At 41.8% G+C, this 72,089-nt stretch overlaps 1 long non-coding RNA gene across 1 annotated transcript; it reads right to left on the reverse strand.

Moving 5' to 3' along the window:
* Positions 1–825: 825 nt before the first annotated feature.
* Positions 826–31,740, reverse strand: LOC122686981. Its single transcript, XR_006338973.1, has 4 exons — positions 31,498–31,740; positions 27,136–27,259; positions 2,993–3,087; positions 826–1,180 (listed from the first exon to the last, which is right to left on the reverse strand). It is a non-coding gene; the product is annotated as an uncharacterized LOC122686981 (long non-coding RNA).
* Between the last annotated feature and the right edge of the window lie 40,349 nt (positions 31,741–72,089).

Below are 72,089 nucleotides of genomic sequence, written 5' to 3' on the forward strand. Positions count from 1 at the left end.
CAATGTTTCATGCCTCCTAAGACACCTATCTCGTTCTACCTTGTGTTATTAACACATTGCTTTTTTGTGCTTGAACATCTACCCAATTAGATAGTGAATGATGTCTTCAATTTTCATTTACCCTCTGTAGCTTTTGTATCTGTCCTTAGCAAGGATTCCATAAGTAACTGTCAAGCTGCATTGAATTTAGGTGACAGGACAAAACAGATTCAGCTAATCCATTCTAAAATAATGTAGTATCTACTAGAGGGATAAAAATAGGGGAAAAAAAAAAAAAAAAGAAAACCCTGAACATGGGACCTCAGGATACTCTGGCATTTCAGTTCCTGAAATGTGGCAAGTTGATAGTACTGGCCGGTTGGGAAGGGAGAAATGCCAATTACAGGGTGAGGAGGTGAACAGTACAGCTGAGAGTCAATAGCAGGCACATGGGGCTGAGCACCTATGTACTGACTTAGCCTTAAGTGGTCCTCAGTAGCATCTGACAGGCAGACCCCCCTGGGGTTCCAGGAAATATTGCAAACACAGGGAGTTCAGTCTATTGTTAATGTTGGCTAGATTACACACAGTATGAGTTAAAATACCAGAATTCACAAAGCAAGAATGTTTCTGTCTTTTTCATACGCATCTAAAAATGGCATTAACTACCAAAGAGAAAGAAAGAAACCACTTGATTTTTCAAGAGGAGGAGAAAAGATTTTGATTCTTTTTTTTTTTTTTCTTACAGATTTTTTTTTTATGGCTCATAAAGCTATGCTCTTCAATCCTTTGGTGTTGACAGCAAGGTATCCCACAGTATCTACCAGGTAGCTGTTGATCTGTAAATCAGCCACCTTCTCTCCCAGACTTATTGCCTCTGGGGAGCCCCTGCATGGCAGCATCCTGCTTGGAGCTGAAAATAATTGCTGATCTTTATAAAGGCACAGAAAGGCCTGAGGGAAGGAATACTGGACCAAGAGAATAGTGGTAGCGGCACAAAAGGAGCTGACCAGTCTGTATAGTAACCTTTTTCTCAAAAATTCAATTGAAAGCCTTCCCAAGTCTGCACGTTCAGTTCTGTTGGCTGGTTATCTGTGGCAGCAGAGATCAGATATGGTGACAAAGCTATGTGAACCCTGGGTGGAGAGATATTCCCATGATGTGCCCTGTGGGACTTTTTCCTTCCAGCTGACAGCATCGTCTGTTTAAAAAAAAAAAAAAATTATGCTTCTAATCAAGACTGAAGCTGAGAAATTGTCCTGACAGGGATGGAAGCTGTAGCATGCATGGCCTGTTAGATTTGCATTCTTTGTTCAGTGGGACGTAAAGTCACTACCAACAAATTGAAATACCAGGGCTATTCTCTATGACTTTCCTATACACAATCATTCCACCCGCCACATGCATGCCTGCAGACACACACATCCACCTCACTACTGTAGAGTCAAGTCTTTTTTTCTTTTTAGTTTCAGGTGGAATCAATCAATTTCTCTCTGTGTATCTGTCTCTCTCCAATATTTCCCTGACTAATGGCTGACTTTCCTTCCAGATTTGGTTGTTTTAAATTCAGGACAACCTTGTTAAAATAAAGACACTTTACCACTAAGGAGATTTGGGGGAAAGAAAAAAAGCCTCTGTCCTTAAAGGAAATACCGAGAGTTGAGCAAAAAAAAATTTTTGAGTGGGCATTAATTGCTGAAATAAGTGATCATTTCCCCATAATGACTAATTTGAAAGGGACAAGAGTTACCTAGAAGTAAACAGTTTGATGCATTTGGTAGGGGAAAAAAACAGCCTCCTTATTTTATAATGACAGCTTGTGTTTTAGGTCTGTTCCTAACGTGGGGATGTTGCCAAGGCAATAGCTTGGCAATCTTCTACATGGCTGCTTTTTACATTAATCCACACAGGCTCCACGGATGTTAATCTTTATAACACCTATGTAGTAAAGAAGGGCAGAATCTATTTTTTTTAAGTCTGTTTTTTCATGAAGAATAATAGAAAACAAATGTTTCTGGTCTCCTTTCTCCTTTCCAGGACACACTGTCAGTGACCCAACTGAAGATTGTGACATGGCCTTAGGACCTCAGCCCAGGACTGTGGAGAAAAGAGAGCAGGAGACCTAAAGGGAATGAATGCAACACGCCAGAGCAAGGACACAGCTGACGGTCAGAGCCGCAAGGTCTGCTACTAAGAAAACGTGGAGGCCAGCGGGCAGAAGCCCAAAAGGAACCAGAGCCAAAAGTCACAGTTAGCAAAGCTCAGAGCCAAAGCACAAGGCAGGAACCAAAGAAGCGATCAACACTGAGCAAGAATGTCCAGTGTCAGCATTCAGCAAGTGCCCTCGTGACCTCCCTTGGTGCGATGGCGCTTCCTTACCCCCAGTGTGGGCAGCTCCTTTGGAAGCAGCCACTACAGCTGGGCTTCGGGGTGCAATTAATCTTGGAGTCAGGGCGAGCTGTTTACATTTTTACTAGCTTTCCACTATGAGGAGACAGAGTAGAGACAAGATCTTTATACCCAAGATGTCTCTGGAATCATAAAATTCATCAAAGTGAACTTTATGGAGGCAGGGCTTAGACTCGGGTGGGCGAGTGAGGTGCCAAGGGTGTCAAACTTAAGGGGGCATTCACTCTTAGGGTCAGACAGATGCAGGCCCCTGGGACTTGGAGAGGGGAAGGTGCCTCCCTACCCAAGACTGAGCAGACTGGCCTTGACACCTGACGGCCTCTGTTCTTTCTTAGGAGTAGTTGCTTCAAGCAGAGCAGAGAGGGACGTCCCTCGTGGTCCAGTGGTTAAGAACCTGCCTTCCAATGCAGGGGACATGAGTTCGACCCCTGGCCTGGGAACTAAGACCCCACATGGCTTGGGACAACTAAGCCCACCGGCACCACAACGAGAGAGAAGCCCCCACACTGCAACGGGGACCCCTGCGCGGCGACTGAGACCCAGTGTGGCCAAGTGTTAAAAGGAACAGAGGGGAAGTTACTGAGAGACTTCAGCAGGTACTCACTGAATGATTAGATCATGAATTAAAACTGACAACAGGGAGAACAGGACTCACAGGAACCCCAGGAAAATACTCGGTGTTCTTCATTTAAGTTCCATCTGGTGATAAACAGACTTGTTTTATTTTACACACTAACTTTTTGGAATCAATATCTATGTTAAGTGCCCACAAGCTTTACCTCTGAAACTTATCATTTAAATCACTTTGATTGATTCTGATCCCAACCAAGTAAGATGTTAAGGAAAGAAGTACAAGAGAAATAGCATAAAACTTTATCCAAGAAGACTTTTTCATCAGTTTTGATTTGGGTTGTTTGTGAAGAGCTCCCTCACACCCATATTCTAAACTGAAACAGGAGTTTCTTCAATTTTCCATTCAAGAGTGATTTTCTTTCTCCCTTTCCCCCCCTCCCCCACTGGGCTCCACAGATTGGGCTGTCTTCTCTCAGCTTCTGGGGCTGACATCTGCCTCCGGGGTTTATAGTTGCTGACAACGAGCTTCAATAATTGACGAGGAACAGGAACTATTTTCTCAGTTGGCTCAGTGATGCAAAGCAGATTAAAAACATGATTTTTGTCAGTGAAATAAGTCGAGAGGAATCAGAGACACCCTACGAGGAGTAATATTGACAGAGTTACTGCTGTGAAATGTTTTCCCACCAAAGCACAACCGGATAAAACCAGAAACACACTGGGGTCTCACCAGTATCCTTGAATCTTGCTCGCCTGGTGACTATACTCAACTCCCCTGTCCCACCTGTGGAGTTGATTTATTCTGGCTCTCAAGGTTTGAGAAAGGGAAATCTAAGGACAAAATGAAATTCTAAATTCACTCACTCAATTTGTAACCTTTTGCTTGCATTTGTTTGCTAATTATGTTAGTAAGATGTTTCAGTTCAGCTCAGTTCAGTCGCTCAGTCCTGTCCGACTCTTTGCGACCCCATGAACCGCAGCACGCCAGGCTTCCCTGTCCATCACCAACTCCCGGAGCTAAGTAGCAACTATTATGCATTGTTTCCTTAACTCTCTTCAAAAGAAGATGCCTTTTCTATCTGTGTGGTCTTAGACAATAGGTCAGGAAAGAGAAGGCCACACAGCCTTGACGCTGACTCTTCAGAGAAAGAGCCTCCTGGGGATGTGCTGTTGCTTAGGTGTCTTTAATATTAGGTGTAAAAGTTCTGTGTCAGGCTCAAGTCCCCAAACTGGCCTCATCCCAGAGGAGGCTGGAGCCTGCTGGGGCTTCCCATGTCCCGATGCTGTTGATTGAGTCTGCTCACTGAAATGCAGCAGCAGAAGCAGCTCCCTGATCCCTGCAGCCAGCTCCTCTCCCTGTGCAAACAGGACTGTGGCTCACGGGCGTCCTAAACCGCGGTTCTCGTGGCCAAGTTCAATAGTCTGGTTCCTCTCTGAAGCCAGTAACCAGACCCACACCAGAAGGTGGACACACCCCTCCAGAGGAAGAATGTATTTACTTAGGTTCATGCAGAAACCAAAGTACAAAGAAGGGTGGGTGAGAAAATCCTATACTGGTCTTCGCAGTTGAGCTGACAGCTTCGTGGAGCCTGGCTGACCAAATCAGCGGCCAGGTACACGTAGCACGCCCTTTGCATGACCTTGGCAGGTCCTTGCATTTTCAGTTCGATTTTGGCATTAGTGGTTTTCCTAGATTTTTCTTCCTTGTCTTTCCCACATATCTCATATTCTTATCAAAAGTGTATTTTGGATAGATTGGTCCTAGTCATTAAGTGAAAAATTATGCTTTTGAAGAGTGTATTTGTAATGAAATATTGCAAGGTTCACTATCTGGAAATCAGGTGACATCTGATATGTCCTTCTATATATCAGTACATATAAATGTACACAGATATCCAGATAGATGGGCTTCCCTGTTGGTTCAGTGGTAAAGAATCCCCTGCCAGTGCAAGAGAAACAAGAGATGTGGGTTTGATCCCTGAGTCAGGCAGATACCCTGGAGTAGGAAATGGCAACCCATTCCAGTATTCTTATCTGGAAAATTCCATGGACAGAGGAGCCTGGTGGGCTACAGTCCATATGGCAGCAAAGAGTCAGACATGACTGAGCAACTGAGCACACATATAGATAGATAGTTCTAGATGTAAAATATTAACTATATTTATATGAAGTTTTCTTTGGGTAAGTATATAACTTAACTTCAGTTCCACTTGGCTTTTGGCAAGAGGTTGGCATCTTGTTTTTCATCCAATTGGCAAATGCACATAATTAATAAATGAGTTTAAAGGATACGATTTCTCCTTTTATTTTCTTTAACTTGTAATTTGAGATTGGAATAAAACAGAATGAATATCAATGGAGGCCCAAAATCTTCCATAAACTTTAATAGGATAAGCCTGTGGTATCTGGAACCCTAGCCCTGGAGGTCTACACTGATCCAGAAATTCCAGTCATCAAAATCTGACTTTTTTTTTTGGCTTCTCTATAATATTCTGAAGCTTGTGGTAGTCCTGAAAGGGTTGCCCCTTCACACTTACAACTCTGCCCCAGGCTAAAGGAAGAACTGACTCCGAAATGTGTCCTGAAAGCGACTTAGTCCCAACTCTCACCTCACAAAGGTGAGTCTTCTAGGTGTTAAAACTATCATGGCTCCAGATACAGGGGAAGTGCTCACAGGCTTCACTGCAGGGATGCTGGGAGCAACTTGCTCCCACAGGTGAATGCGACATGGACGCACCAAAATGCAGAAGTGGGCACAAGACTGTGAGATGCTCTGGTCCTACCATGTACTGCACCAGCAGAGCCCGGCTCGGCACACAGCACAACGCCGCACTCACAACAGCAGAGGCCGGCTCCGCACACCCTGCAACGCCACAGTCACAAAACAGCAGAGCCCGGCTCCGCACACGCCGCAGCGCCACACTCACAACAGCAGAGAGGAGCTCTGCACACGCCGCAGCGCCACACTCACAACACAGCTGAGGCAGCAGTTTGAGACCATACCTCATAAAGAGGTGTAGGTCCCTATCCAGGGTGCAGTGTCTACTTGGTATTAATGAATGTTATACGGTGTGGCATCCTCAGCGGGCAGAATACAGAATTCTGGGAATCAGGAGTGGAGGCAAGACTGGCCCTGCTTACCATCACCCCCGGTTACCTGCTTAGAGAATTTCTCTTCCTCTCCTTGCATGTCTAGATTCTATAGGTTTAATGGCCCTGATTCCCTCTGGTCCTTCCACCAGAGGGCACGGCTTGAGTCCTGTAACCATAGTTGACAGCTGGGCCCTCTGGGTTCCTTGTGCCAAGGGACCAACAGGCCAGAAGGGGATATCTCCTGGCATGAGGAGGAGACTGGGAGACTGTCATACATGCAGGCAGGGAAGAATCTACTTGACACCCATATTTTTTAGGTGCCTCTTGGTGCTACTTTGCATGAAATGTTCCCTTGGTATCTTGAATTTTCTCGAAGAGATCTCTAGTCTTTCCCATTCTGTTGTTTTCCTCCATTTCTTTGCATTAATCACTGAGGAAGGCTTTATCTCTCCTTGCTATTCTTTGGAACTCTGCATTTAAATGGGAATATCATTCCCTTTCTCCATTGCTTTTTGCTTCTCTTCTTTTCACAGCTATTTGTAAGGCCTCCTCAGACAACCATTTTGCCTTTTTGCATTTCTTTTCCTTGGGGATAGTCTTGATCCCTGTCTCCTGTACAATGTCACGAAACTCCGTCCATAGTTCATCAGGCTCTCTGCCTATCAGATCTAGTCCCTTAAATCTGTTTCTCACTTCCACTGTATAGTCATAAGGGATTTGATTTAGGTCATACCTGAATGGTCTAGTGGTTTTCCCTACTTTCTTCAATTTAAGTCTGAATTTAGCAATAAGGAGTTCATGATCTGAGCCACAGTCAGCTGCTGGTCTTGTTTTTACTGACTGTATAGAGCTTCTCCATCTTTGTCTGCACAGAATATAATCAATCTGATTTTGGTGTTGACCAATCTGGTGATGTCCATGTGTAGAGTCTTCTCTTGTGTTGTTGGAAGAGGGTGTTTGCTATGACCAGTGCGTTCTCTTGGCAAAACTCTATTAGCCTTTGCCCCGCTTCATTCTGTACTCCAAGGCCACATTTGCCTGTTACTCCAGGTGTTTCTTGACTTCCTACTTTTGCATTCCAGTCCCCTATAATGAAAAGGACATCTTTTTTGGGTGTTAGTTCTAAAAGGTCTTGTAGGTCTTCATAGAACCGTTCAACTTTAGCTTCTTCAGCGTTATGGGTTGGGGCATAGGCTTGGATTACTGTGATATTGAATGGTTTGCCTTGGAAACAAACAGAGATCATTCTGTCATTTTTGAGACTGCATCCAAGTACTGCATTTTGGACTCTTTTGTTGACCATGATGGCTTCTCCATTTCTTCTAAGGGATTCCTGCCCATAGTAGTAGATATAATGGTCATCTGAGTTAAATTCACCCATTTCAGTCCATTTTAGTTCGCTGATTCCTAGAACGTCGACATTCACTCTTGAAATCTCCTGTTTGACCACTTCCAATTTGCCTTGATTCATGAACCTGACATTCCAGGTTCCTATGCAATATTGCTCTTTACAGCATCGGACCTTGCTTCTATCACCAGTCACATCCACAACTGGGTATTGTTTTTGCTTTGGCTCCATCCCTTCATTCTTTCTGGAGTTATTTCTCCACTGATCTCCAGTAGCATATTGGGCACCTACCGACCTGGGGAGTTCCTCTTTCAGTATCCTATCATTTTGCTTTTTCATACTGTTCATGGGGTTCTCAAGGCAAGAATGCTGAAGTGGTTTGCCATTCCCTTCTCCAGTGGACCACATTCTGTCAGACCTCTCCACCTCTCCACCATGACCCATCTGTCTTGGGTGGCCCCACACAGCATGGCTTAGTTTCATTGAGTTAGACAAGGCTGTGGTCCTGTGATCAGACTGGCTAGTTTTCTGTGATTACAGTTTTAGTGTGTCGGTTCGCAATATCTACCGTCTTACTTGGGTTTCTCTTACCTCGGACGTGGGGTATCTCTTTACGGCTGCTCCAGCACAGTACAGCCGCTACTCCTTACCTTGAACGAGGGGTATCTCCTCACGGCCGCCCCTCCTGACCTTGAACGTGGAGTTGTCTGTTGTTCCACGTACAGTTCTAACTGTTGCTTCCTGACCTGCATATAGGTTTCTCAAGAGGCAGGTCAGGTGCTCTGGTATTCCCATCTCTTTCAGAATTTTCCACAGTTTATTGTGATCCACACAGTCAAAGGCTTTGGCATAATCAATAAAGCAGAAATGTTTTTCTGGAACTCTCTTGCTTTTTCGATGATCCAGAGGATGTTGGTAATTTGATCTCTGGTTCCTCTGCTTTTTCTAAAACCAGCTTGAACATCTGGAAGTTCTCGGTTCACGTATTGCTGAAGCCTGGCTTGGAGAATTTTGAGCATTACTTTACTAGCGTGTGAGATTAGTGCAATTGTGCGGCAGTTTGAGCATTCTTTGGCATTGCCTTTCTTTGGGATTGGAATGAAAACTGACCTTTTCCAGTCCTGTGGCCACTGCTGAGTTTTCCAAATTTGCTGACATATTGAGTGCAGCACTTTCACAGCATCATCTTTCAGGATTTGAAATAGCTCAACTGGAATTCCATCACCTCTACTAGCTTTGTTCATAGTGATGCTTTCTAAGGCCCACTTGACTTCACATTCCAGGATGTCTGGCTCTAGGTGAGTGATCACACCATCGTGATTATCTGGGTCATGAAGATCTTTTTTGTTCAGTTCTTCTGTGTATTCTTGCCAGCTCTTCTTAATATCTTCTGCTTCTGTTAGGTCCATACCATTTCTGTCCTTTATCGAACTCATCTTTGCATGAAATGTTCCCTTGGTTCCAAATAGGAAAAGGAGTATGTCTAGGCTGTATATTGTCACCCTGCTTATTTAACTTATATGCAGAGTACATCATGAGAAACGTTGGGCTGGAAGAAGCACAAGCTGGAATCAAGACTGCCGGGAGAAATATCAATAACCTCAGATATGCCGATGACACCACCCTTATGGCAGAAAGTGAAGAGGAACTAAAAAGCCTCTTGATGAAAGTGAAAGAGGAGAGTGAAAAAGTTGGCTTAAAGCTCAACATTCAGAAAACTAAGATCATGGCATCTGGTCCCATCACTTCATGGGAAATAGATGGGGAAAGAGTGTCAGACTTTATCTTTTGGGGCTCCAAAATCACTGCAGATGGTGACTGCAGCCATGAAATTAAAAGACGCTTACTCCTTGGAAGGAAAGTTATGACCAACCTAGATAGCATATTAAAAAGCAGAGACATTACTTTGCCAACAAAGGTCCATCTGGTCAAGGCTATGGTTTTTCCAGTGGTCATGTATGGGTGTGAGAGTTGGACTGTGAAGAAAGCTGAATGCCAAAGAATCGATGCTCTTGAACTGTGGTGTTGGAGAAGACTCTTGAGAGTCCCCTGGACTGCAAGGAGATCCAGCCAGTCCATCCTAAAGGAAATCAGTCCTGGGTGTTCATTGGAAGGACAGATGCTGAAGCTGGAACTCCAGTACTTTGGCCACCTCATGCAAAGAGTTGACTCATTGGAGCAGACCCTGATGCTGGGAGGGATTGGGGGCAGGAGGAGAAGGGGCCGACAGAGGATGAGATGGCTGGATGGCATCACCGACTCGATGGGCATGAGTCTGAGTGAACTCCGGGAGTTGGTGATGGAGAGGGAGGCCTGGCGTGCTGTGATTCACGGGGTCACAAAGAGTCGGACACGACTGAGTGACTGAACTGAATTGAACTGGTGCTACTTTGCCCAATTTTAACTGTAATAGACAAGTTCAGAAACCTTAGTCAGAGAAGAACATGGTGACTGGGAGCTCGGACTCTGCTAGCGGCTTTTTGCCAGGTGAGACACCCAGCCCTGCAGAGGTACTAGGTGAGGTTGAGGAGAATATAGAATGGATGATGGAGGAGCAGACAGTGAGTTTCCCTTGTGACTCCAAGACTGGCTGCTCAGCTGAGGCTGTACCTAATGCCGCCAAACCTCAGTAAGTTTTACTTGAGAAAGGATACACCAGCATCTTAATCTTAACAAAACTGCTTCCAGAATGTCTATGAAGAAGAGTATTCAAAGGGTGGGCTTGTGAACTCTGTGAAGTGCAGCCTAGATCCTCGTTCAGTACCAAGAAGCATATTCCCCAAGCTGCTGGGAGTGCTGCAAATGGATAGCTTTGGCTGTTGACTTCCTTTGGAATATTGTGAACTGAAGAGAGCCACTGGCATCCAGGAACAGGTTGACCTGAGGATGTCAGACTTGTTGCCTCTTGCTGAAACAGTTTATCTCTATACTTTGCAGCTTCAGAACTCAGCTGTGGGGTTTGTTGAGGTTTTTGTTAAGACTGTAGTTGTAGCACAATATCTCCCTTTGTGTACTGCTTTTATCTTTGTCTTCCTTCCCTTCCTCGGGTGTTGATCAAGACAACCAATAATAAACTTCCTCCGTGCAAACTACTCCTCAGTTTCTGGTTCCAGAGAAACCTAACTTGCAGCAGGGCTATGGAAAAAACAAAACAGGGTTGTTGTTGTTCAGTCACTAAGTTGTTTCTGACTCAGAGGATGAGATGGCTGGATGGCATCATTGACTCAATGGATTATGAATTTGAGCAAACCCCTGGAGATAGTGAAGGACAGAGAAGCCTGGCATGCTATAGTCCATGATATCACAAAGACCTGAAACAGGGTAACGGAATAAACATCAGGAGGGGCTGGGGTTCCCAGGTGGCTCAGTGGTGAAGAAGCCAATGCAGGAGATGCAGGGCATGTAGGTTCGATCCTTGGGTTGGGAAGATCCCCTGGAGGAGGAAATGGCAACCTGCTCCAGTATTCTTGTCAAAGAAAATCCTATGGACAGAGGAGCCTGATGGGCTGAAGTCCATGGGGTTGCAAAATAATCAGACACGAATGAGCACAGATCAGGAGGGGCTGCTCTAGTTAAGGTAGGCATGTACGACTCCTCCAAGGAGCTGATATTTGAGCTGATATGTGAATGATGAAAAAGGACATGGAAAGATCTGGGGGAGAGCCTTCCAGACAGAGAGATGTATGAAGACCCTAAGGGGAGAATGAATTTGATATGTTTCCCAAAAAGGCCAGCATTAACTCAAGTGTGATAAACAAAAAAATTGGCTGGTAGAAAAAGCTGCTGAATCATGGAGTCTGAACTTTATTCTAAATACAGTAAAGAATTATTAGTGATAATTTAAAGTATTACTTTGAGTTCTACTTTGCAAGTGTAGTGAATGACTTGCTGATGTTCAAGAGAATTGGGAAGGATGGTGAGATATAAGACCACCCAGGAAAGAAATGCAATGTTTGGGGCAAGGGTGGTGATGGTGGTGTGTGACTGATTTTGCTATTTATTTCAGAGGCGAATCTAAAAGAAGTTGTGATAAGTTACGTGCAGAAGAGTAAAAAAAGAATAATTAACAATGACCCCTAGGATAGGCCATGAGCATATAGGGCCACCTCACTAACTGGGATCTGAAAGACTAGCAATACTACAGAGGAGAATGTTTGAGAGGAAATCTAAAGCAATCTGAGGGTAGGGTATAAGGTTCTAGAGAAAAAAATAGATTCAAAGTTTAATGACCTAATCAAGTAGTGAATTCAACTTTGCTGATCTTTGCCATCCTTCTCTGCCTCAGTTTTTAGTTTTCCCTTCCTTCCCAGGCATTTTGACATTTGTCAGCCCTCCATCTATAATTGTCTATAAACTGGTAGCAGTTTCTCAGAGATTTTGCATTTTCAGCCGCCTCCCAGGTGACACTGATGCCGTGGTCAGAGCATCAAGGTTTCAGTCAGACAGACCCCATTTTGAATTATTTCCTGGCCAATTATTAGTTGTATAAAGCTGGTAAAATTTAAATCTCAGAGCTTTCGTTTCTTTTAAGACGGGAACAATACAATTACTTCATGAAGTTACTGTGAGAATTAAATGATGTCATGTCTCTCGAGCATAAAGCAAGCTGCCCAATCCTGACTCACAGTGGGGCACACTCATTTAGGCTCCCTCTCATTTGGACTCAAACAAGCTGTATATTCACAAATTATACTAAAATTAAAAAAATCATTATAAGACCATTGGCGTTTAGAGAATTGTGCCGTTTCAACTACAGCTAAGTAACTCCAACGGTCCACAGAACGTAGTCATTTGAACTTTCCTGAGCTACCCTTTTGAGTTCTGCACACGGAGGTGAGGGTCACTGGCAGGAGTGAGTCATGTTCCTGGGGTGAGACCTACCCAAGGCCCAGGATCCTCATCTCAGCCTAACTTCAGGGTCCTTGGTTCATTGTCTAATCCATGCAGCTTTTGTGAAGCAAGAGAACCTCTGTATTTTATGGAAAATGCTCCTGCTAAACAAAGGCACAAACAGAAAAACAACAACAAATAACTCAAACCAACCAATGCAGAGTGTTAGCATGAAAGTGAAGCAAAAACTAAGTAATCTAAGAAATAATGATGATTAAACAGCAAAACAGGAGTTTAGAATAATTGGTGGAGTGGGAATGCCACATTGGCGGTGGCTTGGAGCCATGATATGAATGCTTTTACCATTTGCCCCATAAGGAAATAAGGAAAGGCAATTCAAAAACTATTTCAATAAATCTTCCAGACAGAATTCATATTAGTTGCTTTATAAATGAGTCTACTCCTCTATTTATAGAATTATAAAGGTCCTAGGGGGTCAATTAGAGTTTTAAACGATATCTGACTGAACCTCATGGAAAAAATTCTGTGCTATAATGGTTGGTATCTGTGATCTGGGGAATTTGTAAATTGTGAAGTGGAAATTGTTAACCATTGGGTTGCTAATTTACACTGTAAAGAGAGAATCTTGGCATCTTTCATTTTCTGATTTACACTAAGACCATGGTGTTTGTCAATAGATATTCAGCATCATGTACACAAAATACAGGGATAAATAAGACATGCTCTCTTTTGAGGAAGGGAAAACACTGGCTCCATGATACAAATATAACATAACCCTGAAAATCAGGAGGATAAATTGTCCTCGGGAAATAATATTGGGGTTTATAACTGGCAGATGCTCATAATATAGGTGCATTTAAACAATGGCTAATCCCTTGGTAACCATTCAGAGAGACAAAGAGGAGATATAATTTCTTATGATGCTAAAGCATTTGTGGCTCAGCTGGTAAAGAATCCGCCTGCAGTGTGGGAGACCTGGGTTCAATCCCTGGGTTGGGAAGATCCCTGGGAGAAGGGGAAGGCTACCCACTCCAGTATTCTGGCCTGGAGAATTCCAGGGACTATACACAGTCCATGGGGTCCCAAAGAGTGGGACATGACTGAGCAACTTTCACTTTCATTTTCAAAGCACTGAGCTAGCTCTAAGAGATACGACACATCCTAAAACTGATCAGCAGATCTCAGCACTTTCTATCTCTGTGAAGTTACTTAATTTTGGATCCTTCCCGTGCTAGCTAGGTCCAAAACATGCCTAAAGATAAATCTATTTCCACAAAAAATAATTTTTATACTTACATCCACAAACAAAATGAAACAAGACAGCAGTCACATTTTCACAAGGCTCTGATCAGTCTCAACAGTGGTGTTCCTTTCATTTGAGCCTTGCAATCCTTGTGGGACTTGCCATGGTTGTTTGAAGAGTCTGAGTTGAATTCTGTAGACATGCTAGGCTATGTTGCAGAAAGACTGGTATTTCCTAGGGCAGGTTGAAGTGAGTAAACTACAAGATCGATTAAAATTCAATTGGATACTAATTCCTCTGCATTATCTTTTGGAACCCTCACTTAAAATGCAGATACTCTAGGGAAGGTAATGCATTAAAGATCCTTAAGAGAAGCACTATCAAGAGAGCTGAAGCCAAGGTCAATTTCCATCTGAATAACTTCCTCAGAATGTCACTCATTCTTAGAAAGCTTTTCAAGACTTTTTCAAGAATTCACTTAAAAGTCTTATCAGTGATTTCCCGGTCTCCTGAGTGGAGATAGGCTAACCACTGGCATCACCAATGAAATGAAATGCGGAGAAAAAAATGTAGTATGGCATTCAAGTAGTCTTAATCAAATCGGGGAAATAAACTTTTGTTGAGTCTCCTAAGTCCCTGACTCTGTCCTATGAGCTTTGCACATGGTGTCTCATCAAATCCCTTCTCCAATCCCATTATGCTCTTACTTCTATCACTGTTTTATGGACAGGAAGCTGAGGCTATGGGAGGCTAAGTAGCTGCCATTAGGAGCTGATAAATAGCAGATTTTGGAGTCAAAGTTGACCTATCTCCTTTCAAATTTCACTAACCCCAGAAAAAGATCTTACGTAGGAAATTTTGTCCAGGGCATCCAGGTCTATAAGGCTCTGGTACAGAGGATCTTCAAGAGAAGACACTTAGAAGATAAATGGTTAACGTGTTAAGCATTATGAGACCTACTATTGAGCAGGACTGGAGCAGCAATGGAAGAAAGGCTATTTTCCGTGTCAGAAGAAGTGCCTCATTTCTTTACTTTAAAAATATTTAAAAAGTGAGTCTGTGTCAAAGCTAAACATAATCTTACCATATGATCCAGCAATCATGCTCCCAAATGAGCCAAAACTCAGGTCCACTTAAAACATTGCACACACATTTTTATAGCCGCTTTACTTAAACCTGTCCAAATTGGATGCAACCAAGATGTAATTCAATAGATGAATGGATAAGCAAACTGTGGTACATTCAGACAATGGAAAATTACTTAGTTATGGGAAGAAGTGAGCTAGTGAAAAAGTCATGGAGGAAACAGTGCATATTGCAAATGAAAGAAGCCAGACTGAAAGGCTGCATACTGTATGATTCTCACTATGACATTCTGGAAAACAACTACAGACAGAGTAGAAATATCAGAGGTTGCCAGGGGGTTAGTAGGGTTGGTGGGGTGGGGGAAGGAGATGAACAGCTGGCACACAGAGCATTTTTAGGGCAGAAAACTATTCTGTATAATACTATAACAGTGGGTATATGACTATGCATTTATCAAAACCACAGAACTGTACAACACAAAGAATGAACCCTGGTGTAAAACTGTGAACTTTAGTTAATAATAGCATGTCAATATTGGTCCACTGATTGTACCACACCAATGCAAGATGTTAATAATAGGAAAACTGTGGGCAGAAGGTGGGATGTCTATGTGGGAGCTCCGTACTTTCTGTTCAATTTTTCTATAAACCTAAAACTGCTCTAAGAAGTACATTAATTTAAAAAATCATTCTAAATCTAGACAATACTATTGTCCTATAATTATGTAATGTGATAAACATCACTACAGTGGTAATCATATTACAATACGTGACATGATGTGAAAGTTGCTCAGTCGTGTCCGACTCTTTGCGACCCCACAGACTGTAGCCCGCCAGGCTCCTCTGTCCATGGGATTCTCCAGGCAAGAGTACCGGAGTGGGCTGCCATTTCCTTCTCCATGTTACAATACAGAAGTGTATCAAAGAACATCTTGTACATCTTAAATTTACACAATGTTGTCATTCAGTCACTCTCGGGTCCAACTCTAGGACTCCATGGATTGCAGCCTGCCAGGTTTCTCTGTCCTCTACTGTTCCCCAGAGTTCGCTCATATTCATGTCCATTGAGTAAGTGATGCTATCTTACAATCTCATTCTCTGCCGCCCCCTTCTCCTTTTGCCTTCAGTCTTTCCCAGCATCAGGGTCTTCTCCGATGAGTCGACTCTTTGCATCAGGTGGCCAAAGTATTGGAGCTTCAGCTTCAATGTTATGTACCAAATATATTAAATTAAAAAAAAAAAAATCATTCCCTGGCAGTCCAGTGCTTAAGACTCTAGGTTTTTCCACTGTAGGGAACATGGGTTTGACCCCTGGTCAGGGAACTAAGATCCCACATGCTGTGTGGCATGGCCAAAAACTTGAAAAAAAAAAAAAAATTCAAATACTTAAAGACAAAACTTCAGGTGGATACAGTCTATGGGCCACCACTTTGTGATCTCTGCTAAAATTGGTTTCCAGCACTCAGTAAATGCTAGTGTTCAACAAATTTTAAAAAAATGAAAATAAAAAATTTAAAATGTCAATCATTCCAAAATGATTTCATTTTTCTAATATCTTGTTAAACTATAGCAGGTATAGGTAGAGAAAAAAGAAGTAATAAGAATAGTGGAAAGGAAAGGAAGAGGCAGAAAAAAAATGAGAACTATAATAAGGTAAAATAAAATTTGCGCTAGCAGGGGAAAGAGAGGAGATTAGAAATTTACAGAGCCACCTTCTGCTTAATCTTTTTTCTTCTTTTCTTCCTTTGTTCTTTTCTGGGCCATGATGTAGGAGGACTTCAGCAAGCTTAGAATGTGGAGTAAGATGACAGCGTGTAATCGTAAAAATAGTCTATGCACTTTCCCCAAGGTGGACATTTTACTTAGGGCTGACGGAAGCCCGGGATGTCTGGAATAGTGTATATTTATGAGATGGTTAAGCCTGAGATGGTTAAACCCTAATTTCTGGGTGGTTGGGGGAACAGAACGTACAATGTGCTGCCAGCGGAAGAATCAAGGGGCTGAAAAATTGGGAACCAGCTTTCGGTTTGGACATCAAGTGTAAATAGGACACACAGGGGCTGTGGGTGGGAGAGTGCTGGAAATCATCCGTAGCTGTGATATAGAGACTTAAGAGTGAGGGAGGTAAAAAAAAAAAAAAAAAGAGTGAGGGAGGTGAAGGAGCTTGGAGGATGGGAGAGGATCTCTTCCAAACAGTTTTTCTTTTCTGTTGAGGAGTAATATCACTACAATGGCATTCTCTATGTACATGTGGATTTATATGTTTTATTGCCTTTACTGCCTCCCTACTGAGGTTTCTAGAGGAAAAATGGTACATGTTTGTGCTCAATCTACATTTTAACTGAAAGCCAGTTAGTCAATATGCAAGAATTTAAAATCATCTCTGGATGTCTCTGAAACATAAATAAGAATTGCTACTTTTTCACTGATGTTCTAAGAGTAAATTGATAAATAAAAGCACCCACACTCGGTATGCCCCTTGGGGAATGTTTTAGAATGAAATGAGAATCAAGAAATAGATCATTGCCAAGGGGACATTTTGGGACTAACTTTTCTGGTCATATTTAGGATCAAATCCCCACAGAAAGGTGGCAACATTATAATATAAAACTGTTGTTCTGGATTTGTTGGCTTGATTATTACAGGAAAAGAACAAAAGAAATGAGAATGTAACAATTATCAAACATGTAATAATTATCAAACATTGATAATCAAAATAATTATCAATCATTAGGAATGATTATTTTACTCATTTGATGCAAAGACTAGAAACCTAATGTGAGATTTCAATGGAATATTCAAACTTTATTTATCAGAAATCCTCCAAGTACATGAGCATTTTAAATACATTCTACTTATGCTTTTCAGTCTTCATGGAATTACTTCCATATTTTACAGATAAACATCCCTCTTGTTGCTAGTCACTGGTGGTGATTCTGGATATTAAAAAAAAAACACCACCACAAAAAAAACACACACGTTTGTTAAGAAGCTCGACACCAATTTGTGATAGTGGTTTTTTTCCATTTTGCTTTGTGTAGCTGGAAAATCAGGCTACATTTTTTTTTAAAGAATGAAATAAATCCTTATAATTGAGGGAGTTTAGTGACATTCTCCTCACACGCCATTATTAGTGACTGCCAGAGTCTGATCTTAGATAACTGCTTTATTAGCCTCCATCATTATGGAGATTTATTTAGCATCAAGAGTTGATAGTCTGCCAGACTTAGATGCTGCTATAATATTATATGGCCAGAAAAAGTAGGAGATGGGAGGAAAACATGGAAAGTATGTTTGAGTCTAGCAAAGTAATAGGGTAGGTATAAAACTCCTTTTAAAAGACTTCAGAAGTTTTGAGATTTTTCAGACCATCTAAATACATGGAGCATTTAAAGGAGAGGAACGTGGAGCTAGCTGAATGGGAATTATTTCAGACATGTGCGGCTGTAGGCAGGAGTTGGGGGTGAGAAAATGGAATGAAGGGAATTAGGATTAAGTAGAGGAAGGAGACCCATGAGGTGCACTGAGGTGGGTGGGATAAGCCTAGACACTGAGAGCATCTTGCATGTTGTGTATGAACTGTGAGCTCTTAGTGAATGGCAGCTGATGTAGCAGAAAAACTGAGAAAGTGCTGTAGAATTGAGAGTCTGGAGCTGACCTATTATTTAGAAACGGTGACGCATGTGATCCAATGCCGAATTTGTGTCACTTTACGAAAGCACTTTATAAAAGTAGAATAGGCAATCCAAGCTTTAATACGGTTCTCAAAATATTAAGGAAGCCCAGGTATGTGACTCAAAGAATATTTAACTAAAGTCTTTTTTAACCTGCAGCCCCCAGTTACTAGCATGTTACGTGCACAGGGCTGTTGACTCACCTGTCATTATTTAGCAAATTGCCTAATAAATGAGAATAGTTTCCAATATTATCAGTAGGTTTTCACAAAAGGTATTGGTATAAATATTGTTCAGTAGATTCTGGATTACAGGTTTTCTGCTGACTATCCTTTTCTTTGCATCTAATGAAGGGGAAAATGATCCACCTATGTTTCTTGGCCCTCCCACAAATAGTCAGAATTCCATTGGTTGCCATGGCATAGCCTGTGTTTTTGTGATAGGAGCTTTACTGGAGTGATGATTTGTTACTGAGAAAACTGTGATGCCCCAAGTTTTCCTCCTTGAGTTATTATCTGTCCAGGAAAGATGCTGGCTTAAAGAAGAAAAATGTGTTTTTTCAAAGGAGTCCCAAATCTCTGTTGTGTTTGCCCATGTGAACACCAATCCAATGGAAAAAAAAAGTTGTTGCCCGTCTTAGCAACCAAGTGCCTACTAGTGCTCATTAAATGGTTAAAATATGTACTAAAAGCTATAATCAGAAAAATTCCTGTAAAAATCAGTACATCTGAAACAAACCAACTGATTTATTAATTCAGCCTAAGGAAATTTTATCCTTGATAAGTTATAATTGAGAGAAAAATCCAAATTTGTTTATCACAGCAGACTAGTGGGCAGATCCATTTCATTTTTATATTAAGGAATACTTTCCCAAACCCAATCCATTAAGTCATGTTTAATTAAAACATAAAATATGCTTCAAAATTCTACATAAAAAAATTATCCTTTAGTTTTTCACCCTAGAGAAATCCTAGAGTAGATTTGTAACTCTTTATAAAATCAGAAGAATAAATATTCAGTAAACACATATGATGGGTCAGGCCTTGCCTTAAGTCCTATGGGAGGAACAAAATTCCTGTCTTAAAATCTAGTAGAAGAACATAGTTAAGAATTGGACGTTTAAATAGTATCATAAGATATAAGTAATAAAGACAGCAATGGAAAAACACATACAAGGCCAATTGTGAATATATGTTAGACATTAAAATTCCTTTGGGAATCAGTAGTTCAGCTATTTGGCTAAAGAACAGAGTTTCTGAAGATAGTATACTTCCCTACTGGCTCAGACGGTAAAGAATCTGCCTGCAATGCAGTAAACCCGAGTTTCATCCCTGGATCAGAAAGATCCCTTGAAAAAGGGAATGGCAACCCAACTCCAGTATTCTTGTCTGGAGAATTCCACGGACAGAGGAGCCTGGCGGGCTACAGTCCATGGGGTTGCAAAGAGTTGGACACAACTGAGCAACTAACACACTTTTTGAGTAGAGGAGATAGGCCTAAGAAAGAAAACCTGTGGTAAAATTACGGGCCTTAGATGCCAGGCTAAGGTTTTAGAGCTTGATTTTATGGGGAAACCACTGAAACATTTTAATTCTAACCTTCAGTGGAGAAGTGAAAAATCAGAGCAGCATGTTGGAAAGGTGAATCTTTCAGCTGTGTGCAGACTGCACTGAGAAAACTTAAGACACTGAACTGGCTTAGAAGGTATGACCATTTCCCAGGTGGTTTAGGTCCCTCCGTGAAAATGGGATGGACTTGCCACCGTCCCAAATTCAATTCAGGGGTCTAGAATGATGATGCCACACACAAATAGAGTCCAAGAAGCTTTATTACTCACACAATGGAGATTTTAAGGGAGTACAGGACAAATTCCCAAACAGGTCTAAAGATCTGAGAGAGCAGGAAGGTCTGATTGGCATGACTTTTTAGGATGGTTAGAGCGTAGGGATGAAGTGAGTGTCCTCTCACATGTGCTGAGGCTTGTGTGACCTGAATTTCCTGCTGTACCAAAGGAGGGGGCACCCAGGCTATTTATTAGCTGGTTCAGATGTGGGGCAGAAGGAGAAGGGGAATAATAATGTGGCTGGAAAGTTGTCAGCAGACATCAAGAGTGGAATCTGATTCATTGTAATGCACACATAGCGTAGAAACTGCCAAATGCGTGCTGTCAATATTTTATACATGAGCTATAATCCTCAACCCGATAGAACCTGCATTGTAGGAGGCAGGTATCTGGAAGAATGGATTTTCGTAAGCATGCGGTTATATAACATTCAATTAACAAGCTATCAAGGGCCTTTGGAATGTCAAAGAGGAGGTCTCCAGGGCTCTGAAATAAATATCCCAGGAACTCTTGACCTTTTGTTCACTGCATTTCTTTTTTTAAAAAATCTAATATATTGCTTATGTTTGGAAAAAAGATTTTTTGAAAAATTCAAAGCTAAATGGAATTTGTTTGCATCTGGGATCACAGTTGTAGATTCTATCCTTCAATAAATCAGTTGGTTTTGGTTTGAGGACAAGTTCCATGCTGCCAACCTATATGTACAGTAACAATTATCTAGAAAACTTGTTTACAATGTCCATTTCAGCCCTCAACCCCTGGGATTCTGGGTGAGAGGTTTTGTGTGGGTCTGAGGAATGTACCGCATGACAAGTGTTCCTGATACAGGGCTCTACAGGCCTCATTTGAGAAGCATCACCCCACAGTGTACCAAGGACTGCACTAGGTGTTGCAAAGCTTCATGTAAAGTTTAACATGATCATAATGAACAGGACATGTATGGATGTGAGAGCTGGACTATAAAGAAAACTAAGTGCTGAAGAATTGATGCTTTTGAACTGTGGTGTTGGAGAAGACTCTTGAGAGTCCCTTGGACTGCAAGGAGATCCAACCAGTCCAGCCCAAAGAAAATCAGTCCTGAATATTCATTGAAAGGACTGATGTTGAAGCTGAAACTCCAATACTTTGGCCACCTGATGTGAAGAACTGACTGATTTGAAAAGACCCTGATGCTGGGAAAGATTGAAGGCGGGAGGAGAAGGGGACAACAGAGGATGAGATGGTTGGATGGCATCACTGACTCAATGGACATGAGTTTGAGTAAACTCGGGGAGTTGGTGATGGACAGGGAAGCCTGGCGTGCTGCAGTCCACGGGGTCACAAAGAGTCAGATACGACTGAGCAACTGAACTGAACTGAATGAACAAGAAGTTGACTGCTTTACTGGTTCTTTCTCTGCTTAACCAACCTCTAACTTCTGCACCTGTGAAGTTTGTAAAAGCAAACTCAAAAACCAGGACTATCATTCTGTTTAGTTATTGTTCAGGAGTTGGCAGTGCTTGAGTGTTCACTATGAGAAAGGGCTGTATGTGCTTTTTTCTTGTTTGATTTTCACAAAGTCAAATAATTATCACATTATAATGTACAAAAATTGAGGTTCAGTAAGATTAAGTGACTTGCCTAAGTCACACAACCACTAAGTGGTAAATCCAGACTCAAATTTAATGTTGTCTAAATCAAACTCCTGTTATTAACCATGACACTCTACTGTCAGGAGCCTGCTTCTAGCTTTGCTGTCTCACTTGAGTGATGACAGGGGTCCCATGGCACTCAGAGCAAGGGGAAAATTCGGCAGTTGCCTGCTTAGTTTTCTCATATATTGACAGTAGAATAATGGAGGTTGGTTTTATACCATATGTGTCTCTGTCTTCCAGGGTAGAACCTTCCTTATTGGCTGGCACATCAGCCCTGCTGAGAGCTTCTGGAAGACTTGGACTTTGTAGGTTGCTTTGCTGTAAGCACAGTTTGTCCAGTTTAGAATAGCACTTTTTGGACCAGGCACTTTTAAGAGGCTGAGAGGAACTAGGGTGGCTATGAGACAGTGAGGGAAAGGGTGACGAGACTTGGGGGCTAGGGAGTGTGCAGGGCACAGATCAGACAAGGTTTGGATGTCACGTCAGAAATTTGGCTTTTGGTCTAAGTATGGTGAGAAACAAGCAGAGTGTTTCTGATAGGGGATTTGGTGCTCTGATTTTGTCTTAAAATAGCCTTTTGGTTGCTATGTGAAGAATGGATGAGAGGAAACAAGAGTTGAATGGGAAGATGGATAAGGAGGTTATTTGACTAACTATTTTAAATGTGGAAAAGTTCCTTGTGAAGGAAAAGCTGACAAAGGAAGAACACTGATAGTTTTAGCCCTGAAGGAGCAGGGTGGGACACAGGAAAAAAAAATTTTTTTAGAGGCTTCTACACTTCTTCCTCAAACTAATTTTGGAGAGAAGATAAGAAGAGGGAGAGAAAATCTGAACGTGAGCATTTCAGATTTCATTTTTGTTGTTGTTGTCGTCCCTTCTTAACCTTCTAAAACCCAGGAACCCCTCCCACCAATATTTTTCTCAATTTTAGCAGTGTTGACTCTGAAAGCCTACCTACCAGGCAGGTGTCTGAGATAATGGTAATCACTGTAGGAAATTACATATGTAAATATTCTTTCCTTGGAGAGTTGAAGAAAAATATGTTTCTTGATGGTGGATAAGAACCTAGCTCTGGAGTTGTTCTCCATCATATAATGTACTCTTGGAGTGGCTTGAAAGTGGCACACCTGGTGTGATAAGGCAAGCATTTCCTTGTCTGAGAAATGCGACTCAAACTGCCATGAGATCTAAATGGAGAGCAGGTTTCATAGACACTGTGCTTTTTCCACGTAGGACTCCTCTGATGGCAAGCGACAGAAACCCAACTTGAATTACTGCAGTGGAAAAGGGTATTTACTGTAAGCATAGATGCATGTCTCCTGGAAATCAAGGTCAGAAAGATGGCTTGGCTTCTGGAACAACTGGGTGAGGTTTTTGAAAACCCTGACTCCCCACATTCTTTTTTTAAAAACAGTTCTATCTACCTGACAGAAAAGACAGCTGCTGAAAGCCCTCAGAACTTTAGTCACTTATACGGAGATAGAGAATGTGATGCTCTCAGTCACAAGTGTAAAACTCCTGAAGAAAAAGCTTGTTGGCTCTGCTTGGGTTAGGTCTTACTCCTGTGAATAACTATGTCAGAGGAGGGTAGTGCTGGGCTAACAGAGTGGACTCTACAGCATCCATGGAGGTGGACAGGAGGGGGCAAATCTTTGAGGAGAGTTGAAAAAACACAAGTTTCTTCAGAAGTTTCCAATGATAGAAAGGTACTAGATAAAAAGCCCTACAGATACCCACTGTACAAGAGAGTTTGTGTATGTGAATGTTGGTGGAACTAGTTCTCTTAAATTAATGACCAACCTAAAGCATCAAAAAGCAGGAGAACATGCAATCCAAAGAGAGATCTAAACATTGAGAAAACAGAATTAGTAACAAAGGTGGACTCTGTATTTTTCTGTTAACTGTTATTTGGGTAAGCCAATTCAGAAGGATTGACTTCTTTGCCTTCTATATTTAAATGGTCTGTTAATTTCCATTAGCTGGATTTTCCTATAATGAGGGAAAATGCTTACTTATAAAGTTTATAAGAGAACAAAATCCCTCTTAGCCTCTCTCTTATCTTCCCAATCTGTTGGATGAAGACATTTACCTCTGTTAACATATAAATATACAGATAATCTACACAAATAAATCATAGACATATTTTGCATTTCAATATACATAAATCCTATGGGTTTTTAAAATACTTTATCTAGATATAATTTCAAACTTAAAGAACACCATATCCCCCTATCCAGATTCTCCCTTACTGGCCCTTTACCACATTTGCTCCTTCATTTTCTGTCTTTATAGATACAGATATGGATATAGATAAACCCATCATTGTTAAGTTTTTTCTGAATCATATGAGGGAAAGTTGCAAATATGATGCTCTATCATATCTGGATCCTTCAGTGTTTATTTTTCCACATCCTTTCCCCAAACAAGGACACTTTTCTACATTCTACCATACACATTTGCAAATCAGGAAGCTGGCACTGATACTACTGATAACACTACTCTCTGATCCGCAATTCACAAACGCCATTCACGTTCCTTCAACTGTCCCCAAAATGTCTATTCCTCTATCTCATTCAAGATCCAATCCAGAATCATGTATTACATTTAGTTCCCTTTTTTCTAGAGCAGTTCTCATTCTTCCCCTGTTAACCATGGCCTTGACATTTTAAATTCTGTATTTAGTCTATCTTCATTCTATATGATGTCCTTCAACCTGTGTCTGTGCAATGATTCCACATGCTCAAACAATAATGCCCATGCATTCTTGAAAGCAATACTCCCCAGAAACGATGCTACCCATGCTATTCTCAGGGCACCACATAGGCGACAATATAATGTTGACCCATTCCACCATGGTGATGTAAACACTGATCACCTTCTGTGGTAGGCAAATTACTGGCCTTCAAAGATGTCCTAGCTCTAACCCTAGGAACCTGCATTATGTCACCTTAGGTGGCAGAAAAGACTTGGAAGCTGTATTTACTGTTAAAGATTTTGAGTTGCAAAGGTTATCTTGGATTTTCCAAATGGGTCCAATCTAATCACATGAGTCCTTTATAAAGAAAGAACTAAAAGTCGCTCAGTTGTGTCTGACTCTTTGCAACCCCATGGACTGTAGTCTGCCAGGTTCCAGGCAAGAATACTGGAGTGAGTAGCCATTCCCTTCTCCAGGAGATCTTCCCAACTCAGGGACTGAACCCAGGTCTCCCAAATTGCAGGTGAATTCTTCAACATCTGAGCCACCAGGGAGAAGAGACTTTATTAAGTCAATAGAGAATCAGAGAGATGGTGGTGTGAGATGGCAATCCACCATGGCTGGCTATGGAAATAAAGGCAAGGGGCCAGGAACTGAGGAATGCAGACAGCCTCATGATGAAGGAAAAGGCAAAGAAATGGAGTCTCCTAGGAAGCCTCCAGAAAGCAAGAGTCCAATTTTAGCCTAGTGAGAATCCTATCAGACTTCTCACCTACAGAACTGTAAAGATAATATCAATAAATGAGTGTTCTTTAAGCCCCCAAGTTTTTGATAATTCATTGCAGCAGCAATTGTAAATAGATATACTTGGTCAAAATATGTTTGGTTGAAAACTATTGCATGGGCTTATCTGAACATAGTGAAGTGAAGTCACTCAGTCGTGTGTGACTCTCTGTGACCCTGTGGAAGGTAGCCTACCAGGTTCCGCCGTCCATGGGATTTTCCAGGCAAGAATACTGGAGTGGGCTGCCATTTCCTTCTCCAGGGGATCTTCCCAACCCAGAGATCGAACCCGGGTCTCCTGCATTGCAGACAGACGCTTTACCGTCTGAGCCACCAGAACTCAGAACTATTGCCTGGGCTTATCTGAACATAACAGGATATTAAAAGAGCATTGTGGTTCTCACAGATCTGATCAGAGGCTTGAAAACAGAGACTTGGCTATGGTCAGAAATCAAGGTAGCTCTGAAATACCAAGAGATGGGGTGCAGAAACTATAGTAATAATTCCATTCTTAGGTGTTACTCCACCAAGTCTATGCACAATGGGGAATGAATAGCTATGCATTTCGCCAAAGGAGTTTAGATCTTATCCCAAACAGCTCAGAGAGAGACAGCCCTAAGCATTTTGTAACTTTATAAAGATGAGGTTTTCCATTCAGCTTCTCCCTAAATCTGTACATTAGTTTCCCCTCTTTTAAATGTAGCTTCTGGTTTTCTCTTGGCGTTCAAGTCCACACTAAACTCCAGACGGATAGCAATCTTGATGCTTTGTAAGTCTTTGCTCCTTCCTTCCCTTTCTCTCCTTTCTTTCTTCCCTCCCTCCCTCTTTCTCCCATTTTTTTTTCCTTTGTCTCTTCTCAGTCGTTATGGAAAAAAAGAAAACACATTCCTGGGAAGTTCTCCAGTCTTTTTTTCTGCTATATCTTTTCACTTACAGTCCTCTCTGCCTGAGTTGCCCCCTCACCCTCTCTGTTGTCAAACTGCCACTTATCCTTCACCGAGGTGAATTCTCTGATCTTTCTCTAAGTACACCAGGAGGAATCATTATCTTCTTTTCTCCCCCACTGGTGGTTTTTTAAATCGAGGTATAGTTGATGTATAATATTATGTAAGTTACAAGTGTACTAATATAGTGTTTCATAATTTTTAAAGGTTATACTCCATTTATAGTTATTATAAAATATTGGCTATATTCCCTTGTGTTGTCCAATATAACCTTGTACCTTATTTTATACACATTTGTGCCTTAGTCCCCTGCCCCTATATTGCCGCTCTCCTTTTCCCTCTCTCCACTGTTATCCCTAGTTTGATCTCTGCATCTGTGAGTCTGCCGCTTTTTTCATTATATTCACCAGTTTGTTGTGTTTTTTTTTTTAGATTCCACATATAAATGATGTAATACAGTATTTAGCTTTCCCTGTCTGACTTATTTCACTTAGCATAATGCTCTCCAAGTTCATCCTCTTTGAGGCATTACTGTGTTGTCTCTGACACTGTAACTACAGCATCATTAGAGACTTTAGTTTTCTCTCCTTCTCCTTCTACCAGACCCTAAGCTCCTTTCAGAAGTTATCATCAGTAATTTAGCACTGTGACTGGTCTCTGGTACTGCCAGTATGTTCTCATTCCAGCCTCCACATTCGGTATATGGTATGAAATGTAAGATATATTTGGTGAAAGAGGACAGTATTTTCACTCATTCCTATCTTGCCTCAAGTAAAGATTCACAGAAAACTTTTAGAAGAAGCAAAGGATTCTAAAGTTGATTACATCTTTTTGATATAATCCTAATTCTATAGGATTCTCAAAGGGGCAGATACATTTAATGTCTTCCTCCTACCCACTTCAAGAATCACTTCTAGGGGGCCAGGAAGGTACAAGTGTGATACTAGTGTGATACACTTGTGATACAAGTGTGCTGCTAACCTTGTTTTTATTGTGCTGTGGAAAGGTGGGAGCAGGAGCAGGGGATCCTCACTTAGATTTTAAGGTGGGACAGAACCTTCTGGAAGAGTCTGAGCACCAGGAACTCTTAAGGGCTTCAAGAAACCTGGAGGATAGTAACAAGAATGTCAAAAACTTACAAAACTAGAATTAACCTTTAAGTTTCATGACTGCTTATAGAATTATAGGAAACAAATAAAAGTTTAGAGCTGGAAGGGATTGTCACAAACATTTTAAGACAATTTCTGACCCATCAATTGTTACGGATTACTGATGAACCTTGTAGGTGACCTTCTTCAGTGTTCTCCTCATCTCTTATCGTGACATCGCCAATGGAAAGTTCCCAGTGAATTGCTGCTTTAGGGATGGGGCTAGGAGGGGAGGGAGATGTAGCTATTTGCTTTGCCCACGCCTGGAGGCAAAAGCTAAAAACACTGGAGACACAAGGACAGTCTATCCCCATTCTCAAGATCATTTATTTATGTTTTCTATCCTTTGCTTTATTCTAAAAATTATTTAAGATTCTATGTGAAAACATATGTACAGTGCTACTGTACATATGTGCAGTATAACTGAAAAGACAACAAAATCAGAGACAAGATTAACACACAAAATCCTTGAAATATATCCCTGAAGAGGATCCAGATTTGGCTCTGAACTTTCTAGCTGCCAAATAAAATGAAATGTAATTGATGACAACGTGTAGACTGCCTAAAAATGAAAACAAATCCCTTTTTTTCAGAGACACACAGCTCTTGATATTGAGAATTGAGAGAAACCTCTCCTGTGACTTCCCATGGAGATCAACACCCTCAATAATAATTTCTGCCGTAAATAAAATGACAAGTGTAGAATGACTGCCTCCTCTTACCTTCCTGTATGCAAGTCAAAGAGGCACAACGCCAAAGCACAGCTATTAATAGGATGCAAAGAACCAAAGCAGGAAAGTCGAAAGCAATGTTTTTTCCCCTTAGCTCTTTAAGATTCAAGGAGGAGGAATGGACTCCTGTAGTCTTAATGTAATCTTCTTGGAGTGACATTTTCTACAACTAAGTTTTTTATTTGAAAAAGTTCCACAAAGAAGAGTATATAGTCTGTATAGAACCTAATTTTCAGGTTACTGACAAAGGGAAGTTTCCTGCATACATTTTAAGGGTAAACTGAGAGAAGGGCAGGTTTGACATCTCTTTAGACATTTTATGAATAATAAGGGGTCTAACCAGGACATGTGACTGCCCCGGTGGTAGTCCCACCGTCACACAGGGGTACCCTTAGCAGGGCCAAGATCTTCCCCAGAAAGTAGTTAATTATTTAACCTGAACACACAGACAATTCATATCAGAAGCATTATGGGTTAATACATGTCCACAAAATTTTCACTGGAAAATGTTTCCATTAAGTGATGTACATCACCTGAAGTGTCCATTTAAAAAAAAACAAAACCTCAAAGACATAGTCTAATTTAAAGAACTAACGTAAAATACTATTTAATACAAACTAGTTAAAATTTAGAATCTCTGAGCTCAAAATGACAGGATTCTGGAATGGCTGATGTTCATAATTTGTTCTTTCTGTTTGTAGGAACAGCTGTCTAGTTTGACATCAAACTATGTCATCAATTTCCAGCTATGATGGAATATCTGTGTTTCTGCTGGAAATAAGAAGCATTAAAAAAAAAAAATATATATATATATATATATATAGAAGAAGACGACTTGTTGCAGCCCCGCCAAAGCAATCAAGACATAAAGATCCAAGGAAAGGGAACGGCAGAGAAGTGAGCTGACTTCAGTGTCAGTTTTTCTCCTGGGGAGTTTTCTGAGCCTCGGTCCAGAGTAAGAGATGAAATTTTGGGAAGAGAACTGCTAAAAGACAGATGATTTAACAACTAAAAACATTAACTTCTGTAAAGAGATAATTAAGTGAAGAAAAAGTAAAACAGGCATATAAAAGTTTCTAATCATACCCAACTAGGGAAGATAATCTCCCTTCCCACAAGTGACCCCCAAGGGATTGTGACCTCTGCACCCTGATAAACTCAGTACCCAGATCAGCAGTGGGTGGGAGGTTCACTCCCCACAGAGTCACCTGTCTACTGCACTTGGTACTGCCAGCCCGGATGCCACCCTGGAGTGCATGTCCTGTCCAAAGGCGGCGTGGAGCACATCACTTCTACTTCACCCCTTTGGGCGGGAGGGGGCCGGAAGAGGAGGCTGGGCATGTCCTGAGGTGCCAGGGAGTGGGAGGGTGAGTGTTGAGAGCCCATCTGAGAGAGGGGAGCTGAGATGGGCCCTCCTGTGGGCCAAGCCTCCGAGCCATCAGCATATGCTCAACTGACTCACTAGACTTCATTTTAAAAACACAAGTCAGAGATAAGATGAAGAGTTTTAAGACAATGGCATTAACCACAAGCATAAGACACTTGTGAGCATAGGACACTGTGACTGCATTGGTAGCATCCCGAGGAACCTGGCCTTGGTTAAAAATGCTGTGTTCAAGGTTATGTAGCCTGGTCATCATCTGCTACCAGTCTTCTTCCTGTGCCAAGCTCTTTCCAGCTTCAGCCTCTGTTTTTTGATGTTTTGTGCTTCATTTAAAAACACATTCTTTTTCTTGCTACTAATTAGCTTTAACAATTCCTCATGTCTGAACTCTTCCATAGAAAAGGTGGAATGAAGGTATGGCTAATTTTCAGGGATAGCATGTGAATATTCTTAAATAAACAAAAAAATATATATACATCTTCACTGGTTTTAACTGGGTTGGGTTAAATTTTGTCTCTATGATTCCCCATGCTATTTTATTTTGATCATCAAAGACACTATTTAATTCTCCAAGGGACCTCTTCTGACATATTAGTTTTCCTGGTTTTAAGTGGAAAATTAGAATATCACACTGGTTTGCATACCTAGATCTGATGAATGAAAATATTAAAAACTGAAGTTCTACTCAGAAAAATACATTTCAAACCCCCAAAGAGGTAGATGTGACTTTTCTGTTGGTTGTCAAGATTTCTTATAAAGAGTGAAGCCCAAAACCAAAGAATCATACTGAAAACACTTCGGGCTAAGATTGACTAATGTCTGTAAAGGCCCTCTTCTAGAAACTTATGTGAGATTCTAACTCTGGCAACCAAGACGGGATTGTGAAATTATAACTTCTCATGGTACAGCTAACACACTTTGTTTCCTGGCTCCAAAGAAAAGTATAATCTTAACATGTATCCAGTACCTCTTAAAATACACTCTGACTCATCCCTCAAACTCCAGGCCCTATATTCCTGCTATAAATTTGATATTTAAGTACACGTTGAAGCCTCAGGAGATGTGAGCTTGGTTAGCAGGGAGCCCTATTTATAATCTGCAAGCTCCATTTGTTTTTCTTATCTTTCGAAGAGATTTCTGGCTCAGTTAACAAGGTGGAGTTGGAAGCTTTAGCAAAGAACTCGGCAGTTTAGGCAGTATAATGAGGGAAAGAGGCCTTAAAGGAAGGGAGGCTATCGAGCCCCATGACAGTGAGGTCAAACAATACCAAAACGTTGGAGTCTGGAGCACAGAAAGGTTTATTGCAGGGCCTTGCAAGGAGCTGAGTGCCTTATGCCTTAAAAACTATGAACTCCCCAAAATGTTTTCCAGCCAAGCCCTTTTCTAGGAAAGGTGTGCGAGGGTGTGTGTGTTGGAGGCTGGGGGGGGGGGGGGTGACTAGTTGTTGCAAACTTCTTGGTATCAGATCCTGTATTCTTGAGGTTAGGTCATGGTCAGGTTATGATATTCCTGCAAATCACCACCAAAACAAATGCTATTCTCTGTTATGACAAGAAAGGGCAAGGTCCCAAAGCTCAGCTTTCACCCTTCGAGGTCCAGGCCTTGGCTAAGCAGAGGAGGGGTCTCTGTGCAGGCCAGTCACCCTGCCCCGGGAGCACTTGTCCAGCACCAGGACTGGGTTCACCCGCCAGCACCCGGGCCTAGTTGAAGAGGCAGATCTCAGCTGGCGGGGCGCTCAGGGCCAGGTGCCCAGACCCTACCGAGCCTCATCACTGAGGCAGGCAGAAACCCAAGACACAGCCCGTCTTCAGGCTTTTTATTTACACCGGAGAGAATCAGTTGTATGGGATCAATAGGAACACATGTTGTAGCAAATACCAGTCAGGTCAGTTCCCAGCTCCCAACAATTGCCTTTCTTAGAAAACAGCCCCACCACAGAGCTGGGCCTGAAGTAATGCTGTGCAATGCCCTTGCAACTTAACCCTGACCTCCGGCTACCTCTTAGGGGTTGACAACTGATCTAAGCTGTACCAGTTTTTGAAACTTGAGTGGAGAGACTGAAGCCGGTTGAAGCTCTTACCTTAATGGCCGCGTCCGTATACATTCCAGTCGATGGGCCCGCCGTGGGTCATGTAGGAGGGCCTGGGGAGAGGTTTGCTGCTGCTTCAAGGCTTGGGCCTGGTCAGGGGTGGCCGTGGAGAGGGCCCGGGAGATCTAGAGACACAGCCCTCAGTCTCTTCCAGGGCGCCCCCAGCTCACCCGCCAGCGTGGGCCAGAGGCCTGGAGGGCCCGGGACTAAGGCTGCCATCCGCCTCTTACCACACGCTCTGCGGCAAGGACCACTAGGAGCTGACTATTGGCTGAGCTGGGCCTTTAACCTCCCGCTCAGGGTCTCGCGATAACAACTATGTGCCCGCCCTCTCCAAGGGCCAGCAAGACTGACTTGATAACCAAGCGTAGACAGCTAGACAGGGCAGTTAGAAGTCATTCTCTACTTCCCACCCTGCTACCCTCCACTTCTCTTGCTAAGATCTCCAAAGCATACCTTGTTTTACCTGTCGAGTACGTGGGAGGGGTGGCGATAACGCCAATGATGCAGTGTTGGGAGGCTTTGGTGACAGGAGGAGAAAAGGAGTTCCCAGAAGCTTGGCTGGTACGCCCCGTTTCAGTGTTATGCTGGAGAAGGTCGTATTGACTTAAGAGAGTCGACTGTTACATATTTTGGTAGCTTGAAATGCCCACGGGAATTGGTATATACTACAGATCAAAGCCCCCATTCACCCACCCGGTAGCCCAAGATTTGGTTTACCAGGGCATGGTTTCTGATTTTACTACTTTCTAGAAATGTTCTCTGGCTCCCTCTTATTGGAGGGAGTTCTGTGGCTCTTTCCTGGTGATGCTCTGAGGCCCTTATCTCCATTTATCACCATTATTTATATACCTGCCTCAATTCCTAGTCATGTGGGCCATAAGGGCTAGCACATAATAGATGCTTAACAAATGCCCCTTGTATCAGTGGACCCATAAAATACATATTTGCAACTCACATTAAAACTAAGAAAAGATAGATCGTCACTAGCAGCACTGTTTTTTCATTCCTTCATTCATATATGGAAAATGAGCTCCTATCAGATAACAATGTACTCCGTCCTGGGGATTTACCACAGAGTAAAGCACATTTCTTTTCTTCAAGCTCACAGTTTTTTTGAGGAAAACATGTATAAATAATCACACTACACTTACATCTATGTATTAATAATAAAATATGAATAAAAAGTCACGTTCAATTTTAAGAATGAATGTGTTAGGAGTATGGGTGTGTTTTTATAAGGAGTGTGTTAAGAATCATCTGTAATAATATGAAACTTGAAATACTGTAGGTATCGATCAGTAAGGCACTGGTTAATTAAATAATAACTACCAATAAAATAAAATAATTACCAATAAAATGGAATGATATGAAGCCACTAGAATCAGGTAAGGTTATGGACGCTGATATGGAAAGAATCTCAAAGATGTATTTTCTCAAAGGAAAGAATAGTACAATGAAAAGTTGCATGTATATAATAATCCTTTTTTATTAAAATGGTATCTATATAATATATTTGCATGTAAGAATGCTATTACATGCATACAAAAAATTTTAAGGGAAACAAGGTTGTTATCTTTAGAAGAGACTGTGGAGAGGTAGATTTTTTTCACATTTTAGTTTTGATATTTATATATTTCAATTCTCTATTATCAGTAATTGTAAATTTTATATAACCATTTGGTGGTGGTGGTGATTTAATTGCTAAATTATGTCTGACTCTAGTGACACCATGGACTGTAGCCCACAAGCCTCCTCCATCCATGGGATTTCCCGGGCAAAAGTACTGGAGTGGGTTGCCATTTCCTTCTCCAATAACCATTTGGTAATATTGATCAAAAATGTGTAAGTGCCTACCTTTCATTCCAATATTTTTACTACCGGGTACATATCCTACCAAACAAGAGCACAAAGGTTGATGTGCAAGAATGTTTGGCCCGTCACCTAAACTGGTGAAAATCAGGAGTGAAACACCCATAAACAGGAGACAGTTTGAATGAATTGTTACAGTGCATCTAAGCAATGGCATATCAGGTAGTGGTAAAAATAGATAAGGTGTTGAAAAAAAAAGCTCTTGGTTACAAAGCAGTGTGTTACACCTTCATGGGTGGGGGTGGTGGTTTAGTCACTCTGTCATGTCTGACTCTTGCGACTCTGTGGACTGTAGCCTGCCAGCCTCCTCTGTCCACGGATTCTCCAGGCAAGTATACTGGAGTGGGTTGCAATTTCCTTCTCCAAGGGATCTTCCCAACTCAGGGATCGAACCCGGGTCTCCTGCATTGCAGGTAGATTCTTTACCAACTGAGCCACCAGGGAAGCCCACCCTCATAATAATGAAAATATACATTCATATAGACAATAGTGTCACATCCAATGAGTGGATTCGGTCTTGGAGCAAATTCATCAGCTGAGAATCAACTCCAGTCAGAACTGCATCTATGAGCACTAGGAACACACCCAGCTCAGGTTCACCCTCCACAGGCCTGGAAGCAGCTCTCCTGAAGGTGAATGGAGTCCTGGCTTGTATTCCACAGGCTCTATCAAGGCTCTGTGCTCCATGGAGTAGAGTATGTAGCCTGAATTTCTCTATTTGTCTTGCTTTCTCTTTGCAATTTTCTCCATTTCTACATATTTTTATAACATGTGCATTCATTGGTTTGGTAGGCCATAATACAATTACAACAGGTAAAGATTTATATGGAGAAAAAAATCTGAAGGGCTATGTGCCAAAGCAAACAGTTTACTTCTGAGAAAGGGGTGGAGATAGAAAAAGATAAAATACTTTTTCTTTGCGCCTTTTATACTGTTTGGGTGTGTATTATTTTATACTTGGTAAAGTATAAATTATTTTACACTTAGTATTTTACGTTAAAAAGAAAACTAAAAAACTGATACGGCTAACACAAACATAAGGAAGTGTGGAGGGGTATGAGACAAAGATGTGTTGAGAGACTGGATTTGATTCTGTCGATAATGAGAAGCACATGGAGATTTTTAACCTCTAAGGGTGGTGAGATTCAATTGACATTTTGGGGAGATAGGATTGAAAATTATAGGCACTGGTGAGAGGCAGACTTAGTTTATGAACTAGTTATCTTTTGGGTTTTATTTATGGTATGAAAATACTCCTTATCTAATTTTGGATGGAAATACCTTGCACTGGAAGTCCCTAGGGTACAGCAAATAAGTCCCTACATGGCTTTTAACAGTAGACCGAGGGTCGAACGTTCAGTTCCCTCTTCCTTCATCTCTGCTGTCACCCTCATTTTGCATCCTGGCATCCATTAAGTGTCTACAGGTGTCTTAGCAAGAGGGAAATTCAGGCTCCTTCTGAGTCACACAGGTGGACCAACAGTGCTGCAGGAAAGAAAACCTCCCAGTAGAGGTTGGCCTTTCTGGGATACAGAGCTGGACAATCCCCGTTCTGAGGGTATCCAGGGTGCCAGGGAGTTTGGAAGCTGTCATTTGAGGGTGACCTGCATTGCACTCGGTGGCATTGACTCCTGGCAGACGGACCAGGGCGCTTTGACCTACAGGGATTTCAATTCCTTCACCTGGTGAGGTTCAGAGTGTGCTACTCTCCTCCAGGACAGGTTTGGATGAAAACCACTGTGTCAATGTAAGGTGGATGAGAGTCCAGTGGAGTACCAATCATTGGATTTGCAATACTTCATGTTAGGGGAGGTGGCCCAGAAATGCTCCAGCAGAAGAGGCAGGAAGAAAGGTTATGCATCATTTATGTGTTGATTTGATCCAGAATGTTGTCTGCTCTTTTTGGCAAATACTGCATGCTGTCCAGGAACGTGGCAGTGGGGCTGGGTGAAGTCCTCTGCTTTGAAAGAGACCTATTCCAACCCCAAAAAGCTTTGGGTGGAAGTTCACTTCCTATCCCTTGCTCAGATGAGATAGCTTTAATCTATAATAAGTCTGAGGCCCATGTTGATACCATTCACAGAGACTGGTTCTTTCATTATATACCTAGCCAGTTCCTAAGACAGGCCATCCCAGGAAAGATGGATCAAGACCATTTCTAGTGTCAGTCACATCATAGAAATTAAACAACTATCTTCCTTTCTGGTTCTAACTCAAATCCAGTCCACTGGCTCCATTTTTTCTACCTTTGTGGTAGCTCTATGTTGGACTTTTTTTTATCCTCTCTGCCACTTACCTTGATTGTGTGTACGTGCTAAGTAACTTCAGTCGTGTCCAACTCTTTGCGATCCCATGTACTGCAGCCCACCAGGCTCCTCTGCTCATGGGGATTCTCCAGACAATAACATTGAAGTGCGTTTCTCCAGGGGATCTTCCCAACACATGGATTGAACCTGCATCTCTTCTGTCTCCTGCATTGGCAGGCAGGTTCTTTACCATGAGCGCCACCTAGGAAGCCCTACCTTGATTGGTCACACCCTAAATAGATCATTCCAATGTATTCGTTCATTCATATATTCATTCATTTACTGTTTCAACAAGTACTGTGTGTGTTGAGTACTTGTGTGCATCAGGTACCGCGTGAGGAACTAGGAACATAATGCTGAACAAAGAGAGTCATGGCCCTTGCCTTCATGCTGCTTGAAGCTGGGAGCAGGATTAAAACATGAAACCAAGAATAACAGGAAAACACAAAGCCACACTGTGAGAAGGCAATGACGGAGCAGTAGAAGGAGAGATTACATAAAAGGAGAACCATCTGGTGAGGAAAGTCAGAGGAGGCTTTGCTGGGGAGATGACTCTGCTGAGCTCTTTCTTCAGAAAAGCCTGGCTTTTGGCCAAAGTTGATGAACTTCCTACCAGAAAGTGAAACATTTCCCAAGTCACTTTAAAAGAATGAGAAGTAAAGGAATCCTGTTACAGCATAGTTCTAGGTCAATGGTACTTAGTCAGCTATAGTCACAGAACTGAGGGCCACTCAAGTAACTCTGAAGGACAAAAATAAATAAATAAACAACTAAAGACAGCAAGCAGAAATACCCTGCTCTGCCTCTTAAAGGGGATAGTCCCTTCCTAACACCTGATTCTATGAGGTTAAAAAGACAACCATTTTCCACTTACTTTGGGCACTTTTTCCTTCTGAATGTTTTGTTCTGTCGCCAGCCTATTAAAACCCATTTCCAACCTTTTTTTTTGTTTTTTTTTCCAGTTTTTCAAGGTCCTTTGGGATTTTGACCAGCAGTTATTTCTCTCCTCACAAAGAGACCTGCATTAAGCTCTTTCTGACTAGAATGGATTGAGTTATTTGACTTTCAAGCTGAAGGAACTTTGGGAGGTAAAAACAGGTGTCAGGCAACGCCTTCTGCTTTCTGGAATCCCAGGATGGAATTTCCAGCCATAAGCAAAGGTGCTAGTTAACATTTCTGGATGGAGAGTCTGACTAACAAGCTCCTTTCTCAGGAACCAGGAATGACAGTTGCCTGGCACTAGTTATTAGCAGCTGTGGAATCGGACCACCCCGGTGATATGTTACAGAGCTTTCTTCAGAATTCCCCCAGCCAAGAGGAGACTCATGAGGCAGGATTTTAGGAACTGCATGGGTAGCCATCTTGAAATTTCAGAAAAACCTGTCTGGCTTACAAATCATGAAAATAAATAAATGCTGTGTATTTTGAAAGAGAAACAGGGCTGTCTAAGTGTGGGGAGATTGAAATGGATGCAAACATATACATACTAACTTCCTTTTTACCGACAAGACCCCGAAAGACAATGGCTTCCAGGGCAAATGGATGAAAATGGTCACAGTTAGTTTGAGGTGTTTAAGTCATTAGGTGCTATACAAGCCACAATGCAGTGGACTCACAAATTAAGCAAGAGTGATTGGTGGTAAAATAACAAATTAGCCAGTATATGGAAATGTTCAGCAGTTAAGAAACTGATCATTGCTAACATGTAGGAGTAATTAGAATAATTCCAAACTAATAAAACTCATTAATATTGAAAACAGGGAGACAGTTCACTTAAAGTACATATATTTTGTACTTAATACATTTATCATTTCACATCCTGGGAGCATCATGCCAGTCCATTTTTACATGTTGATATGAGTTTATTTCTCATTATAAACAAAACACTTTTATCACGAATAAGTTAAAGAGATGGAGAGATATAAAGTTAAAAACAAAATTCACAGGGAAATCCCAACTGAGATCACTACTGTTAAGAATTTTGTCAACATCCTTACAGACACTTCTGTGTGTGTGTGTGTGTGTGTGTGTGTGTGTGTACATAGGCTTCCTTGGTAGCTCAGCTGGTAAAAGAATCCACCTGCAATGTAGGAGACACTGGTTCAATTCCTGGATTGGGAAGATCCTCTGGAGGAGGGCATGGCAACCCATTTCAGTATTCTTATCTGGAGAATCCCCATGGACAGAGGAGCCTGGTGGGCTACAGTCCGTGGGATTGCAAAGAGTCAGACATGATGAGCGACTAAGCACAGCACAGCATATACATACATATATATGATACTGGAATAATAATTTTGTATCTGCTACCAGGTTGAGACATTGCAGTATATGCACAGTCAATAAATATCTTTTTTTCCTACTCCTTAGGAAAGAAATTTTGTTCACTTATCGTTTTCTTCTACCTTATTATTCAGATTATGGTAATTACTATGAAAGAAAGAGGGAAGAGAAACAAGAAGAGAGGGTTGATCAGTTTGGGAGCAAAGCTGGTGGCTGAGACTGGAAAAGCTGTTGGGGAGAAAGAGGCTTCAAGAAGGAGTTGTTACAGTGTGAAAGAGAACAGGATGAGAAAGGTGGGGAGCAGAAGATATTTTAAGATATGATGCTGGGAGTTAGGAGCTGTATGTTCTTTATTTTTTCTGGAAGGTGAGAGCAAAGACTGAAATTGCTGGCTTGGTTAAGTCTTTTGGTAGCTGGGCTGTCTCTGTGAAGGTTGTGGAGCTGAGACTGGATCACAGTGGGATCTGGGATTCATTTGGTTTACACACAAATGGGATTATATCAGCTATGCTGCTTTGTAATTCCTTTTCTCTCAAAAATGTCATGGTGCTTCTTCTCAAGTCAACAAATGTGAATCTCAGTGATTCTCTTAAGTGGAGGCAGAGTCTCTGGAGGGGAATACATCACATCTTTCTAAACTGGGCCCATGTTGGTGGATGTTTAGGTTTCTGATGATGATGAACGTCTTTATATATCTTGGCATATTTATGTGACTATCTCACTGGAATAGACTATTTATACCTAATAAATAGGCTATTTATTAAGTATGCTATTTTACATTTAAAATTTTATTACATAATGCCAACAACAAATCACACTAAGTTGTACCTCCATGGAGTATAAAAGTCCCATAGCCACCCAAACTCATTCTTATCATCTATTAATACTTTGCAGGTGAGAACTGCCACGATTTGGACAACATATCTAGAGTATACATCTGAAGAAGCTGAAACCCAGGAAGACTGAGGGACTCTCATCTAAGATATTAGAACTGAATAGTTCTAATCTGGTGATCTCTCTAGAGGTGTCCTGTGCCTGGAAAAGCCAAGTGACAATGACATCTGTTAGGCCACATGGGGGACTAACGCTGCCCAGAAGGGAAAGGAAGATACTGAAAAGTGGTGAATGAAGCTATTTTCAGTTCACCTCATCTGTGTAACCGGGGTACACACCACGGTGATAAGATGATGTGTGTAAAAGTACTTTGCGGGGCTTCCCTGGTGGTCCAGTGGTTAGGAATCTGCCTTGCAATGCAGGGGACACTGGTTCAATCCCTGATCCGGGAAGATCCCACATGCCACGGGGCAGCTTAGCTCATGCGCGGCAGCTACTGAAGCCCTCATGCGCAGAGCCCCTGTTCCGCAAGAGGAGCCGCCGCAGTGAGAAGCCCCTGCACCACAACTAGACCGTAGCCCCCATCTCTGCAACTAGAGAAGGCCCACACGTAGCAACGAAGACTCGGCGCAGCCAAAGAGAAATAAATACACATTTTTCTAAGAGTACTTTCTACATTGCTAGAGACTGAGGCATCACTTGGGAAAGCAGCTGTCCCTTCACCGGCACAGTTAGAACTCTGCTTAGCTGACTGAAGAACTGTGAACACTGTGCTTTGACCTTGCATCTCAGTGTCATTTTTATCTTTTGTAACCTGATAGCCACGTTCCCAGTAAATGGAGTATTTATTACAAAAAAGTGCTGACAGGGTCATGGCCAATCTGGACCATGTTTCCTTGTGATATCCTGATGATTCAAAGCCAGAACATCTGATTCTGTGCTGTCCTGTAGCAAACGTACTAACGGACAGTATCTGCATCTATCAATTCACATCCCCAGGTTGCCTCTGACCTCGGCCTTGGGGGCTTGTTGATTCTGTGCTTATTTATGTTCATTTTGTCTCTAGAAAAGTGGTTCCAGACGGTCCTCTCTGAGTTTATTTTACCAGCTCAGGTCTTGCCTGACTCTTAGGGATTTCGGTCACCCGAGCAGCTGTGTTTAACCTTGTCTGTTAGTCCCGGCCCAAGAAACCCATCCAAATTGGCAATACTTCTGAAAACACAAGTGAGACTAAATTACAAATGGAGAAAGTGTCTGGGTTAAAATAAACTGTCACCAGACCAAAGCTATCTCTTTCCATGTTCTTTTTTTCTGTAAGAAAAACAGGGAACTAGATCTGATCTTATTCTTAGGTGAGATTTGTTGTTCAAATCTTTTTAAAAGCACATATCTTCAAATTTCTGTTCTGTAAGAACGGGAGGGGGTGCAGTTCAGTTGTCTGCTTGTAGTAATAAAGATTCAAATCTAATTTCTGCAGTTCTGCCTTTGGTATTTTATTTTGAATAAGAATAGCACAGAAAAAAAATGGATAGAGGACTTTGTAATTGGAGCGTGTCTTGTGTTGCCTAGTTACTGGGACCTTCTGGAGATTAGATTTTCAGGATGCTTAAATGCACAGAACAGCAAACAAAACTCTTACCTCGCCGGTAATTCCTCTGTGAGGACAGGACAACCTCTACAGTTGGAAACTTAGGTGAAGGGAGAAAATCATAATAAATAATATTTTATTTTCAACTAGAGACCATCTTGCCATCCCAGAGAACGGTCAATGAGAAGTGTTCTTATTCAATATGATGAACTGCATCCTGCTTTAATTCCGGGATCCTATGATAAGTATCCACTGGCCCGCTTATCTTCAAAAGCTGCCCCTGCCATCTGCAAAAGAAGAGGGCCCTCTAATTCATTGGTCTTGAAAAAAGTAAAATAGAAACAGGCTTTCAAGGATCCCGAAGGAGGGCGCTATAGGATTTTTGTTAGAAATGGGCCTGAAGGCAGAGAGCCAAGCCGGTGAGGGAAGTACACAGGCTGATCCCCCTCCTTCAGCTAATTCAGAGTGAAACTTCTGCCAAATGAAGCTTTTAGCTCAGCGTCGTCATTGCCCCTTTCCGTGTTCTCTCCTGCATCACAAGAGGGAAGTCTAAAATGTCACTTTCCTGAATTCCTTTCCAGGAGGATTCTGGGTTAAATCGGCCAATGATAGGAACTCAGGTGAGATTAGGAAGGAGAAGAGGAGAAGGCGTTTTCTCCTGTGACAGCCATGGGTAGGGAGCTAAGATCATTGCTGCCAGCTTCCCTAGGATACAGAGTTTGGGCAGAGGGGCAGCCCATCAGACAAGCAGTGAGGTCCCTGACAATGGTTTCCTTGCCATCACTGCATCTCCAGGTCTCCTAGAGTGCACTCTTGACCTTTGCCCCCTCAACTCTTCCAAATCTTTCTAGTTTTCTATATTAAGTAACTCTCTACTCAAAATGCATAGTCATTTTTTTATCCTCCCTGAATAATCCTGAAAGACACAAAGTACGGAGACAAAGTCTCAATACTCTGGTTACCAAAGTTAATAAACCTGAATTTTGATTATCACCAAATTATAGACCAGTATATGGCTTACAGACATAAAAATGCATATGGTATAATTTCATCTATATAATGTTCAAAAGCAAAGTAATTTGTGGTGTTGGAAGTAAGGACAGAGGTTATGTTTAGAGAGTACCAAGAGGGTCATGATTGGGTGAATCATGTGGAGGGTTTTGAATGCTGGTAATGTTTGATTTCTTCATTAAGGTGGTTCTTAGATGGCTGAATTCTTTTTGTAATAATTCTTTAAGCAAGAGAACTATAATTTATAATTTTCTTTACAGATATTCAACTTTAATATGTATTTAAAAAATGTAAGGCCAGTAGAAAATCTCATTTTTTAGTTTCAAGCCTAAAATAACAGTGCTGTATTTAAGTTCAATCTTACTCTTTGACAGTTGCTAAAGAAAAAGATAACTAGAGAAGCCTGATTGAGAATTTTAACAATTAAATCCGATTATAAGTAGATAGAAGACTGAGCTTGAAGGTAGCAAGTGACCCAACTTACTTAGCCAAGGTTTGCCTTCAAGGTCAGTCTTCTACCCACTTATAATCTGATTTAATTGTTAAAATTCTCAATGAGGCTTCTCTAGTTATCTTTTTCCCAATTAAAAAAATATATGGTTATATTGAAATCAACATTATATAAAAACAGGTAAGTGGAATCAATTAGAGCTAATTTGTCATCTCAGGCATTGCTTAAGAAATGTTAGGCTCTCCAGTAAAAAGGTCTATGGGTAACATGGGTAGAGAATGTGCAGACCTTACCAAGGTATTTAAAATTTAGGAATAGGAAGCAGAGATGCTGCTTCAACAATGGGCTATTGTGAATTGAATGTGGCTCTAACTCAGGCAAAAAACACACACTGTAAAACACCACCACGAAAAATTAATTGAATACTGCTTGAAAATCCACTCTAATTTTGCTCACTTGTTCATTTCCCACAGCTTCTGCTACCACTGAGCTGCCTAGATAGTCATCTCTCAGGGCTTGGGATTGCTAAGGCCTACTGGACCCATCAGCTCAGCATTCCCTTCCCTGCTGTTCTTGTCCAGAGAGTATGGGCTGACTGTGAATGCCCTCTGAGTTAGAACCTTGAGTTTTATTAAGGGACCACTAGTTCCTGGAGAGCTCTGGATTCATAGTTAACAAAGGATAAGAAGGTTCTTTTGGCAGAGTTCTCCCTTGGCCCACACAACTCTTGCTAGGATCAAAATCTTAACATATTCCAGGACATTCTAGGTTCATTACGACACACATATGGTTTTGAAATCTTTTAATCCATGACTTTCAGAAATCAGCAATAGTGTGAATTTTTGAGCTCCTTGACTTTTTCTGAACTTGCATCCAGCATAATCCAAAAAAGACTACTTCTTACCATCTATTTATTCAGTGTCCACTATATGCCTGGGAGGGGGCTTGGTGCTAAAGTCATATGATGACTAAGATGTAGTCTCTGTCTCCAGGAAGCTCTTGATTGGTTGCAAAACAGTCATGCAAATTGATAGTCTAGTCATAGAAATGAATTTTGGTGCTGGTTAAAGCACCAAAATTTACATCCTAACTATGACTTTTAAATTCTGTTTTCCTGATAGTTCTTTGCTGGTGATCTTCCAGTGTAAGGCTAACTTCTATTTTGATTAGGGGCTTCCCTAGCGGCTCAGCAGTGAAGAATCTTCCTGCAATGCAGGAGCCTTAGGAGATGTGGGTTTGATCCCTGGATCAGGAAGATTCTCTGAGAAAAGGAATGGCAACCCACTCCAGTATTTTTGCCTGGAGAATCCCATGGACAGAAGAGCCTGGCGGGCTACAGTCCATAGGTTTGCAAAGATTTGGACATGACTGAAGAGACTTAGTATGCATGCATTATTTTTATTAAAGAATTTTTTTCAGAGAATTCATCCTGCTTGACTTCATTTAAAAGTACTAAGCCTAGGCATAGTTTAGGAGTATCCCAAGTTCCAAAGGTGAAAAGAATATACATATAAGAATTGGGCTGGGACTTCTTGCTTGAAATTGATACTAATTAAAAGTCCTAGGAGTAGGGAATTTTATGGCAAGAAGCTCCTATAATGGTGACTTGTAAACTAAGTTTGAGAAGGTTCTGAGAGATGTATTGAGGTTGCGTTGAAAGAAAGGTCAAAGATAGTGCCTAGTATGTTTAACTGTCACCTGTCTATCAACAGATGATACTTCAGTGATACAGCTGAGAGCATGGAAATTTAACATAGTTTCTGTAACCTCCAAGTTTCTATATCTTTTCAGAGCAGAACATTCTATCCTAACTCAAGAATTATTCCTGAATTTTTTTGTCTGGAAAATAAATTAGCTGCCAAATTTGATCTGAGACTCGAACCAGAAAAGATTCTCAGTCATGTAAGAGGTTTTCTAACTTAATATTTACTGCCTTTGGGTTCAAACAAATCAGAATTTGGTTAAAAACTCTGCTGAAGGACTCTCCTTCAGTCTTGATGGAAAGATCTGGTGATGAATATCCAAAAGATCAGGAATTATAGGTCATGTGACTTGGGCTGGATGACAGGAGTAGAAAGAACTGGGTGGAAACTGGGGGTTTCCACCCTGAGTAAAGGAGAAGCCATTGCTTGGCTCACTAATCACTGCAAGTAAGGACTACAGACCTAGAGGGCTCAAGAGAGCCTACTTTCAATAGAAGCTGGAAATCTCCATATGTCTTTGGGTTTTCCTAATTTTTAATTATGGTCAACTAATTAGGAACTAGAAAAAGGTAAAAGGAAAATAACTTTGCTTCCAGTTAGGATCTAGAGACATGTGAAAGCCCTTTGCTTCCATGGGTAACAAAAAGAAAGATCCACAAAAAATTTAAATCATAATTTTCCATGGGGCAAGCAAAGAGCAGTGGTTACAAGGAAGCCTTGATGAACAGAACTGGCTCAATAATTCTCCTTCCAAACCAAATTTTACCGAGAAGTCAACAGTAAAGAAGGAGGATGGTAAGTAGAGAGGAAATAACAGAAAACCTATGTTCCCATGGTAACTGAATTCCAGGACCCTGATTGAGTTGACTCTAGAGATGAACCAAAAATACTTACAAACTTTCTTGTAGCTCAAATACTGAAAATCAAAAACGCAGTAACAAGGAAGATGGCGTTGTGCTCAACATCAATTTTTATCTGAGAAATGCAAATTAAAACCACAATGAGATGCAATTTTAGAGCCACTTAGAATGACTAAAAGTATGACATCAAATGTTGGCAAGAAGGAGAAACCACTGGAACATTTATACCCAGCTGGTGGGACTATAATTACTTTGGAGCACTCATTGGCAGTTTCCTATAGTGTTATGTATACCTATTCATGGCAAAGCAATTCTATTCCTATGCATATACCTAAGCAATATAAAAAGTTTATCCACCAAAAGATTGTAGAGAAATGTTCTTTACAGCAGCTTTATTCATAGTAGCTGAAAATACTCCTAAAAATATAAGCTTGTTAAAAATATAAGTGCCTGGGACTCCAGGCACACAATTTTGGAATCAGGAATGGCAATGAGGAACACTGTATGTAGACCAAACACCTGTTGATTGATACCATCGAGGGACCACTGAATTCAGTGACTACATTCTATAGTGGATGTGTTTACCTTTCTCAAGAAAAGCACCAGGGGTCTTTGCACTTAAAATAACCAGGCACCAAGGGGTCAAGTGGTGAACTTTGCTACTATTGGTTAACATCTGGGTCATGCGAGTGGCATTTTCTTCTTCACAGTGCTCTCTTTAATAAATGTCAAATATTTCTCTCCTGGCAATCAACACTGGGGAGTAATCTGCTTTCCAGCTTCCATCCAGGGTTAAAGTAAGTTTGAAGTCCTTCTCCACAGAAACAAGTTTAGAAAATACCAATCCTTTCAGCAAATAATTGAGTTTTAAATTGCGTCTTAATAATATTTTTCCATTTTCCAAACAGCTGGGCTGGAGGAATTTTGTGGGAATGCAAATCTGAAACCTAGGGGTAGCAGGTGGGGTGGGGAGGCAATTTCACAGGGTCTAGTCAATGGGTTGTCATGCCAACCCACATTTGCAGTGTTTCTGCCTATTCATTGAGTTGAAACTAGAAAAAAGTATTTTTTCTCCAAACATTTCTTCTGATCACTTTCACGTGATTGCCATCTTTTCATCTTGTGCAGAAAGCCTGAGCCCAAAAAACAGACTTCATTTCTGTGCTATTGATTGAAAGAGAAAAGGTGCGCTGAGAGTACCATAGGAACTTTCATCTAAAGAGAACTAATCATCTTTTATTTCTGCTGAAGAGATAAAAAAGCAAGTGTGTGTGTGCTCAGTTATGTCCAACTCTTAGGACCCCATGAACTGTAGCCTGCAGACTCCTCTGCCCATGGGATTTTCCAGGCAAGAATACTGGAGTGGGTTGCCATTTCCTTCTTCAGGGGATCTTCCTGACCCAGGGATCAAACCCATATCTCCTACATCTCTTTCCTTGGCAGGCGGATTCTTTCCCTCACCACAAGAGAGATAGGTAAGATGGATTTTTTTCCTAAGCCTACCTTGTGAGCACACGTGTGCAGGTGTGTGCCTTTATGTGTATGTGTGTATACCCACAGGTGTGAACCAAGCTGAGGCTAGCACCCTCCAGATTACAATGGGAGGCCTGGAGCATTCCCTATGGACTCAGGCACGGGAGTGTGTAAGGACACAGGGCAATGGTTGGCAGAAAGATGTCTTTTCTTTTCTCTGGCAGTAGCCTGGCCAGTGTGCCGAGGCCCTGGGGGGAGCACGGCTACAGATACTGAAGTCTAACCTGGTGAAGCCTCTTAGGCTGACAGGTAGGAGTGAATCTGACAAGTCCATCAACTCTGCCAACTCACTTTCAAATGGAAGGCATGCCAGGCTGACTCAACCAATAGCTCAGCATCAGCCAGTGGGAAAGTCTGCTGGAGGAAATGAAGGAAGACGTAAGGGGTGAGAGAGCACAGGTCTACATGGGAAAAAACTGATGATTTGTTAGGTCTGACTTCTGTCAACAATCAAGGCAATTCGTCCTGGTGTCATCTTAATTATCTTCTATGCAAAAAAAAAAGGGGGGGGCAGTAAGTGGTAATGATTAATTTGTACTGTAAATTGATTACTATTGCTTCTTTTTAGGAATTCTTCTGACTCACAAAGCATATTATATAACCATCCATTTTTCCCTAAAGATAAATTCTGATCTAATCTAAAGATAGATTCAGTCATTTCTGTCTCCTCAGAAAAGGTACTAACATCAATACTGAGCATCTGTGTGTGTGTGTGGGGGGGTGGTATTTGGTGGTTTTTCTTTTGCACACAGGTAAGTTTTGTGTCGTCTAAGGGAACTCATGGCGTCCCTGGTTCCTCAGATGGTAAGAATCTGCCTGCAATGTGGGAGACCTGGATTCGATCCCAGGGTTGGGAAGATCCCATGGAGAAGGGAATGGCAACACACTCCAGTATTCTTGCTTGGAGAAATCCATGGACAGAGGAGCCTGGTGGGCTACAGTCCACGGGATCACAAAGAGTTGGACATGACTGAGCGACTAACACTTTCACTTAAAATTTCTCTTGCTTTCTGGTCTCCAAACTCTAATGACCAGTTGCATGTAGGACTACACGCTCTGCAGAAACCAGGGATCAAACTTGTCTTACTCCGGGGTCTTAGAAGGAAAGAGAACCTTCCTCAAGGTGATGATGAGGAATTCACACAAGTCAATACTTCAGAGGGGATGTGGGTTCTCACTTGGCTTGGCACCATTCTTAGAAGTGACATCACTTATCTACTCAGTTTTGACTTCTTTTCTAAGGAAATAGACACAGCAGTGCATCCCACCTCTTTTTGGAAAGCAAGAACAAATGAACACGATCATCTGTTTTTCTACCTTCTGATTTCTCCTTTTTGCTTATTACGTACTCTCTAATAAAGGCCCAGAAGGACTATTTTATCTATTTATTTAACACTTATTTAGTGTTTATTTATTTAACACTCATCTATTGATTCAACAACTTCTGCTAGTATCTGGGTAGTAATTATATCTGCCCAGGTGTAGCTGGAGGCAGTGGGCTGGGCGAGGTGGTGGTCTGCTCAGACACTGTCATCTGGAGTAAGTTGTGTCTGAAATCAGGAGAGGAAAGCACCTGTTTGGAACATAATATAATAAATGACTTATAAGTAGCTTATTTAATCTCCCCTCCCACACAGTCCCTTCATCCTTTGGTCTTGGCCCCTGAGGATGCTAAGCTCTCCTGTTTCCTACACAAACTTAACCCAAAGAACTCTCAGACCAGAGCAGTCAGTAGAGGAGTTGCATGATCTCCACATATATGGCCAGCCTCCCAGCCCTCCCAGAGACCCACGCCTTCACTCCCCACTCCCAGGAAAACCGAGCATCCTGACCTGTGCAGAGAAAGGACTGAACTGTTTGTCGAGTCAGTGAGAAAGTGGATAAAAAGGCGAGTTCACTTTTTTGCGGCACCTCCGCTCTCCCATTTTTAGTCTGAGTGAAGATGTTCCAAGAGAACATTCTCTGACAGAGATGAAAGCCAGCAGGCATTTGTTTTATGTCCTGGAGAACAAGCAAGGAGATCTGAAGCAAAGCCTTCCCGTGGAGCGCTGAACTCCTAGGGCCGCTGATAATGATGTGGTTTTGAAGTACGGGCAGTGGATCAGAACTCTGAGAAAGGAGGTTCCCTGGAACCCTGGGCTCTCTGCTCTGCTAGCCTGGACATCCTTAATAAGAGCACTGGTGGGGAAGAAGGCAGCTGTCAAAGGAGAAAAAGTTCTCAGTTCCACTCAGGATTTGGCCATGTTGTTTAAGAGACATCGTTAAAGAGCAAATGATAAAAACGCTTATCACTGTACATTGAGTGGAGGATTCTGTGGGTTCAGTCTGAGAAGTGGATCTCTGCTCTGGCTGTAGGGCCAACAGTCATGCCCAGAAACGTGAAATCAAGTTTGGTAATAACATGCAGGATTCTTCTAATAGCTAACCTTCAGATGCTATCAGGAGGCTCTTTCCTGACCGGCTATGTCATTGGAGGTATGGGCCTTCAAGAATTGTCTCCTCAGTAGCTCCTTGCTTACTTACAAACTTCCAAGGACACTCAGTTGCTTCTGTGGTCCCTGCAAAAAACCAGATAAACCATGACACTTAGCAGCTCATCATTCTTTAGAGATTAGCAATGAGGAAATAATATCTATTGTTTTTATCATTTGAGTCTGAAGAAGCGTCTGAGAGTCTATAACCCTCTACACTAAATGTAACACAACACAAGAGCAACTAGTCTTTCAAGGAGATAATCTGCTTATCAGCTCTCTGGAGAGGCCGTGGGAAGGCCTGGTTTGGATTTTTCTCTTTTCCGGCTGAACAAAGTTTTGCATGCCCAAGACAGCTCCCCTCCTTTGGGCTCACGTGTCTCTGAAAATTCTTCCTTGCTCTTAGCTTACCCTCTTCTCTCTGAGCCAGTCTTTTCGTGCTTTTAAATGTTAACATTTAAAACACATCCTCAAGCCTTTGGCCTCCTAGAAGACTTTTCAGAAAACTCCTCTCTAAATTCTTCACTTTGCTTGGCTCAGCTAGAGCTGGTTTGAAGTCATAAGAAGTCATATCTGTGATTTCTGTTTATCATTTGCATGCTGTCCTGTGTTTGCATTTAAGATAGACTTTGTATCTGTCCCAGGTGGGCAAGGAAGGTCTTTGACTTTGCCACAATCCGGAGAAGCATGTCACGCACGTGACAGATGATGTTAATGGGGTCTAACTGATCAGTGAAAAGGGTGGACAGACTGAACTTAGCAGAGAGGAAATGAGACATGAAGGCCTGAGGGGAGCTGAAGAAAAGGTAGAGTTATCCCAGTGGACTGTGCTCCACTGACTGGTTCCTGTTCAAATATAACAGAGAACAGCAGGGATTCGATGCATCAGCATTTACCATCTGATGGATATTTGGTTGTTTCCTGCTTGGGGCTCTCAGTCCAGTTCCTGGAAGACATACGCCCTGCAGACTGCAAGTTCCAATTAGAGAGGAATTACAGCTTTTAAAAAAAATACAGTTTCCAGAAATATAACATAACTAAATAAAATACAGTACTGAAGGCAGGAAGAAACACCCATCTCCTAATGCTTAGCTGAAATAGCTTTTCCTCCACTACATGGGACAAGTATTGTTCAGTTCCTTCATTGAAGACAGATTGGAAAAATGAGAAGCAGTTGAGTTGGGGAAATAAATTATTGTATCATTGTGTCAAATGCTGTAATGCTTTGAATGTAGGATGAGACAGATTTCATCTGGGGACTAATTATTGAGAGGCACATAGGCTAAAGGAAAAAAACAAAAGCAAGATGTTCTTGAGTCAGTCATTTAATCATCCTCCTAGACAAAAGATAACCTTGTGTTATAAGTGTTCAGGTTATAGAGTGAAAGATGCCTTTTACATTCTCTTGTACACCAAGGGCATAATCCGACCCAGTTGTAACCCAACCTGTGAATCAAAAAGGTGCTTTATAACAGGATTTAATTGTTCTTGTCTGGAATTTTTCCCCCATTGCAGTTGTGGGATTTAATTAATTTTTACCCAGAGGTCAGTCACTTCAAGGCAGATGCCATAAAAGGACAAAAAATTGACTTAATGTGGGTTAGGATTAGATGCAGGCTGTTTCATTTTATTACTATTATCAATTGTTTAAAGAGCTTTGCTGAATGATCTCATTGTACACGTGCCTTGAGGCTTTCTAGAGCAATTTGGAAAATACATTATAGGATAAACCACAAGATTATTAAAATGCCTTTAAACAGCATGAGTCCAATTTCCAAAGGAGGTTATAATACCCATATTTACTCATATTTCATCTTAAGTAATTATTCACACCCCATATTTCAAGAATAAAATTTGTAAGAATGAGTCCCCATTTAATTATCTCATCCCCTCTTTCTTCTTTTATTTCTGTTCTTTTTATTCTAAGAAGCAACTTTCTGGCTTCTAGAGAGAGCTCACAGGGGAATTTAATAACAAGAGCTGAGTGATCTAGATGAAAACATCAGACTCCCTCCTTCATGTACTTTCCTTTCTATACATCTAATTTTTTCCCCATCAAGGAATACCTTTTGGAAAAAAAACAGAGTGGGTTTGTTCTCACCACGGTTTGCAAAGGATTAAACACATGGTTTCTTCTTGCCGCTCTTTTATTGGCTGTTTCTTACCTGTTTCTGCCCCCATGTCCCCTAAAGTGTTAAAGATTGGGCTGGAACCTCTGCTAACTGCCACTGAGAAAGATTAGAAAGAGGGTGGAGTAAAGAACAGCTTCTCCAGGGACATCTGTTGGTGGTTCCAACCCACTGTGATCCCAGGGGGTTACAGGAACAGACTGGATGCAATTTGCCTGAAGAGGTTGCCTATCGGTAACCTGTTTCAGACCAAACATACCAACATATTAAATATGAAACTTGAAAGAAAGGGATATTCTAAATAAAGACCTTTTCATCACTTTGTAAATATATTTTCTTCTCCTTTTCTAATTCCTCTTGCTTGCCTTTCTTCCATATTAATTATCATAGATACATTTCAAATCAAGATCTCTGTCACAACCCCTCTTTTATTTCTAGATAAAATATTTGATATGGAAGGATGATTTTACATGAAATAACTTGCCTGTCTCCATCGCTAAGAGAGGCAGAGTGTTGGATTCTGTCTTCAAGAGTTCAACTTTCAGTGATGATATTAACTACTGCACATAACCACACACTACCTCTGTTTATTTCGTTGTAAAATAGATGCGTGTGTTAGTTGCTCACTCGTGTCCGACTCTTTGCGACCCCATGGACTATAGCCTGCCAGGCTAATCTGTTCATGGAATTTTCCAGGCAAGAATACTGGAGTTTGGGTTGCCATTTCCTTCTCCAGGGGATCTTCCCAATCCAGGGATCAAACATGGGTCACCTGCATTGCAGGTAGATTCTTTACCATCTGAGCCTCCAGGGAAGTTGTAAAATAGGCATGATATGATATTTAATATCCCCACTTCACTGAGTCTGGGTGAAGCTGGGGTGAGATAAATACTGAATAAAACTTAAAATGGAAAATACATACCACAAAAATATGAAGTATAGAGCATGGTAAAGAGCAGTGTCATAACTTGATCTTGTCTTTTGTTCCTTATTTGCTTTTTTGTTTGTTTCTTGCATTATGCCAAGCAAATAATAACAGCCAATATTTATGTTTCAAGCACTGTGCTAAGTGGCTTGTATATATTATTTATTTATATAATTATTGGTTACCATTACCATCTCTTTTTTACAGATGAGGAAACAAAGGCACAGAGAGGTAAAATAAGTTGCCCAAGGTCACACAGCTGGTAATGTAGTGGGTTGAATTTTGCCCCTGCAAAAAAAGTATATCCAAGTCCTACCCTCTGTACTTGGGCAAGTGACTATTTGAAAAAGTGTCTTCATAGATATAATTAAGTGGAAGATCTCGAGATAAGGTTATCCTGGATTATGGTGGGCCCTACATGTAATGTGAGCATCCTTATACAAAAACAGATGGACACACAGGCACAGACGGAAAATGACCATGTGAAGATGGACTGGAGAAATGCGGCCATAAGCCTGGACATGTCTGGGGCCATCAGAAATGAGCGAGAGACAAGGAAAGAGTCATCCCTAAAGCCTTCAGAGAAAGCGAGGCCCCGCTGCCTGCTTGATGTAGGAACTTAAAGTGACCAGAATGGTGGGAAAGGGCCTTTCTGCTGTCTTAAACCACCCAGTTTGTGGTAATATGTAACAGCAGCTGCAGGAGACCACCAGAGGGCCCAGCCCACGACTCAGAGAGAGCAAGGATGACTCCAGAATGGAAACACTTGATCATTTTGTCTTGATTTCCTTTTTTATTTGCAATACAAGTAAACTTGGGAGAAGAGCAAGATTTCCAACTCAGTGTGGTATGATCGTTTCCGTGAAAAGAAAGGGTTAATAAATTGTGGGCCTGTGTTCTTACACAAACTAAGACATCAAAATCATTTTTATGTGAGGATGGGGTTGTTGAACGCCAAGCTTTTCAAAATATTTGGTCCAGAAGTTCAGTTCAGTTCAGTTCAGTCACTCAGTCATGTCTGACTCTTTGAGACCCCATGGGCTGCAGCACGCCAGGCCTCCCTGTCCATCACCAACTCCTGGGGTCCACACAAGCCCATGCCCATTGAGTCGGTGATGCCATCCAACCATCTCATCCTCTGCCGTCCCCTTCTCCTCCTGCCTTCAACCTTTCCTAGCATCAGGGTCTTTTCCAGTGAGTCAGTTCTTCACATGAGGTGGCCAAAGTATTGGAGTTTCAGCTTTAGCATCAGTCCTTCCAATGAACACCCAGGACTAATCTCCTTTAGGATGGACTGGTTGGATCTCCTTGCAGGGACTCTCAAGAGTCTTCTCCAACACCACAGTTCAAAAGCATCAGTTCTTTGGGGTTCAGCTTTCTTTATGGTCCAACTCTCACATCCATACATGACCACTGGAAAAACCATAGCCTTGACTAGATGGACCTTTGCTGGCAAAGTAATGTCTCTGCTTTTTAACATGCTGTCTAGGTTGGTCATAACTTTTCTTCCAATGAGTAAAGAGTCTTTTTATTGCATGGCTGCAATCACCATCTGCAGTGATTTTGGAGCCCAAGAAAATAAAGTCAGCCACTGTGTCCACTGTTTCCCCATCTATTTCCCATGAGGTGATGGGACCAGATGCCATGATCTTAGTTTTCTGAATGTTGAGCTTTAAGCCAACTTTTTCACTCTCCTCTTTCACTTTCATCAAGAGGCTTTTTAGTTCCTCTTCACTCTCTGCCATAAGGGTGGTGTCATCTGCATATCTGAGGTTATTGATATTTCTCCTGGCAATCTTAATTCCAGCTTGTGCTTCTTCCAGCCCAGCGTTTCTCATGATGCACTCTGCATATAAGTTAAATAAACAGGGTGGCAATATACAACCTTGACGTACTCCTTTTCCTATTTGGAACCAGTCTGTTGTTCCATGTACAGTTCTAACTGTTGCTTCCTGACCTGCATACAGATGTCTCAAGAGGCAGGTCAGGTGGTCTGGTATTCCCATCCCTTTCAGAATTTTCCACAGTTTATTGTGATCCACACAGTCAAAGGCTTTGGCATAGTCAATAAACCAGAAATAGATGCTTTCTAGAACTCTCTTGCTTTTTCAATGATCCAGTAGAGGTTGGCAATTTGATCTCTGGTTCCTCTGCCTTTTCTAAAACCAGCTTGAACATCTGGAAGTTCACAGTTCACCTACTGTTGAAGCCTGGCTTGGAGAATTTTGAGCATTACTTTACTAGCGTGTGAGATTAGTGCAATTGTGCAGTAGTTTGAGCATTCTTTGACATTGCCTTTCTTAGGGATTGGAATGAAAACTGACCTTTTCCAATCCTGTGGCCACTGCTGAGTTTTCCAAATTTGCTGACGTATTGAGTGCAGCACTTTCACAGCATCATCTTTCAGGATTTGAAATAGCTCAACTGGAATTCCATCACCTCCACTAGCTTTGTTCATAGGGATGCTTTCTAAGGCCCACTTGACTTCACATTCCAGGATGTCTGGCTCTAGGTGAGCGATCACACCATCGTGATTATCTGGGTCGTGAAGATCTTTTTGGTATAGATCTTCTGTGTATTCTTGCCACCTCTTCTTAATATCTTCTACTTCTGTTAGGTCCATACCATTTCTGTCCTTTATTGAGCCTATCTTTGCATGAAATATTCCCTTGGTATCTCTAATTTTCTTGAAGAGATCTCTAGTCTTTCCCACTCTATTGTTTTCCTCTGTTTCTTTGCATTGATCACTGAGGGAGGCTTTCTTATCTCTCCTTGATATTCTTTAGAGAAGTAACCTACAGTAATTTAGTTTTTTAAAAAAATTAAAAATCCTTTTCAGAAGGAGAAAATAGTACATTAACCCTCAGCATAGATAAGCAAACTTACTAACAAGTAAACCCTTTAAGGCTCAGAGGCTCAGTGGTAAAGAATCCGCCCGGCAATGCAGGAGACGTGGGTTTGATCTCTGGGTTGTGAAGATCCTTTGGAGAAGGAAATGGCAACCCACTCCAGTATTCTTGCCTGGAAATCCCGTGGGCAGAGGAGCCTGCTGAGCTACAGTCCATGGCATCACAAGAGTCGGACATGGCTGAGCAACTAAACAGAAACACCAACAAACCCAGTGAGAGCAGAACACAAGACCATTTTACTTGACGAGCTAAGATCTGTGCTATTATTATCAGTAACAATGACAATGTCAGCTTGGGATCAATGCATCTTGTCTTGCATACTTAGAAAAAAAAACAAAACAATTTCCTTAGAGATATTGGTTTTCTTAAGCCAGATTAAAACTTCTCTGAACAATCTAGCATTTCTTAACATGGTTAATATATTTTACTCATGAATAAATTTTTGTTCTAAAAAATTCTCTCCATTTCCAATGATTTATAATACACCATTAGAAAGTTTTTATAAATATAATTCTTTGGAGGTTGAGTAAAACTTTGGGTCGAGGCTGCTTCCTCCCTTCCTTGCCTCTGGGACATCAGCTATGCATGATGGCAATTCAGCTAGATGGCTCAGGAATTGCTCCTTCACCTTCCTCTGAGAGACACAGAGGAGCAGTGAGCTTCAGGCAAAGAGGAAGTGAGCACCACAGCCAGGATCCCAGTCTTGGAGCAGCTACTAAGCTGTGTCTTTTCATGCTCAATACAATTTAAGTCTGCTTGACCTAATTCCCTGACTTCATCTCTGAGGTCTCACCAAAATCTGACTCAACATTTGAGATGGTTTTTGCAACCCTCCCCTTGGTTTTCCATCTAGTCCATCAGATTCAAATGTCCTTACTGTAGCCCTCTTGTCCCCTCAGTTCAACCTCAACCTGGGGCTTCTCTCAGTTACTCATGCTGTTGAGGTCAACACCGTTCTCTCTGGAATCAAGGCTCACAACTTTGCCATCATCTTTGATCCTGATCCTCCATTATTTGGGCTTCTGATCATTTATCAAGGGCTGGTAATCATACTCCATAATGCCTCTCCTATGTAAGTTGTCTTCTCCATTCCCACTGTTCTTAACTGCCAAGGTCAAGTTCTGACCCTGCCTCCTGCCTTGACTATTGAACCACCCTGTAACTGGTCCTAATGCTTAGACTCTATCCCACATAATACATCACACACCTGCTGTCAAGATACACCTGTGCTCTATAATTCTCCACTTCTCTCTCCAGTCTACAAGATACATTTCAACTTCCTTGAGCTGATTATTGATGTCACCTGACCACCTGGTCTCAGAATACATTTTCAGACTTGCTCCCTACTCCTGCCTTCGTTCATGCAGCCAGGCTTCAGTACTTCCTCTTTCTGCAATAGCATTTCCTTTTCACTTCCTGCCTTCTATTATTGCATTTCCGCAGCTTGCAAATCCAGTTCTCCCCACTCTGCAAGCCTGAATTTTAGCCCACACAGATTCCTCTCAGATTCTACTTCTTCCAGGAACCCAACACTCCCATCTGAAATAGAGGTAAAGTATTATGTGCATGCAGAATGCCAAATCATTTCAGTCGTGTCTGACTCTCTCTGATACATGAACCATAGCTTGCCAGGCTTCTCTGTCCATGGGATTCTCCAAGCAAGAATACTGTAGTGGGTTGCCATGTCCTCCTCCAGGGGATCTTCCTGATCCAGGGATCAAACCCACATCTCCTACATTGCAGGTGGATTCTTTACCACTGAGCCACTGAGGAAGTCCATTAACTATTATACTAGGTACCAAAAACACAGAGAAAAATGGGACTGCTTTTTCAGCACTTTACAGCAGTGAGGAGGTAGATAAGTAAACAGAGAACCAAACCTGGGGTGATATAAAATTAGATACATAGGGTACTATGTAAGGATATCTGGTCTTTATTTGGAGAACAGGATCAGGGTTCCAGAAAGGGCAGGTATTGCAGGTCTATGCCGTGAGTGCACACAAATTTGAAGACTACTGAAGGAGTTCTATCTTGGTTGCTAAGATGCTGCTCTGATGCCCTGGCTGCCTGGGCCCGATTCTGTGATCTCCCCAGGATTCAGCTGGGCAGGAGGTCTGTAGTACCTCTGCCAACACACCAGCCCACATCTGTTCTGGTTGCTCAGACCTTGACGCCCATTAAGTATTTTCAGTATCTCTGGTGTTTGGGATTGACAGGGATGGGGAGAGAGATAACCTAGCCCACTTGACCAGGGCATGGCCCAGCTTTCGCCGGTTTGGTACCCTCCTAGGGTTGACACTGTTATAGGAGGTCAGTGCTCTGTGATCACCAACACCCGTGTTGTGCCCGCTTCCCTTAGAATGTTTCTCATCCTCATAATTTCCCATTATTCTGCTACTTTCAACATTTATGCATTTCTCTTTTCTTATGCCTTTAGGACCCTGCTCTAGGCTTCAAACTCTTGGATGTATGATCAATAAAGCTAGTGAAGTAATTGAATCTTACAGATGTAAACCGTGACTTTATGTCTTCAGCAGGGAGGCACTCACCCATAGGTGCCCCTTCCCCCCTAGAAAGGAGAGCCTCCGTCTGATGACACGTCTTGCCCCAGTCATTGCTGTTCCTCCTCTGTGTCCTGTCCGCCAACGCTGGACTCCTGACATCCGAGGAAAATCAGAGACCTCGCTGGAATCACTGAAAGGGTTACTGTTTGACTTGACAGTCTCACTATTGTCCGCTGAAATTTTACCAGTAAGTTCAAGTGACAGCTGGGGGACATAGCAAAGAAAAGGTTTTCATTATCAGAGGCCTTAGTGAGATGTGCTCATGGTCAAGGTTCAGAGGGGCTGGAAACTCAAAGAGGCTGAGTCTTGGGGAGGTCAAACGTCAACTGACTCTCAGCACATTGTTGACGCTTTGGGTTTGCCAAGTTTCTAGTACAAAATGGTGCTGTTTTTCTCTAGAGCAGTTTATGTGCTCAGTATTAGAGCCAAGGCAGGCTCACAGTTTGTTTTCATGCCTTTTTGGGAGCTTAACCTGTGTGATCTGCAGAGGTCTGGATTACCAGTCTTTTCACTCACTAGGTGTCTCACAGGTTGGATCGGTTCTTGGCTCCTCGGCGAACGTGTGGGCTCTAGCAAGCAGCTGTGACGGTCATTATCTCCCATCTATTTGTCCCCCTCCACTCCTAACTTTGAAATGAAAGTGCACTGCTGTTGCTGCTGACCTGTAGCTTATTGGCACCCTATCCTTTTCCAGAGTATTTTCTGCTAGGCAAAAGCAAACACAACAAAAAAAGTCAAAAGCACAACAAAACTTGGAACATCAAAACTCAAGGCAGTTTGGGATAAAATGATGGATCTGTGTAAATCGGCCCTTAGCTCTTAAGGGTGTTGCAAATTGAGATCCTATCCTGATTTCATCTTATTTTTGAAACTCTTGTACTCCAATCTCTGTGCATCTTGTTCTGTTCCTTCCTTGAGGTTAGAGCGTAAGCTCCCAGCTCTGATTAGTAGCTCTTCCACAACTATTTTGTCTACATTATCTGTCTGTCTCTCTATCTATCATTGATCTTCTCTATTTTTATCATTTGCTTATCTTCAGAATTATCTCATAATTCTCTTGTTCAGCATTATGCTTTACTCTGTTTACACATATATAGTATTTATTACAAATAAATCACTAGTACTTTTTATGATAGTAGGATCATCTCTTCCCTTTCATTTGCACTTGCACCCAAAGTAGCACCCACTATATTAAATATTTCTAGTAGAATAGCTTGCTTTCACACCATTTTATCAAAATTATTCTCCTTGAGTCACGTAATTGTGGTAGATTTTCGTAGATCACCTATTTGTTGTTGTATTTCTTTAGAAACAACTTTTTTCCTTGACCTTTTGATATCAAAACTCTTTATTTAATAATTTTACCTACCCTAACATATTCAAAACACTTTCATATGGCATTTTTTCCTGAATTAAAAATTTTACTGAATAGAATAGAATTAACATATAACTTTATGTTAGTTTTAAGTGTACAACATAATGATCCAATCTTTGTATATACTGTAAAATGATCATCACAATAAGTCTAGTTAATATCTATCACCAGACATACGTATACATTTTTTGTCTTGTGACGGGAACTTTTAAGACATATTCTCTCAGTGACCTTCAAATACATAAAGTGGTATTATTAACTATAGTCACCATGCTGTAGATTACATTCCCATGACTTACTTATTTTGTAACTGGAAGTTTTGTACGCTTGATCCCTTTTACCTATTTTGTTCATAATCTGTATTTTAAAAATTCCAACCAGCTGGGTCTGAACTGACCTCTTCATTGCTGCACAGATGTCTCTCTGCTTCACTCATCCCATATGTCTCAGCCTGACTAATAATGTTTCCATTTGACCTGAGCCAAACTAGATACTTTACTGTTGTTCTTTTTTTCTTTAACCCACCACATTCCATTTGTGTTCAGTGGTTGCAGATTTTGCAACATAGTTCCCCCGTTTTCAAAGTCCACTGGCCCTTTTTCCAAGTCCACTGAGCCTGGCTTGGTCCAGGTCCTCATCACTGTTCAGCTGATGGAATCATCTACTATTGGCTCCACTGGAACCAGTCGGTCTAGTCAGGGTACTCCACTCCTTTCCCCTCTCTGCTCTGCTTGTGTTCATTTATCATTGTTTTGTCCCTTACTTCCTGCTTTTTTTTTTCTGCCCTCAAAGCACTTCTCAGCTGGGAACATCTCAGCTGAAAATTGCTTTAATTCCTTTTGGGGATGTGGTAAAGTATGAAAGCAACGTAAAACAAACAGCACAAGCAACCCAAGAAGAAGAGCCCCCTGGTTCTTCAGAATCAGGTCCCCAGAGCCATCATGACCCCCCACGGCAGGGCTGGCAGTGTCTTCCTGGTACCCCCACAGGACTGCTCAGACACTGGCTGCTTCTCTCTCAGGACTGGAGTTGTTTGACTGTGGAGGATGGGGACCATGTCTCACCCACCCTTCGTTCCTCCTTTTCCAATTACTGTTTAACACGTTCACACCAGGTAGGTCCTGCTGTGCCCAAGGTGATCTCCATTTGACTCTGCAGCCCCTCCCTGCTCTCCTGAGGCTCCTCCTGACACTCAGCGCCTGCAATAGAGGAGTATTTTTCCTCTGTGGGCCCACTTGGGCTCGCTGGCTTCAAACCATGCACTTTCTGCGGCCATCTTCTTTCTTTACTGAAAATTATTCTAATTCCTGACTAAAACACCTATATCTTCTCCAGAATCTGGACTGTGCCTGATGTGAGTATAGGTTCTTGCTCTCTGTCTTGTATTGTGATTTGTGAACTTTCTGGGTAAGCTAGCCAAAAATGCAGATTTCTGTGGCTTGTTCCCCCAACATTGTGATTAATACCCCAGCAAACTGTAATATATGTTCATGTCTGGGATCAAGAAAGGGTCTGGGATCAAGAAGGGTCTCCTTTCCTTCACCAGAAAACCCACCTCATTAGCCTTGCTCTGATTGGGGCACTGCTCACCCCAAATCAATCCCGTGGCCAGAGTGACTACCCATAACTACCCACGCTGTTGATTCATTTGCATGACTCAAAGCCAAGAACCTAACATCTTTAATCAAATTGACAGAATTTAGTTTGGTTTTGTGATCCATAAGTCCCAGTTTCCTCAGGTGTGCAGGTAAAAATGCTTTACAGACTAGAGTGGGAAGTGACTGAACCCAAATGAGTTGAAAAAGGAACAAGGTTTTCAGAAGAGAACCACGGGTGTTGGTTGTTATTCACTATGCCTTCTTATTCATCTTTATGTTTAGCCACTAGCAGATGCTTGGTATAATACATGGTTAAGGCTCATTATGTGTGTGTCAAGTGAATGATAAATAAGTGAATATATCTTTACTGTAAGTAATTGAGATGTGTTGTAGTAAATTCATTTGGTCCTCTAGAGTTTCATCTACTTTAAATTCCATAAGGTTTTGTGTTGATGTATTTCTGTTCCAGGCTGAACATCTTTATGGCTACATAATCATAATCCTCTCCATGTAATCTAATGTTCTAGAGATATCAAAACACCGAAATTGTTCATCACAGAGCGACACAAAACTGAAGGCAAAAACGTCAAAGTTCACAACAACAAGACTCCTGTGTTAGGAACAGCATTATCAGTTGAGTTGGCCAACAGCGCTCTATTTTTGTTATCAGTGTTACTGCTTTCAATTTTAAATATGCAGAATACTGATTTAACACAGCTGGCTACAAAACACTAATATCAAATTCATGTTTGCTGCAAAATACCACATCTCGAATCTGCTTTCTTAGATTTCAAAATTGACATTTAATTAGAGAGAAATTTGTCTTAAGCCTGTGGCAAGTTGATGGTATCCGTTATACACTGCTGCTTAATAATCCACTCTAAAATTCACTCACTTAAAACAGCAATAATTTATTTTTATCATGAATCTTCAGTTTGTCAGGGCTCAGCAGGGACAACTCATTTGCTCAACTAGAGGTCAGCTGGGGTAAGCTTGACAGGATTCATGTGTTGCTTGGGCTTCCTGATAGCATGGTAGGTGGTTCTCAAATACAAGCATCCTGAGCAAGAAAAAGTGAAAACCCAGTGCCTTTAAGGTCAGAGTATGAAAACCAGCATAGTGCATTTACCTCTGAATTTTATTGGTCAAGCAGTCATAAAGCCCAGATTTATGGAGAGGAAATATTTATGGCAATGTTTGTAAATGCCACAACGATCTCAGTCTTGGCTCTTGCCCATATAAATGAAGTTTTACTGGAACACTGAATTGTTACCACATCAATATTTTAAGACTCTCAGAACTAATTCAACTTCTTAGAATATTAGATGTCTCCCTTTGATTCAAGAAATCTGACTCTAATTCTTCAATGAAACAATCTTGTGTGTGCCTGGGTGTGTGTTAAGTCGCTTCAGTCATGTCCGACTCTTTGCAACCCTGTAGACTATAGCCCGCCAGGCTTCTTTGTCCATGGGATTCTCCAGGCAAGAATACCGGAGTGGGTTGCCATGCCCTCCTCCAGCGGGTCTTCCTGACCCAGGGATTGAACCTGTGTCTCCTTTGACTCCTGCATTGCAGGCGGATTCTTTAACACTGAGCCACTGGGAAAACCCCAAAACAATCCTAACATGCATAAATTCCCCCAGGAATCTGTGCTAACTAACCCTCACCCGTCAAGCTGGCCCTGGTCACTGCACTCAGTTGGAATTTTGCTCTGGGCCATAGTACCCTACCCTGCAGCTAGAGAAGTGGGAGGTGAGCTTGCTGAAAGACTTGTCAGCCAAGGGATGCCTACTCTTCTTGTGTGAGAAATAGACCCTAACTTGGAATACTTCAATTCTCGCCAGAAAATTGTCCAAGACAATTCAAATGTGAATGCTTTACAGTACCTCTCTGCTTGAGTTATTTGGGGGCGTGACTGGTTAAATACAAAGTGAACACATAAACAGCTTCCTGAGAAAACAGTGACGCTATTCAGCGCATCGCCAGGAAACACAGCTCTCTTGGAAATGTTGAATCTCCTCGTGAGAAAAGACTTCAGAGATCACACCATCTATGCTTCCCCTGCCAGGGAATGATGCCAAGTGGGGAGTACCTGGTGGGGTGGACATGGGAGTGGGAAAGAACAGGATACATTTCTTTGTAATAATCAGAAGAGTTTCACGTGACTCTCTGGTATGTGCATATTCATCTACCACGCAAAGCTGTACAATGGATGTGGGAAATCCTCTTTGGCGACCCAGCATGATCTAGGATATAACAGAAAGAAGTGCACCTTTTAATTTCACTCTGCTTGCTGTTTCTCTGTTGCTAAGATGATTGCTGAGGGCTTCCTCATGACAGGAAACAGTGCTAGTCAATGTGTTTGGTTGGTACATGGCATCTGGTCCCTGGAAGTACCGTGGACCTAGTGGGAGGCAGAAAGGAGAACAGAGAACAATGTGGATATTGTCACCGGCCTTTGTCTACTCCAAGATTTACGTGACTTGAGAGGGGTAAAATCCTAGAGACTCTCCTTTTCCTAAAAGGAACTTTTCATTTGTCAAAAATGTACATGTTTGCTGGATGTTGAGCAGGAAAAGTTCTCTAATGTGTAAGTGCAGGGAAGCACTCTCAGTATTTGCAAAACGCCATTCCCCTAAGTTTGGCCAAGATCAGGTAATGCAGATTTTTATTTCCTACCTACCCTTTTCTCATGTTTGACTCTCCCCTGGGAGCTTCTACTCTTTGAGCCCAAATTTATGCCAACATTAGTAGAAAAAAACCTGTTTTTTCTAAATCACAAACTTCCTTGTGTGATGGTGGAAGAATGTCAGGCAGAACACAATTTTGTTATATTTCCCTTTCAAGGAACACCCACAGTCAATTTGTCAATGGAGCTGGAAATAAATCTAGGTTGAGATGATTTTTAATTGGCTTTTAATTAATACTTCTGAAAAACCTATAATTATGAGCAACTGGCTCTTGGAGTCATACCAAGTTTATTCAAAAATAGGAAGCAAATATTCGTATTACCTTTGAAATATATTGTCCATCTTCAAACTTGAATATGCTTTGAATTTACTTCTAAAGAATTCCCATATAAAGGAATCTATTGTGTCCCTTTTTAACCTTATACATTTCTTGTGTATACATTTTAATCTGCTGTTACTCTTTTAAATATCAGATTTCAAAATGCAGCACATAAAGATGAACTATGCAGTTCATTATACTTTTTTCCTCAAGTTAAGAATATAATCTGCCTACAACACCTGCTCTCTTGGTGGTTGGGTTTTCTTTTCCTCTGTGTTCAGTGTTGACGCATAAGGCCCAGAAATTGCATCTTCAGTTTAGCTGGTCATTCTTCTTGAGCAGAGAAGGTTGTTTCTCTGCCACTGGGACATAAAACCCTGCATTTTATTTATTTTGTTTCTTATTTCAAATATCTGTCCTATGCTTCAAGGCTTTAGACTTATTTTTCAATTTCCTCTAGAAGACATTGTTAGCTTTGTTTTCCAAATCTTCTTTCATATTTTATCTAGAATGTGCATTGAGAGTTCTAGCTTCTCCATGGCTAGTCTCTCCATGTCCTTCTCTTTCTTTGTTTTTTCCTGATTGTCTTGTGTTTACTTTTATTGACTTCCTAAACTGGATTATCCAGACCATCCCTTTTATTTATGAATCCTGGGTTAGTGTCCTCTCTTTCTCTCTCCATCTCTTCCTTTCAGCCAGGAGCTATAGAGTGGACGGGTGACCTGTAGATATGCGGTTAGGAATGCAGTTCTATGTCTATTAAAAAATTGATTTATAGGATTACAGGATGCGGGGAGGGGGGATAAACTGGATTAAACCACAGGGGCTATTCATCATACAAATGTGAATTATTTCTGGGAAATTTTCTTTCAATGTCTGTAGAGAGAGGGTATGCTGAGTTTAAGGGCTCAGTGATGAAGATGCCAGATGAACACCTACGAAGGATAACAGAAAAGGACTGTATCTCTATGGCTATGAAAATCTAGAGGGGATAAGACTAGTCATCAAAGAAAGAAAGAACTTGAACTGAGGTGGAGGGCAGGGGGGAAGTTAGGTCATAGAGTTTCAAACATAAAACCTAGAAGATGGAGGAAATTGGTACCAATGATACAGAAAGAGATTAACGTTAGATTCAAACTAAGGAAAGTGTATCTGATGTCCCACAGAAAAAGAGAATTATCTCCAGAACAGGGGCAAGAAGCCTTTTGAAAATGGAAAAAGCCAGACTTGGGTGTGTGACCTGCAGACTTAGCCACTTGCTGAATACCTACAATTTAGGCCTTGGGTAGAATTCATTGCCTGAGACAGCAAGGCCTTTCAGACAGAGCAGAGTAACAAAGTATGTGTGTGTGTTAAGTCGCTTCAGTTGTGTCTGACTCTTTGGGACCCCACGGACTATAGCCCTCCAGGCTCCTCTGTTCATGGGGTTCTCCAGGCAAGAATACTGGAGTGGATTGCTGTGCCCTCCTCCAGGGAGAGTAGCAAAGTACAAGGATTGATGTTTGAAGATGAGTTTTGAGCTCTGACAATAAGTTTCGGCTGGTCTCTGCAGAAAGGGGAATTTGGGGAACTCAGTGTTTCAAGGGGTCCTAGGTAGATACTTTTCATTATTCTTCTTTAATTTCTTCTTCATTTCTTCTTTAATTTCTTCTTTTGCTGCATCTATACTCTGAGTCACCTAGAGTTAATTACAGGAGTTCCTGTACCGTCTCCTTTTACTCTGTCTCCCATTTGTCAGGAGTGGGGACATTGTAAAGATGAAATGAGATGTGGCATTCAGAAGCACTGTGAGCAGAGAAGCATAAGAGTTGCAAGGGGCCTATCTAAATTGGGGTTGGTTTTCTACGATGCTCCGACACCCTTATTTCTCACCCTCTGATTGTATCAAGATACAGTAAACTCTGAGTGTAGCATCCTGAACCTGTTGAATTTTTTCAACAAACATTGATTAAGCCTGTAGTAAGTATCTGTATCTGGTGTAAACAATGTAGCTACCAGAGGAAGACCTAGGGCTGTGACCTAGGTCTGCCGGGAAGGGCAGGGGGCAGCCAGGCTTATAAAGCCTGAAGTTTTTGTGATTTGCAGGGTTCTCTCTAAGAAAAAAAAAAAAAAAAAAACCAACTTACAAATATAAATTTAAGTATAAAAGAGAAGTGTTAAATGTTTAGGGTGAGAAAAAGATTCCAACTAATTCAAATTTTAAAAGTCAGACAAATAACACAAATATAAAATCTAGGTAGGAAAAAAAAGACATAGTATTTTTATTAACTAACTGCATAACAAACTTCTATCACTTTTTTCCCTGTATATTTTGACTATAAATTCTTTGATCACCTCTTCATATGACAATGATTTTTAAAAATTTATTTTTAATTGGATGATAATTGCTCCACAATGCTGTGTTGGCTTCTGTCATACAACACCACCCATCAGCCACAAGCATACGTATGATTTTTTGCGATTATTTTTCATAGAAAGACAGAAATGTAATTCAGTCTTTCTGGCCACATAGTTCCAAGTGAAAATTTTTTTTTATTATTGATCATTTTGACTAGGTATGATTAAAGGCTGAATCACTTACTTAACGATTTTATGTATTGAAAGACAGTTTGTACACCGCAAGCCTTGGTTCACCTCACTGCCCTCATGGTCCGTGCCTAGCATGGCAAGCCGTTCTTGTTAGGGTGCAGCCCCTGGTCTCCTCACTCCTGAGTGTTACGGTTCAGGGTGAGTCAGCCCTGTGGGTAGGAGGAGTGTTCCTGGAAGCCATTCCTACACTGGGACAGCTAGTGTCACTTAACTATACATGGAAGTGTTTATGAATCACATAAATACACCTGATTAAATCCAAATAAATGTCTCTCTATATCAACTCTCTCTAAGCTGGACCCCTCAAAAGCTCCCAGCCTTTCCAAACTACCTAACATGAGGAAACACATGTAAAGTGGGATGGGGTTGGTCGGAGTGGGACAGAAAACAGTGGACTTAAGTCATTGCAGTTAAAATAGATCATATATGCAAATTTTACAAAGATCTATGACTTCATGAATGCATAAGGCCCAGGGCCTTTGCGAATGAAGTGTCCTGACACTTGTGATTTATTAACCTCCATGTACATCCACCTGTGGGGAGGAAGATAGATAACCTGAGTGAATGAATAAAGATGTCACAGTGATACTGAACTTGGAGCCAAGGCTTGAAAGATAAGGGGAGATTTTTTTAGCAGGTCAGTGGGAATGGCCAGGGCTCATGAGAAGTGCCAGTGAAAGAGTCAAAGAAAGAATGGTAAGAGTGAGAGAAGGAGAATCAGATGAGTATGGTGGCTTTGGGGAGTTTAGAGCAAATTTCAACAAGGGATGGTTAAGCACTGTGACAAGTCCCAGTAGATGAGAACGTAAAGGGGTCTATTGGATTCAGCAATAAGGAAGCCACATGGTGACCTTTGCCGTGGTGGACTCAGTGGTGTAAAAGTGGAAGTCACTCAGTCGTGTCTGACTCTTTGTGACCCCATGGACTACACAGTCCATGGAATTCTCCAGGCCAGAACACTGGAGTGGGTAGCCTTTCCCTTCTCCAGGGAATCTTTCTAACCCAGGGATCAAACCCAGGTCTCCCACACTGCAGGTGGATTCTTTACCAGCTGAGCTGCAAGGGAAGCCTGATGTGGTACAGTGGGTGTCATAGTGATGTTCTATGGGCTGAGGGGGGAACGGACCACAAGGAAGCTGACATTTTGATTCTCTTCTGTTAAGATGTGTGCCTGGGGAGGGAAGAAGAGGCAGAGTGCTGTATGTATAAGAAAGCATCAGGATGAGGGACTCTTCTTAGCACTGTTTTTTAATTAAAGAGGAGGGTGCCCGAGCATGTTAAGAATGTCCTGGAATGAAGCTGGTAAAGAGAGAGAGATGTTTTCCCTGGTCTGAGCAGAGGGTGTGTGGGTTCCATCTGCTTGTAATGTTGCCCACCTGCTTCCAATGACTCGGAAGTTCTCTAGGATGACTTCCAGCCCCAACCAACTAAGCTTGTGTACAGGTCCTCGGAAGAGTCTGTACCTGCTCATCCCAACATCCCAGGTGGTGGCCCGCAGCTCAGCCCTGCCCTCCCGTCCCACATATTGCAAGTACTGAGTTCACATTCAGTTCTCCCTCAGTTTCTCAACCTCATTTCACCTCTTCTCCCAATCCTCTGCTTCTGTCTCTGTATCTCTCTCTACATTCTTTTCTGATATGACGTATTTCCCATGACATTATATTCTTCAAAGATACAACTTTTAAGTGAATGCATAATATTCTGTAACATGGATTAGCCATATGCTGTGTTGTGCTATGCTTAGTCACTCTGACCCTTTGCAACCCCATGGACTGTAGCCCACCAGACTTCTCTGTCCATGGGGATTCTCCAGGCAAGAGTCCTGGAGTGGGTTGCCATGCCCTTCTCCAGGGGATCTTCTCAACCCAGGATCGAACCCAGGCCTCCCACATTACAGGTGTATTCTTTACCAGCTAAGCTACCAGGGAAGCCCGGATCAGCCATTACTTATTCTGAATCTTTGTTGGACTTTTTGTCTGTTTCAAGATGAATTTTCAAAAAAAAAAAGAAAAAAAAAAAAAAAAAAAAAAAAAAAAGATGAATTTTCAGTTGTCTAAATTTTTATGTACAGTAGTTGCTTATTCCCTGAGGACCCATTTAAAAAAATTTTCAAGAAATGGAATCACTTACACAAAGATATGCATGTTTATATGGCTTTTGACATATATTGCCAAATTGCTTTCTTGATCTCTCAAATGTTTGATGATAATGAGGTACTGAGAGATCAAAAGCATTTGCATTTGGTGAAACACATCTGAATAACATGATAAAATGGAAAGTCTGAAGTAATCATCCTGATACATTTGAGTAAAAGCTGGATTTGATTGTTTTTGTCCATATTTTGAATTAACTAAGGAATGGAGAACTGGCCTCCACATTTTCCAACTACATGTTGTGAAAATTTATTAAGATAAATTGCTTCAGACAGTATAGTTGGATCTTTCTGATTCCTAGATTGTGGTTACTGCCCTAACCGGTCAGCCTGGGGTGGAAAACCCTTCCTGGCAGTCAGCAGGCTCATTATTCTGGGATCTAGAGACATGAGAACCAAGAAGAGGAAAGCTAATCCACCAAATAAACAAACAAGCATGGTGGACATGTAAGGGGCATCAGCTCAGGACAGTAAAATGCCCTCAGGGAGAGAGGCTTAAAGACCCACCTCCTCCTGCCTTGCACCCTGGGGGGGGTCCTAAATCCTGACCCCCACTGTGCGAACTCAGGATGCTTGCCACCTTTCTGGTCTTCCCCTGGTCCCCAGGTTCTAGGATCTTGCAGAATAGCCTGAGGGCAACTGAGAGGCTAAACAAAGGAGGAGAGCTTTCCAGAGGCTTCCTCTCGGAAGATTTTGCCAAATTTCTGGGAATATATAAGAAGCTTAGACCCAATAAAAAAAAATGGGCCAAAGATCTAAATAGACATTTCTCCAAAGAAGACATACAGATGGCTAACAAACACATGAAAAGATGCTCAACATCACTCATCATCAGAGAAATGCAAATCAAAACCACAACAAGGTACCATTACACACCAGTCAGAATGGCTGCTATCCAAAAGTCTACAAGCAATAAATGCTGGAGAGGGTGTGGAGAAAAGGGAACCCTCTTACACTGTTGGTGGGAATGCAAACTAGTATAGCCACTATGGAGAACAGTGTGGAGATTCCTTAAAAAACTGGAAATAGAACTGCCATATGACCCAGCAATCCCACTTCTGGGCATATACACCGAGGAAACCAGATCTGAAAGAGACACGTGCACCCCAATGTCCATCGCAGCACTGTTTATAATAGCCAGGACATGGAAGCAACCTAGATGTCCATCAGCAGACGAATGGATAAGGAAGCTGTGGTACATATACACCATGGAATATTACTCAGCCATTAAAAAGAATTCATTTGAATCAGTTCTAATGAGATGGATGAAACTGGAGCCCATTATACAGAGCGAAGTAAGCCAGAAAGATAAAGACCAATACAGTATACTAATGTATATATATGGAATTTAAAAAGATGGTAATGATAACCCTATATGCAAAACAGGAAAAGAGACACAGATGTACAGAACAGACTTTGGGACTCTGTGGGAGAAGGTGAGGGTGGGATGTTCAGAGAGAACGGCATTGAAGCAAGTATACTGTTAAGCGTGAAACAGCTCACCAGCCCAGGCTGGATGCACGAGACAAGTGCTCAGGGCTGGTGCACTGGGAAGACCCAGAGGGATGGGATGGGGAGGGAGGTGGGAGGGGGGTTCAGGATGGGGAACACATGTAAATCCATGGCTGATTCATGTCAATGTATGGCAAAAACCACTACAGTATTGTAAAGTAATTAGCCTCCAACTAATAAAAATAAATGGAAAAAAAAAAAGAAGCTTACGCTGTGAAAGCCTGGGTGATCCATGAATATAAATACATCACTAGGGGCAATCCAGCTTTATATTTTTTAACCAAAGCTCTTTTTAAAATGTTCCCTTTTGGATTTCAAAGTGCTCCCTTTTCCAAATTACAATCATATAGAGGCATCAAACAAGAAAGCTCTTTAATAATACCCTACCTATTTGGGGAAGGGTGGAGATGAGAAAGATGTCAGTGGGAGCTGTTGGGCTTGGTCACAGTCTAAGAAGCTGAACTTTAATCATTCAGCAGAGAAGGGGCAGGACCATGATGTCTCCAATTCACAGCCTCAGACCAAAACTCATTAATAAGTCATGTCTCACCCACTCCATTAATGATCAGCAAATGATGGGAACTCTAGCCAAGAGACCCAGACTTCAGGACAGAGTGTCAAATGACAGCTGACATGGTCAACTAAAAATAGTACTTTGGATTCAAGTGAGTGATTCAGATTTGTTTTCTTACCTTTGCCTGGAATAGTATTATACAGAAGAGAGCTGTTTTGAAATGTTTCTCTTTTATGTGAAAGGAAGGTTTTATTGCAACCAGCTGGCCAGTGAGCTCAGATTCAATTCGGCAGAAATTGGATGCACCCACACATCCATCTCCAAGGCTGAGGGCATTTGGCACTGCTGGCCTCCTAAACATATGTGTGCACTTGACTCTGTAGACCAGGTCACCAAGTACAAGAGATGGTTTGGGAAGTTACGTCAAAGTTTTACACCATTTCCAGAAACTTCTCCTTTTGTACTCTTCCCATCATTCTCCTTCATAAGATGAGAGCAATTAAAAGGCTAAGTGGTCAATGATGAATGATACAAGCTAAACAATTTAGGATACTCTTTGGCTGAGATGATAATTGAAGAACCAAGCTGATCTTTCCAGAATATACCCATATACTTAATCACTTTAAATGTGTTGACCAAGCTGACCAGATAATTTTTTAATAAAATCTACAATAAAGCATACATTTGTTTCTGATTGGATATTAGTAGTCTTTTTCATCAAATTTGCTGGTACTGGCTAATCAGATTGATCAATGTGCCTTTCTGAATTTCAGTCAGTATCACTACATGTTAGGCCCATGAAGGATGTCTAAGCTGTAGGTTCTCAAGGTTTTGTCCAGTATGAAATGCATACCCCTTGAATGTAGATGAATTTCTGTTTTGTATAAGCTTCTCCTCCCCTTGGACATTTTTCTGCCACTCAGCCAATTAGCAGATTCCATTATATTTAGGGAACATACGATGTGTCTCCATTCCTTGCCTGGTTATTGGTGTCTTGGGCACTGGTCACTGGTGTCATGAGAACAGAGAATGGAGTCTGCAGAAAAGTGTGCAAGTCAGTTTTCTATAAGGATTGCAGACCAGCAGTACATGTTCAGAACCCAATTTTCAGTTCCAAAAGGGAGAGCACAGGAAGGGGCTGTCACACTGTGAAACCTGCAGAGTAGAAGCTGAGTGGAACCCTCGAGAAATGGAGTCAGAGTTTAGACCATGAGGCTTCAAGAGAATTCCTCGAGCCAGGAATTCACAGCAACTCTACAGCAGCTTCTCAGTCCTCAGACATGGGTGTGGGAGGAGCAATCAGAGAGTGATTACAATGGCAACCCACTCCAGTATTCTTGCCTGGAGAATCCCAAGGTCAGAGGAACCCAATCCATTGGGTCGCAAAGAGTCAGACATGAGTGAAGCAACTTAGCACACACACGCAGCAGATGCAGCCAGTGGGAGGCACCAGACTTCAGGATCAGAGTGCCCAACAAAACCTCACTAGGAGTCCTAACTGATAGACCCCAGTCCAAACACACTGGACTCTTCACACAGACATGCAAAGAGTACCATGGGCCTAAGTGTTTCATGAGTGTGCTAGAGATGTCAGTGATACCATCAGTTCCTGGTAGTGAGAATGAAGTTAGACTTAGGTTAGACTGAGGTACGGCAGGCATGTGAGCTGTGAAAGTCTGTGTGTGGTGGCCTGGAGCCCCAAGGAGAGCTAACCCTCCAGCCTATTTCTTCCCAAACCCTTTCTCTTCTCTCCCTCACCCCTTTCCTTTCTCCCTCGGGTCTCAGAACTGTCATCAGACTCCTAAACCCTGATGTTCAGACCTAACCACTCTCCCCTGTGCTTCCTCACCAGCACCCACGTGAAGACCCTACCGCTAACACCACCTTGTTCCAATGGTGGTTTTGGATCTTTGTCAACAGAGTCAGAGTTTGTACCCCATGCAAGAAGCACAGCTCCTTCCTGGAGAAGTCCTTTCCTCCCAAAAGGAAGAAGAGTGGGAGGTTGTGCAAACGGGAATGGAGAACACATTTTGTGCTCCAAGAAGTTCTGTACCCCTAAGAGTGAGAAATGACACTCACTGGTCAAGAGACAGCAGCCATGCTTCTACTGGCTCTCTCTCCAGCTATCCAAAGGCAGGCTGGGTAGTGGCTTCTCAGGGGGGAGAGATGGAAGGGAGGGGAGGAAGGGAGGGGGAGACAGGCAGGGCAGAGGGTAACCCTTCATCTTCTCATTGCAAAAGAAGTGCCACAGAAAATAGCAATGCCTCCAGAAAAGTAAATAAGGCAGCCTGTACCCCATAAACTCAAGGCAGGCTTGGGGTGAGCAATGGGGTTCTCACAAAATCTGAATGGTGTCAGTGGAAACTAGTATTGAGCTAGGCAGGCTTGTAACTTTTGC

This window comes from Cervus elaphus, chromosome 30 (genome assembly GCF_910594005.1).
Source record: "Cervus elaphus chromosome 30, mCerEla1.1, whole genome shotgun sequence".
Lineage (NCBI taxonomy): Eukaryota > Metazoa > Chordata > Mammalia > Artiodactyla > Cervidae > Cervus > Cervus elaphus.